The sequence below is a fragment of the Cibotium barometz genome, chromosome 3 (genome assembly GCF_041138505.1).
Source record: "Cibotium barometz isolate CiBa-2024 chromosome 3, ASM4113850v1, whole genome shotgun sequence".
Classification (NCBI taxonomy): Eukaryota; Viridiplantae; Streptophyta; class Polypodiopsida; order Cyatheales; family Cibotiaceae; genus Cibotium; species Cibotium barometz.
The window spans coordinates 49,336,063-49,408,151 of NC_141048.1; the positions used below are offsets into that span (position 1 = coordinate 49,336,063).

The 72,089-nt window shown below is 39.9% G+C and overlaps 2 protein-coding genes across 2 annotated transcripts; both read right to left on the reverse strand.

Annotated features, from left to right (window-relative positions):
* Positions 1 to 18,717: 18,717 nt before the first annotated feature.
* On the reverse strand, positions 18,718 to 40,690 carry LOC147640193 (uncharacterized). The gene is made up of 7 exons (XM_086824604.1): positions 40,605 to 40,690; positions 40,324 to 40,508; positions 39,248 to 39,587; positions 39,100 to 39,163; positions 38,677 to 39,019; positions 38,433 to 38,588; positions 18,718 to 18,771 (listed from the first exon to the last, which is right to left on the reverse strand). The coding sequence occupies exons 3-7, from the start codon at positions 39,351 to 39,353 to the stop codon at positions 18,718 to 18,720; spliced, it is 723 nt and encodes a 240-aa protein (XP_086680730.1). The 5' UTR covers positions 39,354 to 39,587; positions 40,324 to 40,508; positions 40,605 to 40,690.
* A 1,227-nt stretch (positions 40,691 to 41,917) lies between these two features.
* Positions 41,918 to 42,714, reverse strand: LOC147640194 (uncharacterized). The gene is made up of 3 exons (XM_086824605.1): positions 42,647 to 42,714; positions 41,982 to 42,557; positions 41,918 to 41,940 (listed from the first exon to the last, which is right to left on the reverse strand). The coding sequence occupies exons 1-3, from the start codon at positions 42,690 to 42,692 to the stop codon at positions 41,918 to 41,920; spliced, it is 645 nt and encodes a 214-aa protein (XP_086680731.1). The 5' UTR covers positions 42,693 to 42,714.
* Between the last annotated feature and the right edge of the window lie 29,375 nt (positions 42,715 to 72,089).

The window sequence follows — 72,089 nt, forward strand, 5'->3', positions numbered from 1 at the left end:
GCTACGACAGAGAACCCAAGAAGTGGTTAAGCTATTTGCACCTGGTTGATTTTGCTTATAATGCCTCACCGAAGTATCAGGATGAGCCCTTTCAAAGCTCAAGAGAACCCAAGAAGTGGTTAAGCTATTTGCACACCTGGTTGATTTTGCTTATAATGCCTCACCGAAGTATTGGGATGAGCCCTTTCAAAGCTCTATACGGACAAGATTGCCTCACACCATTAACTTGGTCCGACCCATTGATCAGGGTCGAGATGTCCAGATAGATGCTTGATGATATGGAGCAGCAAATGCAGGCAATCTGCAAAGATATTAAGGCTGCCCAAGATAGGAAAAAGTAGTATGCTGATAAGAAGAGATTGGAGAGAGTGTTTGAAGAAGCAAATATGGTTTTCATTCGTGTATGACCCAAGAGAAGTTCTTAATCTCTAGGGAAGTACAAAAAGCTGTCTCCAAGATATTGTGGGCCATACACTGTTACAAAGAAAGTAGGAGATCTAGCTTATGAACTTCTTCTACCTCCCCATCTCAAGGTACATAATGTATTCCATGTCAGTTTACTAAAAGAGTATGTACCTAACCCGAGTCATATGCTGGATGGTGAATAGTTGATTTCTCTGCTGACTCTCAAGGCCAGATGGTACTCCAACCTGAAGAAATCCTTGATGTTTGGGAGAATGTTCTTAGGAGCATAGTCCTCAGAGAATTTTTGGGGTCAAGTGGAAGTTCCACCATTTAGAGAACGCCACTTGGGAGAAAAAAGAAGAGTTGGTTAAGGACTACCCCCGATGAGGACATCTCGCGTTTTTCAAGTGGGAGAGGATATAAGGTTCCTCCTTAGCCCTAAAAGATGTATAAGCTCTCATCTCAGTCCCTTGTAATCATCTCCTATTTCAAAATGCAAGAAAACATTGTTTTCCCTTGTTTTTGGTCTAGAGAGAGGTAATACAAAATTGAGATATTTTTGGATACAAAATTTCTCCTAATATCTAAGATGAATTTCCCTAAAATAGAAGTTCAAAAAGAATTTTCCAATGTGCATTAGAATTTATTTGAATATGTGTATTAAAGACCTTAGGCTAAGGGTCCACATTTTCAAAATTTTTTGTCTAAGGTCCAAATAAGGTTCTAAAGGGCCATTAGGATTAATCCAAGTGTTGGGATGACAAAAATACAAAGAATAAAAGAAAATACCCCAAAAATGAGTAAATGCTGAAGAGTTGACCAAGTATTAGGTTTATTAGTAAAAAAATCAATTTTTGACCAAGTATTGGGTTTAAAATCAATTTTTGACACCTCAGTAAGGAGGGAGAGGGCTCATGAAGGAGGCACCTTTTCTTCATCATTACCTTGCATTTTTAATTCAAAAAATGAGATATTTTTATCTCTCCTCTCTCCTCCTGCAAACTGGATCAAAAAGTAAGCTAAACTGGTCCAAATCTTGTCCAAATTGGGTCAAACTGAAGCTGGAAGCCTTTGGAACCCAGTTGGACTTGGTTAGTGGCCTCCCTCACCTATAAATAGACCCTCATTCCTTTGTATTTACATTCTAGTATTATCTTTATTTTAGTGTAATTTTATTATTCCACTATTTTACCTCTACTTTGGGAAGCTTTGGAGCTTCAAAAATCTCCATCCTCTCTTGGAGATTACCCTCCCCATCTTGGTGGCCAAGCTTGCCTTGTGGGCTTCACTTCTTTGTAAAAGAATCAAGCCAAAAATCAAGGGTAAGCCTTTTTCTATCTTTCTCAACAATGATAATCTTCTTCCCAACCCCTCTAATGCTTGGGAAGCTTTTTAATCAATGGTTTTTTTCTTGAAATCAAGATTTTTAATGATTCATAATGTTTAAATGGTTTAATGCTAATCTTTATGCTTAATTATAATGTTTTTTTATTAATAAATCTCTCCTTTTGAAAGATTAATAATCTTTATGGTTAGATCCTTGTTAGAAGGATGGATCTTAATGATAATCTCATTATCTTAATCACAACTCTAGGCTTGATAAGCTAGAGAAGAAGATTAAATATTTTTATGATTTTAATCTAGTTAAAAAGGATGATTCATTATTTTAAGCTTGTTTATGATTAAGAAAAATCATATTAATTCATTTTAAGATTGAAAGAGAGTTATGCTAACATTTTGTAAGTATTTTCATATAGTAATGATGAATGGATATTTTAAGAATAATCAAAAGGTTTAAATATAATTATGTTTATAATTATGCTATGTATGCATAATATAATTTTAGTTTAAAAGAGGATTTCCTATCACATTTCAATTATGAGTATTTATTTAAGATTAGAAAATTGAACATTCTCTGAAATTGCAGCGAAGCTATGGTAAAATTTTCTAAAGAAAAGATGAATCTTATTTTTATGCATAAATTTATTAAAGCAAAAAGAGGAATTCCCATCATATTCTAGGCATAGATATTTTTATGCTAAAATAATGATTTTTGTCATATTTATGGAAAATACTTTTATAGTATTTATGCATAATTATTTAAATAAAGAAAAGAGAAATTTTTGTTATATTTATTTTTTTCATGCATAAAACAATTTAGATGCAAAAGAGGAATTCCCATGATATTCTAGATACAAATAATTTAAATATTGAAAGAGGAATTCTTGGCATATTTCAAAACATGGGTATTTTTATTTATTTAAAAAATGAATTTTCATCATACTTTAATTAGAAAATGCATAAATTAAATTCGGTGTAAAAAGAGAAGGTTTCATCATAATTTCATGTAGAAAATTACGGTATATTAAAGTTGAGGATCAAAATGGAGAAAAGAATATTTTAAGATATTTCTATGCAAATAAATCAATAAATGATGTATGCATATTCACAAATGGATTATTGGAAAAAGAGTTATCTTTATAAAATTCCATTATTCTTGAATAGAACTATTTATAATTCTATTGTGGCCAAGAAAGAATAAATTTTCATAATTTTGGATTTTACCCTTATGATTGGAAATCCCAATTAATTTATCAGATAAATAGAAGAAAAATCCTTAGGAATCAAAGCTAGGTTTAAATCCGAGTAATTTATGGTTAGACCATGACCGCGTGAGAATGGTGGGCCAGTAAGATGCTTACCTATCTCTCTACCTCAAAGCATTCTAGCTCTACGATGTGGTCTAGATAGAATACAGCTCTACCACGTGGTAGAGCTAGATCAAATGCAATTCTAGCTCCTTGGTTCTTGTCATGTGAAGTAGGTCTCTTCTTGGAGTAATTGGTTTTGTTGATGTGTATGGAACACAGCTAGATCGATGCATTCTTGCTCTACTACATGGTAGAGCTAGACCTCAAAGCTTTCTATCTCTACGATTCTAGCTCCACCACATGGTAGAGCTAGACCTCAAATGCAATTCGACCTTCACCACATGGTAGAGCTAGACCTCAAAGCATTCTATCTCTACAATGTGGTTTAGGTAGAATATAGCTCTACCACAGTTACATTCAACCTCAGCTGGTTACATTCATTGAAGTCTAGCTCTACCACATGGTAGAGATAGAAGAATGCATTCTAGCTCCACCACATGGTAGAGCTGTGGACCTCAAAGCATTCTAGCTCTACGATGTGGTCTAGATAGAATACAACTCTACCACGTGGTAGAGCTAGATCAAATGCAATTCTAGCTCCTTGGTTCTTATCATGTGAAGTAGGTTTCTTCTTGGACCACATGGTAGAGCTAGACCTCAAAGCATTCTATCTCTACAATGTGGTTTAGGTAGAATATAGCTCTACCACAGTTACATTCAACTCAGCTGGTTACATTCATTGAAGTCTAGCTCTACCACATGGTAGAGCTAGAAGAATGCATTCTAGCTCCACCACATGGTAGAGCTGGACCTCAAAGCATTCTAGCTCTACGATGTGGTCTAGATAGAATACAGCTCTACTACGTGGTAGAGCTAGATCAAATGCAATTCTAGCTCCTTGGTTCTTGTCATGTGAAGTAGGTTTCTTCTTGGAGTAATTGGTTTTGTTGATGTGTATATCCATTGAAAAACCAGCACTAGAATACTTTGAAGTCCAGCTAGAATGTCCAGCTAGAACGCATTTATCTATCATTTTTGGTAGACTTTCCTTTTATTCTCCTATTTATCTCCTTCCTACATTTGGATGAATCTTATTCGTCCATAGGAACCTTAATTTAAAATTTTGAAAAAATCTTCACCCCCAGGATAATGCCTCTTGAATAGATTATACTTAATTTCTAATGCCTCTTGAACAGATTATACTTAATTTCTAATGCACCTTCTGAAAATCTTTTTGAGCTTCTGTTTCAGGGGAACTTATTTTAATAAGATGAGATATTTTTCTATCCAAAAATATTTAAAAACTGAATTACCACTCTCTAGAAGATTTTCTCTCTCTAGGCTAAGACTGGTAGAAACAAGATCTTTTATATTTTTGAAGAGGGATTTGATTACAGGGGAAGATGCTGGACATCTTGAGAGGCTGGGGAGGAATCTCACATTCTCTCCCACTTGAAAAACGCGAGATGTTCTCATCTCGTAAACTGGGGGTAATCCCGCACAACAGATCGACTTCATTCTCCCAAGTGGCATCTTACAAAGGATAGAACTTCCATTTTACTAATAATTCTATGAGAATTCTGTTCCTGAGAATCTTTTCTCAAACATCAAGAATTTCTTCAGGTTGGAGTTCCATCTATCCTTGGGTTGAAGAGGTTAGGATTTCATCATCAAGTACATGATTTGGGCTTGGCACATATTTCTTTAGAAGGCTTACATGAAATACATTATGAACTTTGAGATGAGGAGGCAGAAGAAGCTCGTAGGCTAAGTCACCTACTTTCTTTGTAATCAGATATGGCCCACAATATCTGGGGGATAACTTCTTGTACTTCTCAAGAGATAAAGAACTTCTTTTGTGCCGTACTCGAATGAAGACCATATCTGCTTCTTTGAATTCTCTATCTGTCCTCTTCTTTGAATTCTCTATCTGTCCTCTTCTTATCTGCATATTGCTTCTATCTATCCTGGGCAGCTTTTATATCTTTACAAATTGTCTGCATGTGCTTCTCCATGTCGTCAAGCATCTGTCTGGACATCTCGCCCCTAATCAATGGGTTGGACCAAGTTAATGGAGTTAAGCAATCTTGTCCATACAGAGCTTTAAAAGGGCTCATCCCGATACTTCGGTGATAAGAAGCATTGTAGGCAAACTCGACTAGGTGCAGATAGCTTAGCCACTTCTTGGGTTCCCTGCCACCACCACAGCATGACCAAAGTATATCTTTGATTACTTGGTTTACCCTTTCAGTTTGACCATCGGTCTCAGGGTGATAAGGTGTGCTGAGATCCAAGAAAGTTCCCACTGCTTCAAAAAATGCAGTCCAGAACCTTGAAGTAAACTTGGGATCTCGATCACTTACTATTCTCCTGGGTAGGCCATGCAATCTGAATATTTCCTTAAGGAACACTCTAGCCACATCCACTACAGTGTAGGTTTCTTTAACTGGGATTAGATGGGCAACTTTGGTTAATCTGTCAACTACCACAAAAATGGAGTTGTAACCAGATTGCACTGAAGGTAATCCAATAATAAAGTCCATACTGATACATTCCCACTTCATCTGGGGGATGTTTAATGGATGTAACTTCCCAGGCATTTTTACTCTTTCAGCTTTGACTTTCTGGCATGTCAGACATTGACGTACATGATTCAGTACATCCTTTTTCTTTAGACCAGGCCAAAAGAAGCTTTTCTTTACACACATGTAGTTTTTGATGAAACCTGGATGTCCTGCTATAAGGCTGTCATGGGCTTCATTCAAAATTTGACCCTTGGTTCCCTCATCATTGGGGATGCATAGCCTGTGATTATAATACATAATGCCATCATCCAGGCTATACCCTTGAACTCTATTCAACTCCTGAGGAGTTTTGCTTTCCTACATAAGTAGGGTAGCAATAGGGCCAAAGAATCTATCCTGCATGATCTTCTCTCTTGCTTCAATAATCAAAGGATTTGATATTACATTAATTGCAAGCAATGAGGCTTTTCTGCTGAGGGCATCTGCTACCACATTTTCTTTGCTTGGGCGGTACTTGATTTCGAAATCAAATTCCTGCAGGGTCTGCATCCACCTTCTTTGGTACATGTTGAGGTCCTTCTGAGTAAAGATCCACTTTAAGCTCTGATGATCTGTCATCAAAGTGAATCTTTTTCCCAATAGGTAATGTCTCCACAACTTTAAGGCATAGACTACTGAAAGTAATTCCAGGTCGTGGACAGCATAATTCCTCTCGTGCATTCTGAGCTTTCGGGATTCATAGGCCACTGCATGACCTTCCTGCATGAGTGCACCTCCCAGGGCAAAACCACTTGCATCAGTTTTACTACCTCAAAGGGTAGAGAGAAATCTGGTAGCTTCAGAACGGGACTAGTTACCAAGGCGGTCTTCAGCTTATCAAAAGCACTCTGGCACCTGGCGGACCATTGAAATGGGGTATTCCTTTTGAGAAGGTTAGTCAGGGGGGAAGCTATGAGAGCATACTTTGGTATAAAAATTCTATACCAACCAGTCAATCCCAAGAATCCTCTGACTTCTTTCATTGTCTTAGGTTCAGGCCAATCTATGACTGCTTGAACTTTTGCGGAATCTGGAGAAATTCCATCTTTTGATACCAAAAAGCCCAAGTATTCAACATGGTGGGCAAAGAAAGTGCATTTACTCTTTTTGGCAAAGAGTTGGTGCTTCCTTAGAATCTCAAGAACTTTTCTGACATGAGTCTCATGGTGGTCAGCTGCATTCTTTAAGTAAATTAGAATGTCATCAAAGAAAACTAGAACAAAATCATCTAAGTATTCTCTGAGGATGCAAACTCATAGAGGTTTTGTCCAAATGAGATGAAATTTTATGAGCAGAGAGCTATGGTAGAGAACAACATACCTGTAAAATTTTGTGAAAAAAGAACTAGAGTTATAGAAGATATGGCAAAATTAAATTCCGCTAAAAAAGGGGGGAAATGAAAAGGTAGTGAAATGCAAAAGGAGGGAAAGTAAAAAGTTAAACATAAAAAAAGGAAAAAAATGAAATTCATTTTTCAAAATTCCATGTGCTAACCACAAGGTACATCTGACATGAAAGATATGGAATCTGACATTTCTCTATTTTTTTAAGATATGGCCTCTATTATTTTATTGTCTTAAGAGATTTGGGAAATGATATGACAAAAAGATCCGTGTTACATGGATCTAGAATCCCAGCTCTCTCATTGGAGAGTCATATTTTTCCTAATGGTTTTCAAGTGATGGGACGATACCATACAACACCTGCAAATATTTGTATCGCTTTGCGAGGCTTGTGGACCGACCAATGACCAGACAAAAATATTTTTCCTTACATTAGAACGGAAAGAACATTAATGGTATCAATCACTCGGTTGCTTAAGCCGGACGACACAAATACTTTTGCATGACTTAAGAGTGTGTTCATATCTAGTTTCACACGAAAGCAAGGATAAGTGGAGCCTTGTGGCTCAGTTGTATAACATCAAGCAAGAGCAGCATGAGCTTTCTCCTTTGTCCCCCTTCCCTGCCACCATAAATCCCCTCACCCCCTAACTTATAAGCCCCCCTTCCAAAAACCTCCTCCCTTACACTCACGTGATACCATAAGATATGGCTTGTGAATTTCCTGGGAGCACTACACTCCTAGATAAGATAAAGCTAAAAAAGGTAAGGGATGTACCCACAAACCAATGTTTATACCCACGAGGAGAGTTGGTATAATGCTCGATGTGTCAACAAAATCACGAGCACTAAGTGTCCTTAGTTGAGGCCTCACCCATTGATGTATTGCATGCATTATATGTGACTTGGGAACCATGATATGAGTATGTGTAGGTACCCACGTCTGACATAACAACTATAAGTACCTCAAGTACCTTAGTTGCCTTCTATCCGGCATTAACTAGCTTTACCTACACCACCTAGGCAAAGTGCCAGGGATAAATCTATCAAACGTGCAAAACTAGATGAGGGGAATGTACATAGTACCCAAAGTACCTATACCACTACATGTTCTACCACCAGCACCTCACATTACACCAATTAATCAAATGATTATTGGAGAGGTTCCAAAGGACCAAGAATATGCACGATGGGAGCCTCGACCAATAAGGGAAGAGATAGATGACAATTGGGAGGTAAGAGTATTTTTTACTATGTAAGGGAATACACTAGTACTAGTATTCAAATCTACAATGCAATGAAGGGCTGAGAGATTTGCCACAATAAGGAGAGACCCGTTTCAATGTTACCTTTACTAAAGACCTCACTAGGTGGCTTAGTGTCCTCATAAGATCAACGTGACAAACCCGCAAATTACTCAAATCAACACACACTCTAAATTAAGTTATGTAAAGTGTGGAATCAATCATCTAATCAAGGACTACTCTTACAAAGTCATTGAGTTGTGTAAAGTGCGAAATTGGCCATCTGATCTAATGACTATCCTTACAAAGGCACTGGAGAATCTTTAACAACCACCAATCCAACCACGGGACTCCAAATGATCAACTACAATCTAGGGTGCTGACAACGCCACTCAATGTCATAATTCATGTGTAAGAATGCAGTGAGGGTGAAATCGACGAAGAAGAAGAAGAAGAAGGAAGAAATGACCTATTCTTGAGGATGTTTGATGAATGGGAAGTATCCTCTTTATGACTCAACAAACCCTGTCCTAGACTTATACAGTAATGAGATTGGTCAAAACTGAGCACCCAGGGATATGACCATGGACTATCTGCATTTCTCTCTGTAGAGATTAAGATTCCAATTGGAACCTGGATAAGAGGAAATCCCAGATTGTGGATTGATCTGGAAGACTAAACGGAAAGCAGAATGCAGACCGACCCTCCAACTAATGAAGGAATACCTTTGCCTCTCGAGAAGGATGGAGGAAGAAAGAGACAACCTACTCAAACTCATCTATATTTTGGTTAACCAAATGGGGAAGTATTATGAGAGTGATGACATGAATGCAACACTTTCAATGGTGGTACACACAAGGATTATCAAGCTCTTTGCGATCCTTGATGGGGGAGCCAAAGTAAGTGTCATCACAAAGAAATGTTGGGAAAATTAAAAAAAAAACTAGCCTTAGAGTGAATGAACCTCATTATAAAGATGGCATACGGTAGCATGTCGCAACCCATGGGAGTTTTGTAGAACTTGAAGATGAAATTCTTCTCTTTCCGCTACTGCCGTACATTTATGGTCATTAATCTCATAGAACACGTAGATTCATGTACGATGTGATTCTCACATTTACCGATGGAAGGATTCACAAATTCTAATAGTAGACATGCAAACTTGGAACACACACCCATGGATGGGGGGTTGTTTGAAATTGACTTGAAAGCCACATATAAAACCAGAACCTCATATGATAGATTTGCAAAGGTGAAAGGTTGAGATGTTAAGCTCAATTAGAGTTGAAACTCACAATGTACTTGGGTGATCGTTCCACATTTACATCACTAGTGCGTTTAGTGGTCGACATGACGGATCTTTGCCCCAGTGATTCTATGGCTAGACTACACGTACATAGTCCACCCACTAAGTTATGGTATACTTATCTTGCTAGCTCATCTATTCAGCATGTTCACATCATGCACCACTTATACCTACTCTAGTACTTATGTTATGTTTTCACTTATCTTGCTAGCTCATCTATTCAGCACGTTCACATCATGCACCACTTATACCTACTCTAGTACTTATGTTATGTTTTCACTTATCTTTTGTAGCCTTCTTTTGAGAGTAAGACGAAGAAGAAAATTTCAGCCTTTTATCTTTGTGTGTGTGTGTGTTATCTATTGCTATGTGAGTGTGTGTGTGTGTGTGTGTGTGTGTGCTTGTAAGAGCTCAAGCTCTCTGTCGTCCCCCAATCTTTTCATGGTATTAGAGCCTGGTTTAAGCTAAGGAGATGAGCAGTTAGCAAAGGAACCTATGAATGCAAAGGAAGAAGTACATAGGTAAGAGCATCATCATCTCTCCCCTTCTTGTTTAGGTATGGCACCTCCTAGTGGTAGCTCCCCGAGAGCTACACATCTTTGATTAAAAAGCTACCTTTCTAGGCATGGGGGTGCCTATAAGGTGCTCAATACTATAAATTGAGTACTTTGTATTGACATTTTATAGCCAAAATTGGGTTTTAAGCATGTTTCAGTCTTTGTTTGTTGGCCCATAAGTGTAAGGTGTTTTGGGCAATTTCAAGAAGTTCTGGTTGAGAACTATATCTCTGCTCGAAACCTATTTATTACAATACAACATTGCATTTTGGGAGTACAAACACTGTTTGCACATGTATTGCTCATCTTGGGTGTATACACATGTACTCTAGTCATATCTGGTGACATACAAGTTGTGTAAAAGTACCGTTGAGGGCAGTCTCACAGAAGATACTATCATGTTACAAGTTGCATACAAAAATTATCTCTTTGGTTGTTATGGGGTAAACATGTCGATGGACTCAATCAAACTGTTACTAAAAAGCTGGACAAAACAACTTCCATGCTTGGAAGTTCAGAATGACTAATTTCTTGATGGGTAAGGGATTTCGGGACTATGCTGATTGAAGGAGACAATAAGGAGCCTCCAGAGTTGTCTGAATATCACTCCAACAGATATAAAGGCATTCAAGGATTGAAATCAGGGTGCAAGGAAAGTCATGTATTGGCTTTCAATCAGTGTCACATACACAATGATAGGGCACATATAGGATGCCAACACTTTAGCAGTTACATGGAACCTGGTGTGCAGATGTTCTAGACCAACATAAAGGCAAGGAAACTACAACTAAAATAACAGTTGCATACTATGGAGAAGAAAAGCATGTCTATCAATGAGGATGCTTTAAAGATCAAGGGAATTGTTGAATCTCTTTAGTCTATTAATATATTGGTAGAAGGTGATGATTTGGTGAGCATTTGTCTGAATGGGCTTGGCAAAGAGTACAAACATTTAAGACCTCCATTGCAATTAGGGAGAATGTTCCCAACTTTTGGGACTTAGTGTCTATGTTGATCATAGAAGAAGAGTACCTGGGGGTGAGAACTCTTCTTCACAAAATAAGAACACATAAGAACAAACCTTCTACTCCAATTTAGGTAGAGGAAGAGGTAGAGGTCGTTGGTCGAGGCCAAGGTGGTGGTGGCCCCGACATGGAAACCAGAATTATAGACAACAAGAGTTTAATGATTTGCAGCAACAATCATACACAGGTGGAAGAGGCCAGTCTCAATGTGGGGGGAGCCAAAGAGGCCGTGGTAATTGGAACAGACAACAATCAAGAATAGGTTCTAGATATTGCTATTATTATGGCAAATAATGTCATTTTTCTATAGAATGTCGCAAGAAACAGAGTGAAATAAAGAATGAAAAATTGCAGCAAAATTATTATGCGTCTTCAACCAAGCAGAGGTGAAGATAAATATAAGCATTTATTTGTTAAGTGGCACATGATAACTATAGTGACTGCAGATGTATCCACCAATGCTGATGATGTATAGTATATGGACTCAGGAGCCTACATGACTTGTCATGATGAGTGGTGTAGAGATGTGAAGAACTTGGAAAAACAAGGTTTTGTAGAGATAGGGGATGACATAGCTCATCCCTATTTCTCATATTAGGAATGACATTGTGCCGTTGGCTATGTAGGATGACAAGATGAAGTACTTGTTTGATGATCCCAACATCACAAAGAACCTAGTTTCTATTAGGCAAATGATTAAGCAAGTTTTACAGGTACGTTAAAACCCTAAAATGGCTGCTATGTAGAGGACTTCAAGAATAAAAGGCAACCCTAAAAGTACTTGCTATGTAGAGGACTTCAAGAATAAAAGGCAAGAGAGTGGGCATAATGTTTACTTTGGATGTAAGCATGCTTGAGGTCAAAGCGGCTATGTTTGCACAAGGTGGAGGTGTTTTGGCCGATATAGATATTTGGCAGAAACATATTGGTCATATAAATGAGCGTGCATGCAAAATTTTGAAATTGTTTCAAGTTTGCCAAAGTTTACGGTGGATGGAATGCATAAGGTTTGTGAAGCATGTCAATTTGGGAAGCAAACAAAGAATGTATTTTTGCATGATAAAAATGTAAGAAAAAGAACACTTGTTGATGTGGTGCACTCAGATGTATGGGGGCCGACAAAGACGGCATCAATGGGAGGATGTCGCTATTATGTATCTTTCATTGATGACCACCAAGTAATGTGTGGATTTAATTCAAGAAAGAGAAAAGATCAAGGAGGAATATTCCTCTAATAAGTTCAATGCATGTTTGAAAAAGCATAGAATTTAGAGAGAATTTACATGCAAGTACACTCTACAACAAAATGGAGTTGCTGAGAGGAAGAACACACACATTGTAGAAGTTGCTCATACATTAATGGGCCTAAGAAGAGCATGCCTCATCATTATTGGGTTAAAGCATTGTGACTACGTTTACATTAAACAAGGCCCCCACAATAGTAGTGCATGATATAAGTCCAGAGGTATAGTGGGTGTGGCAAAAAACCACATTTGTCACGTCTGAAAGTTTTTCGATGCACTGCATTTGTATGTATTCCTAATGAGCTACATAACAAGCTAGATCTGAAGGCTAAAAAATGTGTTTTCATGGTTATTTCCTTAAGGAAAAGGGGTGGTACAAATGTTACAACCCTATCGCACATGAGATGAGGGTGAGCATGGATGTTGTATTTGATGAGATGAGGGTGAGCATGGATGTTGTATTTGATGAGATGAGTAGCTAATATGTTGATATAAAATTCGATTTAGGGTTGATGCACAAGAATAGGTGGTTGCACAAAATGCAGGTCAACAATCATAGTTGTTAAGTAGACCGAGAGAGTCCTCTAGCAGTGGGCCTATTGATAGACCATGGAGTGGTAGGCTGCGTCATGACATCAATCCTACAAAAGAGATGAGGGTGAGCATGGATGTTGTATTTGATGAGATGAGTAGCTAATATGTTGATATAAAAGATTCGATTTAGGGCTGATGCACAAGAATAGGTGGTTGCACAAAATGCAGGTCAACAATCATAGTTGTTAAGTAGACCGAGAGAGTCCTCTAGCAGTGGGCCTATTGATAGACCATGGAGTGGTAGGCTGCGTCATAACATCAATCGTACAAATTTTGTAGGTGCATCACGTAAAGGCAAAGAGAAGGGATGCCTAACATTTCAGAAGGAATTCATTTATTGATAGAGAGTCTAGTGGCTCAAAATAGAGCCTTGATGAGGAGTTTGGGATTCCAACTATCAGGACACCTAGTATAAGGAAGGCTAAGGCAGCCGCGAGGATAGCAAGGAAAGATCCAAGACTATGTAGTCGAATAGGGTGAAAAAATATGTTCAAAGATTGATATATGATGGTTATGCAGCTCACCATTATACATATATGGCAAAGGTTGTGCAGGATGTTAAACCCACATGTTTTGAGGATGTTGTTGGGAATGCAAATTGGGATACAACCATGGATGAATAAATTGTAGCTCACCATTATATGATGGTTATGCAGCTCACCATTATACATATATGGCAAAGGTTGTGCAGGATGTTAAACCCACATGTTTTGAGGATGTTGTTGGGAATGCAAATTGGGATACAACCATGGATGAATAAATTGCTACATTGGATACAAATAAGACATGGGAATTGGTGTCTTTGCTTGAGGTAAAAGACTATTGGTTGTAAGTGGGTGTATAAAGTGAAGCACAACTTAGATGGAAGCATCAGGTACAAAGCTAGATTTGTTGTTGCTAAAGGTTATGCTCAGACCTATGTCTTTGATCATGAGGAGACATTCAGCCCCATTTCTTAGATGGCAACCATGAGATCTGTAATTAGAGTGAATGTGTCAAAAGGTTAGGTTTTACATTAGATGTATGTAAAGAATGCATTCTTGCATGGTGAGTCGCAAGAAGAAGTGTATTTGGACCAGCCACCTAGTTATAAGGATTTGAGTCACCCAGATTATGTGTGCATGCTACATAAAGCCTTGTATGGCTTAAAGCAGGCACTAAGAGCATGGCATGATAAGATTACACAGTATCTTATCACTATTTTCTTTCATATAGATGCAGATCATTCACTCTATATGCAAAAGAGTGATAAGGGGATTATCATCATTACAATTTATTTGAATAATTTAATTGTTGGAGGTGTCAATAAATAGGAAGTTGAGCGTGTGAAGGGTCTCCTCAAGAAGAAGTTTGACATGAAGGATTTGGGTGAGCTAAGATACTTTCTTGGAATTGAGGTCATCAAGACACTTGAGGGCATATGGTTGCAGAGTGATAGTATGCTTTGGACATGTCTCAATATGGTATGGCTGGCTGAAAGCCCATTTTTATACCACTAGATCATAATGGCAAGCTGAGTGCGAATACAGGTGAGATGTTGGTGAATTCCACTATGTACAGTCCTGAAGGTAGTGGGGTAGCTTGATCTACATGACAATGACCACCACGATAGACTTGAACTATAAAGTTGGGTTGAAGGGCCAATGTATGTAGGTTCCTCAGAAACTACATTTGGATGGTGCGAGGTGCACAGTACGCTACGTGAGATCCATAGTGGATTATGATCTCTTCTATGAGGCTGGTATAAAGTTGCTAGGTGTATGGATACACTAATGCAAATTGGGCTGGTAGCATCTTGGATAGAATATCTACTAGTGGATTTATGTTTTCCTTTAGGAGTGGTGTTGATACTTGGAGCAACAAGAAGTAGTCCAACAGTGGCCTTGTTGAGTACAGAGGTAGAGTACAGGGGTGTTGCAATGGCAGCATGTGAGGTACCTTGGTTACACAAGTTACTTGGAGATTTGGGGCTGCATATGGATCAGCATGTTGTCATTTATTGTGACAACCTTAGTAGTATACAGTTGGCTAGGAACCCAGTGTTTCATGCACAGTCCAAACACATAGAGCACCACTATCACTTCATCAAAAAACCAGGGTCTTGGCAGGAGATATTGATCTCATGTACGTTAGCACACAGAGGAGTAGGTTGTTGAGATTTTCAGTAAGGCCTTAGGATCTGAGAAGCTTCGTAGATTCCACAGCATGCTTGGAGTCTTGGAGATGGATTTGAGCTTGAGAGAGAGTGTTGAGATGTTAAGCTCAACTAGAGCTAACACTCATAACGTGCCTAGGTGACCATTCCACATTTACATCACTGGCACGTTTGGTAACTGACATGACGTATCTTCACTAGTGATTCTATAGCTAGACTACACCTATATAGTCCACCCACGAGTTATGGTATACTTATCTTGCTAGCTCACCTATTTAGCGTGTTCATAATATGGATTACTTGTACAAAGTACTCTAGTACTTATTTTGGGTTTTCACTTATCTTTTGTAGCCTTCTTTTGAGAGTAAGAGGAAAAAGATTTCAGCTTTCTATCTTTGTGTATGGGTGTTATATATTATTGTGTAAGTGTGTATGCTTGTAAAGTCTCAAGCTCTCTCTCCTCCCCATCTTTTTATGAAAGAGGTAAATATTTCAAAGCTGTGAGGACCTCAAACGTGTCTTCATTGCCATAGACGTCACCCTACAAGAGGAAGAGACATTGATAACTCCTTTAAAAGAGTTCAAGGACTACTTTGCTTGGAGCTATAAAGACATGAAGGGAGTGTCACGCCATAAGTGGTGTATCACACTATCCCTGTCATCATGGAAGGTTCAAGGCCAGTCAAGCAGCATCCGTACCACCATGGAAGGTTCAAGGCCAGTCATGGAAGGTTCAAGTCCAGTCAACTAGTATCCCTACCAAATGAATGGAAGGTTCAAGTCCAGTCATGGAAGTTCAAGTCCAGTCAACTAGTATCCCTACCACACCATCCCTATCATGGAAGGTTCAAGTCCAGTCAACTAGTATCCCTACCAAATGAATGTGAAATACTCAGCAATTTAAAGGAGGAAATTGATAAATTCATTGATGTGGATTTCATTTACGAAATTGAGTACACGGATTAGGTATCACCAATTGTGATTGTACCCAAGAAAATGGGGAAGTCTTAATCAGGGCACCTTAATATGCATTACCAATTGTGATTGTACTTAAGAAAAACGGGAAGATTTGTTTGTGTGTCAACTTAAAGAAGGTACCCATTGCCATACAAAGAGCATGTTCTAGAAAGGGTGGAAGGCGTAAAAGCCTATAGTTTTTTGGATGGACTCTCAGGATACAACCAAGTATCCATTACACCTAAGGACCAATATAAAACTACTTTCACCACACATGGGAAGCCTTTGCATATTGTTAGACCCTTGCCCCCTTGGCGCACCGGAATCCGGGGAGCTAGCAGCAGAAGTAGCAACATCTCATGTGGGGTAGGGCTTCCCACTCAGGGCCTCACCCAGGAATGTCCTGACAAGAGACTAATCCGGCGGTTCCTCTGAAACCGAGACCGGAAAAACTTTCCTTGCCTGGAAGGCACGGGCGATTTCGCCAAGAAAATCATCTAACGAAAAATTTATCTAGCGAGTCAATGCCTTGACTAGCTTTTCTATTCCGACCAAACCCATAGGTCACATGTCCGGATCAAGGAAGGGACTTGCACTTGGTTCATAGCAATCATCACTTTTTTCCCCTCAAGCAAGGCACAACCCACTGATTCTTTCCCATAGAACAAGAATCTTCCTAGGACTTATTCTAACTAACATAACTTGAACGTATCTAAACTGTATCGTAGGAATCCACCAATCCAGCCTAACCCCAACCGCGGCCTATGGGTTAGCCAACCGCCCAACCACCACTGTATTGGTGGGATCCCTTTATATAAACATTTGGTTGAGTTTTGTCCCGGGTACGAGGGAAAAGAGTTCACAGGCCCCCTAGTAGCCGGACGTCATGCAAAATACAATTTAGACACACCACTTATGCACCCAATATGAAATTGCATTTTACAGATACAGCTGTCTTTAAAAGTAGAATTGAAATGAAACCATAGTATTTCGATCATAATCCTCCAAAATATCCACTCCATTGTTTTACAATCAAAATATGATCCGAACTCTCCATTGAAGACCAGCTAGTCAACCAATGAGATCCAATTTCAAGTTCCAGTTCATATAGATAATTCCTTTATCAGTCCATCCATATCTTCCTCGACATACGCATGGGTCCTAGCAATCGCGAGCCCGTGCATCACCTAGTCAAAACCCTCTAGGATCCTCCTTAGGTGTCCTAGCACTTCACTTAGGGACCGCTTCATCAGTCCTCGCCCATCGTACCGGAAGCGCACCATTTTAACCATACTGAGGCTGGTCAAGACCTTGGCAAGCTTTGCCCCCACGAGCGACGTCCTTTTGACAACTCCCCGCCAGCTGTTGCAATGTAACTCTCCTTACTTTAAACCATAAGCCAAATGCTTCCTCCAGCATTCTAGCGTAAGACAGCCCTTTTCAAAAACAGAGTTTCTATGCAAGTAAGAATTCCCCATTGAGTTTGATTCCACAAGACTCTTTTTCTCAAAATCCAGACTTTCTTAATGAAAATCACGAATCTCGTATCAAGGTAATCCACCCATCAATTTCAATGAATTTCTAACTTATTTCTCGGTGATTTCTAACTTATTTCTCGGTGATTTCGGGTCTTAAGGAAAACTTCTCTAAATCAGCGCGGTAATCCATTCTTCGTACTGAAGAAATGGGAACGATCACAAGGTTTTGCTTCATTTTTACCAAAGGCGGCCTCCCCTCTGGTCTCTCTCTTCAGCTATGCTCCACGCTCCTCTATCACCAGCCCATAATCAGCGTCCGCTTCAGTGCCCGCCTTGCCACTGTCGACCAGCAGCTCCTAGGTGGCCTCCATACGCCTGTCCTTTTATGCCTTGCCAGCTTCTCTGCAAACCACTGCACTCGCTACCCGCTTCAAAGCACAAGGCGGGTGCTCCTCACACGTCAGCTCCCTGTAGAGTCACCAGAGCGGCATCTTTCTCTAGGCGGTCCCTCTCGTATCACCCTTTTTTGCTTTTTTTTTTGCATGCGCCAACCTTCTCTGTCGCCAGCACCCACCTGCGCCTTGCACTTCACAAGCGGCCTCCTTAAATCCATCACCAGCTCTTCTGCTATCACCAGCCCTCTGGTCTCTCACCACGTCACATCACCGCAGCAGCCAGCCGCCGCCAGAGCTGCACCTCGACCACCCTCCACTCTGCTCGCCCAGTCGTCAGTCAGCTGCTGCGTGTCTCTTCACTCACACCAGAGCCGCCTCACAGAAGACGTCGGCTCTATCTACTCCAGGTTTGCTGCTCTTCACACGGGAGGCCCCCCTTCTCTGGTTGCAGCATGGCGCTCCCCTTCGCCTTCTTCTCTACAATTCAATCAGAGCCCCCATGCCAAAACAAGGTGACACTTCTTTTATCTCCAAGCCGCAGCTGCGCATCTCCCGCCAGCTTCTCGAACTCGCACGTTGGCAGCTACGCTAGCTGCAATGTAAACCGCCATGTGGCTATTTTATAGGTTGGCCACGTTTATATCATTATTTTTTATTTTTCTTAAAGCCACCAATTATATTTCTTTTCACACCAAAGCAAAGGCAACACTAATCCTTTCTTTCCTAATTGCCCATGCCTCCACACACACTTTACATACAACTTCGAGTGCCCATTGTATTTCTTGGATGCCCACACACTTCAAGACAACCGAACAGCTGAAACCACCTGCAGCCAACCACGTTCTGGACAGGCCTGCAACAAGCCCAAATCAAATCTATTCACCCTGTACACTTGGCAAGGCATTCCACGGCCAAGTTTTCATTCACACCATGCACACGTATGTACACAAGCCAAAAATATCTTTCAGATTTACACCTAACATCGGCTGAGGTTGAATGTAACTGTGGTAGAGCTGTATTCTACCTAAACCACACTGTAGAGATAAAATGCTTTGAGGTCTAGCTCTACCATGTGGTGGAGCTAGAATTGCATTTGAGGTCTAGCTCTATCATGTGGTGGAGCTAGAATCGTAGAGGTAGAAAGCTTTGAGGTCTAGCTCTACCATGTGGTAGAGCAAGAATGCATCGATCTAGCTGTGTTCCATACACACATCGACAAAACCAATTACTCCAAGAAGAGACCTACTTCACATGACAAGAAACAAGGAGCTAGAATTGCATTTGATCTAGCTCTACCACATGGTAGAGCTATATTCTACCTAGACCACATCGTAGAGCTAGAATGCTTTGAGGTCTAGCTCTACCATGTGGTGGAGCTAGAATTGCTTCTTCTAGCTCTATCATGTGGTAGAGCTAGACTTCAATGAATGTAACCGGCTGAGGTTGAATGTAACTGTGGTAGAGCTGTATTCTACCTAAACCACATTGTAGAGATATTGTAGAGATAGAATTCTTTGAGGTCTAGCTCTACCATGTGGTGGAGCTAGAATTGCATTTGAGGTCTAGCTCTACCATGTGGTATCATAGAGGTAGAAAGCTTTGAGGTCTAGCTCTACCATGTGGTAGAGCAAGAATGCATCAATCTAGCTGTGTTCCATACACATCAACAAAACCAATTACTCCAAGAAGAGACCTACTTCACATGACAAGAACCAAGGAGCTAGAATTGCATTTGATCTAGCTCTACCACGTGGTAGAGTTGTATTCTACCTAGACCATATCGTACAGCTAGAATGCTTTGAGGTCCAGCTCTACCATGTGGTGGAGCTAGAATTGCTTCTTCTAGCTCTACCATGTGGTAGAGCTAGACTTCAATGAATGTAAGCGGCTGAGGTTGAATGTAACTGTGGTAGAGCTATATTCTACCTAAACCACATTGTAGAATGCTTTGAGGTCTAGCTCTACCATGTGGTGGAGCTAGAATTGCATTTGAGGTCTAGCTCTACCATGTGGTGGAGCTAGAATCATAGAGGTAGAAAGCTTTGAGGTCTAGCTCTATTATCATGTGGTAGAGCAAGAATGCATCGATCTAGCTGTGTTCCATACACATCAACAAAACCAATTACTCTAAGAAGAGACCTACTTCACATGACAAGAACCAAGGAGCTAGAATTGCATTTGATCTAGCTCTACCACGTGGTAGAGCTGTATTCTACCTAGACCACATCGTAGAGCTAGAATGCTTTGAGGTCCAGCTCTACCATGTGGTGGAGCTAGAATTGCATTTCAAATCTAGCTCTAATGGAGCTAGAATGCTTTGAGGTCCAGCCCTAATGGAGCTAGAATGCTTTGAGGTCCAGCTCTACCATGTGGTGGAGCTAGAATTGCATTTCAAATCTAGCTCTAATGGAGCTAGAATTCATCGATCTAGCTGTGTACCATGCAGATCAACAAAACCAATTACTCTAAGAAGAGACCTACTTCACATGACGAGAACCAAGGAGCTATAATTGCATTCGATCTTGGTGGAGGTAGAATGCATCGATCTAGCTATGTAGTACCATGCAGATCTACAAAATCAATTACTTCAAGAAGACATCTACTTCACATGACAAGAAACAAGCATCTAGAATTGTATTTGATCTAGCTCTACCACGTGGTAGAGCTGTATCCAACCTAGACCACATCGTAGAGCTAGAATGCTTTGAGATCTAGCTCTAGATCTAGAATTACATTTGAGGTCTAGCTCTACCATGTGGTAGAGCTAGAATGCATTGATCTAGCTGTGTACCATGCAAATCAATAAAACCAATTACTCCAAGAAGAGACCATGACGAGAACCAAGGAGCTAGAATTACATTTGATCTAGCTCTACCACGCGGTAGAGCTGTAATCATCCTAGACCACATTTTAGAGCAAGAATGCTTTGAGGTCTAGCTCTACCATGTGGTGGAGCTAGAATTAATTTGAGGTCTAGCTCTATCATGTGGTGAAGCTAGAATGCATCGATCTAGCTGTGTAGTACCATGTGGATTAACAAAATCAATTACTCCAAGAAGAGACCTACTTCACATGACAAGAACCAAGGAGCTAGAATTGCATTTGACCTAGCTCTACCCACGTGGCAGAGCTATATCCAACCTAGACCACATCGTAGAGCTAGAATGCTTTGAGGTCTAGCTCTACCATGTGGTGGAGCTAGAATTGCATTTGAAGTCTAGCTCTACCATGTGGTAGAGCTAGAATGCATCGATCTAGCTGTGTACCATGTAGATCAACAAAACCAATTATTAGAATTGCATTTGATCTAACTATACCATGTGGTAGAGCTGTATTCTACCTAGACCACATCGTAGAGCTAGAATGCTTTGAGGTCTAGCTCTACCATGTGGTGGAGCTAGAATTCATCGATCTAGCTGTGTACCATGCAGATCAACAAAACCAATTACTCTAAGAAGAGACCTACTTCACATGATGGGAACCAAGGAGCTACAATTGCATTCGATTTAGCTCTACCATGTGGTGGAGCTAGAATGCATCGACCTAGACCACATCGTAGAACTAGAATGCTTTAAGGTCTAGCTTTACCATGTGGTGGAGCTAGAATTGCATTTGAGGTCTAGCTCTACCATGTGGTAGAGCTAGAATGCATTGATCTAGTTGTGTACCATTTGATCTGGCTCTACCACACGGTAGAGCTGTATTCTACCTAGACCACATTGTAGAGCAAGAATGCTTTGAGGTCTAGCTCTACCATGTGGTGGAGCTAGAATTAATTTGAGGTCTAGTGTGGCAAATGGCAAAAATTTCCAATAGTGGCCCAAACGGCGCCGAAGAGGCATGAAATTCGAATCATGCATGGACAAATGTGTGGCAAACAACCCGGATCTATCTTGTTGTGTTTAGATGCGATTTGGACTCATTTTGGATCCGAAACTCTTTTATGGCGATTTTGCACTATCTTTGCCGGGACCCAACTTTGACGCGCTGGGAGAATTGATTGTGATATCCAAATCCATGCACGGAGTGATGTGGACATAGAGAAACTTCCCTAGCACAAGTCCATGTGGTCCGTTCTCTGATGGGGTCCTGGATCCTCAACTTCTAACTGTCCGAATCTGTCCGAATCTGGGCGGAAAAGATGCACGAGCGTGCCAAATGGCAGAAATTTCCAACCGTGGCCCAAACGGCGCCGAAGAGGCATGAAAATCAAATCATGCATGGACAAATGTGTGGCAAGCAACCCGGATCTTTCTTGTTGTGTTCAGATGCGATTCGGACTCATTTCGGATCTAAAACTCTGTTATGGCGATTTTGCACTATCAACGCCGAGACCCAACTTTGACACGCTGGGAGAAGTGATTGCGATGCCCAAATCCATGCACGGAGTGATGTGGACATAGAGCTAGAATGCTTTGTGTCTAGCTCTACCATGTGGTGGAGCTAGAATTACATTTCAAGTCTAGCTCTACCATGTGGCATTAGGAACTCAATGGAGTCTTCTTGGGCCCTTTTATTTGGCAGTTTAAGGGAGTCAAACCTTTTCTCTTAAGAAGAAACGTTTTCTAATTTGAAGCCTCAAAACGGCTACTTTATTCGAATTTGAATTTTGGGGGGAAAATGGAATTTAAAATCTAGCGGATAAAACCATATCATGTAACATATCTATGGAAAGCTCTTGATGCGTAGATCATAGATCTGTAATCTCCGCTCAAATCGGAGCTTGTATGTAGAAGTTATGGAGGTCCGAAAATTGTAAAATTACCCCCTCCCCTTTTTGGGGGAAAAAGTGCACCCTTTGACCACTCTTACACCTCTCTTACAAACCATTGGTTTTTGCTTACATGGCGGGCTCCTATTTGTCAAAAAGTTAAACGTTTCCATAACCTCATGGCAAATTAAAGGGCCCAAAAAGACTCCATTGAGTTCCTAATGTGGAACTAGAATTCATCGATCTAGCTGTGTACCATGCAGATCAACAAAATCAATTACTCTAAGAAGAGACCTAATTCACATGATAAGAACCAAGGAGCTACAATTGCATTCGATCTAGCTCTACCATGTGGTGGAGCTAGAATGCATCAACCTAGAATGCTTTAAGGTCTCGCTCTACCATGTGGTGGAGCTAGAATTGCATTTGAGGTCTAGCTCTACCATGTGGCAGAGCTAGAATGCATTGATCTAGCTGTGTACCATTTGATCTCGCTCTACCACGCGGTAGAGCTGTATTCTACCTAGACCACATTGTAGAGCAAGAATGCTTTGAGGTCTAGCTCTACCATGTGGTGGAGCTAGAATTAATTTGAGGTCTAGCGTGGCAAATGGTGAAAATTTTCAACAGTGGCCCAAACGGTGCCGAAGAGGCATGAAATTCGAATCATGCATGGACAAATGTGTGGCAAGCAACCCGAATCTTTCTTGTTGTGTGTCCAGATGCGATTCGGACTCATTTCCAATCCGAAACTCTATTGTGGCGATTTTACACTATCTTCACCGGGACCCAACTTTGACGCGCTGGGAGAATTGATTGTGATGTCCAAATCCATGCACGGAGTGATGTGGACATAGAGAAACTTCCCTAGCACAAGTCCATGTGGTCCATTCTCTGATGGGGTCCCAGATCCTCAACTTCTAACTGTCCGAATCCGGGTTCTCGAAAAAGATGCACGAGCATGCCAAATGGCGGAAATTTCCAATAGTGGCCCAAACGGCATCGAAGAGGCATGAAAATCGAATCATGCATGGAAAAATGTGTGGCAAGCAACCCGGATCTTTCTTATTGTGTTCAGATGTGATTCGGACTCATTTCGGATCCGAAACTCTGTTATGGCGATTTTGCACTATCTTCGTCCGGACCCAAATTTGACGCGCTGGGAGAAGTGATTGCGATGCCCAAATGCATGCACGAAGTAATGTGGACATACAGCAACTTCCCTAGTAGCACAAGTCTGTGTGGTCCGTTCTCTGATGGGGTCCCGGATCCTCAACTTCTAACTGTCCGAATCCAGGTTCTCGTGAAAAAGATGCACGAGCATGGCAAATGGCGGACATTTCCAACAGTGGCCTGGCAAGCAACCCGGATCTTTCTTATTGTGTTCAGATGCGATTCGAACTCATTTCGGATCCGAAACTCTGTTATGGCGATTTTGCACTATCTTTGCCGGGACCCAACTTTGACGCGTCGAGAGAAGTGATTGCGATGCCCAAATCCATGCACGGAGTGATGTGGACATAGAGCAACTTCCCTAGCACAAGTCTATGTGGTCCGTTCTCTGATGGGGTCCCAGATCCTCAACTTCTAACTGTCCGAATCTGGGTTCTTGAAAAAGATGCACGAGCGTGCCAAATGGCGGAAATTTCCAACCATGGTCCAAACGGTGCCGAAGAGGCATGAAAATTGAATCATGCATGGACAAATGTGTGGCAAGTAACCCGGATCTTTCTTGTTGTGTTCAGATGCGATTCGGACTCATTTCGGATCCGAAACTCTGTTATGGCGATTTTGCACTATCTTCGCCGGGACCCAACTTTGACGCGCTGGGAGAAGTGATTGCGATGCCCAAATCCATGCACGGAGTGATGTGGACATAGAGAAACTTCCCAAACTTCCCTAGCACAAGTCCGTGTGGTCCATTCTCTGATGGGGTCCCGGATCCTCAACTTCTAACTGTCCGAATCTGGGTTCTTGAAAAAGATACACGAGCTTGCCAAATGGCAAAATTTTCCAACCGTGGCCCAAACGGCACCGAAGAGGCATGAAAATCGAATCATGCATGGACAAATGTGTGGCAAGAAACCCAGATCTTTCTTGTTGTGTTCAGATGCGATTCGGACTCGAAACTCTGTTATGGCAATTTTGCACTATCTTCGCCGGGACCCAACTTTGACGCGCTGGGAGAAGTGATTGCGATGCCCAAATCCATGCACGGAGTGATGTGGACATAGAGCAACTTCCCTAGCACAAGTCCGTGTGGTCCGTTCTCTGATGGGGTCCCGGATCCTCAACTTCTAACTGTCCGAATCCGGGTTCTCGAAAAAGATGCACGAGCGTGCCAAATGGTGGAAATTTTCAACCGTGGCCCAAACGGCGCCGAAGAGGCATGAGAATCGAATCATGCATGGACAAATGTGTGGCAACAAGCAACCCGGATCTTTCTTGTTGTGTTCAGATGCAATTCGGACTCATTTCGGATCCGAAACTCTGTTATGGCGATTTTGCACTATCAACGCTGGGACCCAACTTTGATGCGCTGGGAGAAGTGATTTTTGCGATGCCCAAATCCATGCACGGAGTGATGTGGACATAGAGAAACTTCCCTAGCACAAGTCCGTGTGGTCCGTTCTCTGGTGGGGTCCCGGATCCTCAACTTCTAACTGTCCAAATTTGGGTTCCAAAAAAGATGCAAGAGCATGGTAAATGGCAAAAATTTCCAACAGTGGCCCAAAGGACACCAAAGAGGCATGAAATTCAAATCATACATGGACAAATGTGTGGCAAGCAACCCGGATCTTTCTTGTTGTGTTCAGATGCGATTCGGACTCATTTCAGATCCGAAACTCTGTTATGGCGATTTTCCACTATCTTCGCCGCCGAGACCCATATTTGACGCGCTGGAAGAAGTGATTGCGATGCCCAAATCCATACACGGAGTGATGTGGACATAGAGCAACTTCCCTAGCACAAGTCCGTGTGGTCCATTCTCTGATGGGGTCCCGGATTCTCAACTTCTAACTGTCCGAATCCAAGTTCTCGAAAAAGATGCACGAGCGTGCCAAATGGCAGAAATTTCCAACCGTGGCCCAAATGGTGCTGAAGAGGCATGAAATTCGAATCATGCATAGACAAATGTGTGGCAAGCAACCCGGATCTTTCTTGTTGTGTTCAGATGCGGTTCAGACTCATTTCGGATCCGAAACTCTGTTACGGTGATTTTGCACTATCTTCGCCGCCGGGACCCAACTTTGACTCACTGGAAGAAGTGATTGCGATGCCCAAATCCATGCACGGAGTGATGTGGACATAGAGCAACTTCCCTAGCACAAGTCCGTGTGGTCCGTTCTCTGATGGGGTCACCCATACAAAGAGAAGAATCAATTCACTATGTATACCCAGATTGTCTCACAAATCTTTTGTTGCATAAATGTAGCTGTACCACATGGTAGAGCTAGACTAATAAGGTCAGCCATAGCATAGAACCTTGAAAGGCCTAGTAGGTAAGAGTAAGTGATTTTTGACTCTTCAAGTCAAAATAGAGGTACGATACTAGATGGATGGTTTGTCATTTCAAGTCATCTTGCACTAGTTTAAGTCATTTCAACGCCAGCACTACCATGTGGTAGAGCTAGAATGCATTTCTCCAGCTCTAGCATGTGGTAGAGCATTCAAATTATCCCGCCCAATTTTAAATTCAAATTATCCCGCCCTTTAAGAATTAAAAATGATCTTGCTCTTTTTCAAATTTTCCTTGACGTCCATGTCACTTATGTAATACAAACCTACTTTCCCATCTTGTCATTGACAACTAGCACTTGGACATCACTGCATCCATTATCAAATTCAACGATACAACAAGGTACACATATTTTTGTCTCATATTAAATCATTATCTATGATTAGATTTAAAGTTTTGAACATGTCAATTAGAATTCAGATCATACACATTGACATAGAGTAGAAAATAAAAGTATGCAAGAATTCAAAAAATCAGGAATGGTTGAAGAGAAAAAACCTGAATCAAATATACAGATTTGGGTTGCACTTCTTAACAATGGTGATGTTGAAACTGATACGAGGGAGAAGATATTGAACCTGATACGGGCAAGAAGATTGGGTAGTGAAAAGCTGGTACAGGCCAGTAGAAGCAGTAGATAGTCAAGAATCTACTTGAAGCTGAGCCAATATCTCCAGAGTACTGGGGTGCACAGGGATGACTTCCCAGGCAATACTGGTGAACTCCGCCAGGTGCATGGAGCTAAGAATGGTGATTACAATAAATGATAGGATAATTGTTCATGGCAATTTGTCAATTTCTATAGACAAATGCTTTAACAAGGATGTGGCCCTACCATTTCCTACAATGGATGCAGTCTCACGATATGTGAGGCAATTGGTAGCATTGTCAAGTGGGATAAGCAATGCTTGTAAAGGTCACCAAATTCATCAAAATTTTTTGAAAAGACCATGGAATTTAAAGATGAGAAGAGCGTGGTTTCAAATGATGATATTAATATTTGAGAAAGCTAGAGAGAGAAGAGTGTTTTGCTATGGTCTGAGGACAAAACTAATTGCATTGGTAGTGGAGTCATTCTTTTGGTCTTTCCATATGAGGCAATGAACTTTGAAGTCCTTGGAGAAGAAGATGTGGGTGTGGTTATTGAGCAAGCATATGAAACTAGCTCCTCAACATTGCCTACAATGGAAAGTGTTAACCTCGTGAGATGGCCTATCAAAAGACTCCTTCAAATATGGATCACCATTATTGGATGAAAAAATGCAAGCAGAGCATAAAGCCAACAATGGGTTCAATGGGAGCCTTGCTTCCTTGCCTATCAAAAAAAAGAGAAGATATTTTATGGGTGGTAAAAAGAGAAGATATTTTATGGGTGGTAAAAAGGAAGGGTAAGGACGTGTCGAGCAACAGCAGGTTCCTCTACAAGGATATCATTGAACACAGTATCCTTATTGTCTACCATAGATTGTTGTGAAAAGAAACGTTGTCAACTTGCAGATCTTGGAATGGTCTTGAATTTATGTAAACATTATTGGGGACAATGCTTGCAAGCTAGAACTAACTATGTGTATGACTCTCTCAGCATGGCATGTCGTATTGATGCTATAGGAACAAGGCAATATAGGTTTGCAATGAATGGTGAGGAGATATGCTCTAGATCATGGTATGAGATGCATGGTATTCGAAGGACATCGTTCTATCAGTATAGGGAGAAATTCAAGAATGGTATGCAAAGAGGTATGCAGGGCAACAAGGGTATAGTCACAAAGCCTTGAATATGATGAAAATCATTCTTTTTGCATAGGATGTCCAATCCTAGAATATGATAGGAAGTCCTCTTTTAGCATTATGCATAAAAATAAGATATGTATTATTTTCTGAAAAGTTTACCATAGCTTCGCTGCTATTACTTATAGTTCTCAATTTTTCCTAAAAGAGTAAAAGCTTGTAATGAAAATATAATAGTAGTTCCTCTTTTACGCTTAAAATCAAACTATGAATTTAAATCATAATTTTAACCATAATTATAAATATAACTATGATTATCCCACTTACTCATAATCAATCTAAAAGGATTTACCATTATTTTTAATAGCACAAAATCATGAAAATATCATTTTCTTAATCTCTAGCTCATCAAGCCTAGAGTTTAGCTTTGAATTAAGAGACTGTCATTGAGAAGCATCCTTTTCTAAGGGATTTAGTCATAAAGATGGCTATTCTTTTAGAGAGAGAGATTTAATTAAAGAAAGCATTACAAATAAGCATAAAGATTAACTTTCTCTTAATTAATTATTCTTTTAGAGATAGGGATTTAGTCATAAAGATGGCTATTCTTTTAGAGAGAGAGAGAGATTTAATTAAAGAAAGCATTACAAATAAGCATAAAGATTAACTTTCTCTTAATTAATTATTAAGACTTTTAGGGAAGCCTTGATTTGAATTAAAACAATCATTTACAAAGCTTCTCAAGCTTAAGAGGGGCTGAGAAGAAGAAAGTCATTGAGATAATTAAAAAGAACCACATAAATCGATTTTACCTCCAAGTTTGGCTTGATTCTCTATTAGCGCAGTGAAGCCCCCGACCAATCAATTGGTCCACCAAGAGGAGAAGAGCAACTCCAAGAGTTGTTGGAGAGAGAGAGAAACTCCAAACTCCCACAAGAGAGAGGAAAATTTAAGGGATAATAGAAAATATGATTATTTTAATATAATGTTGGCATGGTATAGCTCCAATACAAAAATACAAAGGAATGAGGTTCTATTTATAGGTGAGGGAGGCCACTAATCAAGTCCAAGTGGGTTTTAGAATTTGCGAGCTGCAGTTTGACTCAATTTGGAGAAGATTTGGACCAGTTTGTCTCCCTTTTTTATTTGGTTTGATCCAGGAGAGAGGAGAGATAAAAATATCACATTTTTTTATTTAAAAACCCTTACACACATGTGAAAAAGGCTCCTACCTCAAAGGTCCCCCTCTCCTTACTAAGGTGTCAAAAATGGACAAGATTTGGACCAGTTTGGCTCCCTTTTTGATTTGGTTTGATCCAAGAGAGAGGAAAGATAAAAATATCACAATTTTTTGATTTAAAAAACCCTTACACACATGTGAAAAAGGCTCCTACCTCAAAGGTCCCCCTCTCCTTACCAAGGTGTCAAAAATGCATCATTTATCTAAAATATCTCATTTTTTTAGTAATATCTCTAAATTTTCAACTAATAAACCTTGTACTTAGTCAACTCTTCATCTTATGTGAGCATTTACTCATTTTGGGTATTTTCTTTTATTCTTTGGATTTATCTCATCCCAACACTTGGATTAATCCAATTGGCCCATTGGAATTGTAAGATTCCTCCCTCTAGCTTTTGAGGTGTGCAGGTGTGCAGGTGTAAGAACCTTCCTTCTGATCTTATAATTATTCCCCTCTCTGAAATAAAAGAGGGATCTTGTTTGTAAGATTCCTCCCCCAAGCGTTCAAGGTATGCACGAGTAAGAATCTCCCTTTTTGATCTTATAACTATTCTCTCTCTAGAGTATTTTCTCTCTCTAAGTCAAAACAGGTAGAGACGAGATCTCTTATATTTTTGAAGAGAGAATTGATTACAAGGGAAGATACTAGACATCAAAAAGGGGTTGGGGGAGGAATCTTACATTCTGCCCCACTTAAAAAACGCGAGATGTCCTCATCTCGCAGGTGGAGCATGATCTCTTTCATCTTCTTCTTCTTCTTCAATCACTTTCAACGTTACGCCTTGGAAGTGGACGATCGATTTTTCCCTGGTATTCTGCTGGAGTATGGATGACTTGAGAACTGTTGGTTAAGCCCTTGGTTTTCAGTTGCAGTATAGATCTGCCCTTTTTTCCTCTTCTACTTCTTTTGAAATTGTGACTGCTCTGGCTACTGCAGTTTGAGGTGGAATTCTTTTCTGAGGTTACTCTGGATAGAGGCAAATGGTTGAGTTGGAGTTCTTCTGGGGTTATCCTGGCTTGGGCGAGACGGACCCTGATTAGACTGGTATGAAGGGATTGGTCTCTGAATTCGGGGTCCTAGACTTCCCTATCCCCTTGACATGGCTGGAGTTGGGCAGTCTTTTAACTGATGACCAAAACCTTGGCATCCAAAACACCGGTTCTCACTTCTGAGCTTATCGTTCTGAATCCTTAAAATAGGTGGGCCTCCTGAGAAAGTATTCTGGGGGAAGGGTCTTCCTTCACTTTGGAATCTTCCTGCATCCTGATTTTGAATCGGCCCTTGCTGCCTCTTTGGGGGTGGAAAGTTTGAAGTACTTTCCTGGGCTTGGAATCTTTTAAAGTTAGAGGGTGCAGGCTTTGGCGGAATCTTTACTACAAAGGCTTTGGCAAAATCCTTTGCCATTTTTACTACTTCAGCCATGGACACTGGTTTGGCATTTTTGACCAGTGTGTCCAAGGGTTCATTCATTGCCCGAATAAACCTGGCCATGAGCTGTTCTTCATCTAGAGGTGGTGAGTATTTGAGTAGAATAGCAAAGACATGGTGATATTCTTCAATGGTTTTGTTCTCCTGCTTTAGCTCTAAAAATTCGTTCATTTTGGTTTCCAAAAATCCAGGGAGACAAAATCTCTTTCTCAAATAGGTTTTTAGGTCGTTCCAGGATTGAGTATTTCTGCTCAGACGATTGGTGTCACAGTGGTTCCTCCATGCTACCCTAGCTGTTTCCACTATTTTCAACCGGCCAAGAGTCATTTTGCTTAGCTCATTATAACCTGTGATGTCAAAATACTCTTCCATGGCTTCCACCCATTTCTCCACAGCCTCACCCAGATTCTCCCCTTCTCCTTTGAAGGGTCCTGGCTGAGTCCTATGAAGAGCCTTGCGAACATCAGGGTTAAGTTCGTCATCTTCAGAGACAGGGTCAGGTTGCTCTGATGGCCACGGTTTCCTCGTCTCATGATTCTGTCAAAAATTTATATATTAGAGAGAGAATAGTTATAAGATCAGAAAGGGAGATTCTTACTCCTACGCATACCTTGAACGCTGGGGGAGGAATCTTACATTCTACCCCACTTAAAAAGTGCGAGATGTCCTCATCTCGCAAGGTAGAGGACAACTCTTTTTCTTAAGATCCAATTTATTCTGGTCAACCCAACAGAATACGAGGATAAATATCCCTTATATAGAACTCATCATTAAATAACAATTCATTCAGATCATATCATCCATATTTTTAATACGATAATGGTCCATTAGACCGAAAAATTTCATTCTGAACATTCCTCCACGGAAATTTCAGTCAAGCAAGTTCTCAATTTGTCATCCCTTAACTTGATCTACCAGAAGTCAAGTATTAACAGTGGCACAATCCACTAATCTCATAGTGATTTGTTGAATTCATTATCATCATTCCAGTTATGAATATCATCACAGGGACTCGTCCCATTCATCCTCATTGTGGTTTCGCTCAGGTTATTATATTTCAACTAAATTTCAGAAATCATCATTTTTCGTATCAGAATCTAAATCAATTCATCAATTCTCAAACAGAATTAAAAATCATATCAACCACATTCGAATTCATCATCTGGATAGTATTAATGCTTATAATTTCAAGTCTTAGATTTACTCGTATATACTGCCGATAAAGAGCTGTAGTTATACCCTCGGTATATACGGTTAGTCATGATACTTGGAATTATAAGATAAATACCATCATGTCTAAGCCTCAAGCAAGTCAGGGTTCCATATAATTGCGGTACTTCATCTGAAGACCCAATTACCAAATTACGAATTTCAGTTTGAATATCAACTGGTATGAATTATATCACACAATTACAACCTTTTTGTGTTTCTTGATAAATTTTTGACATATTTGTCTTCTCAGTTGATCTTTAATAGCCAATTTGCTTTGATACCAACTGTGAGATCCCTGTTTCCACCGAGCAATAGATTCGAGTTACTAGCAGCGGAAGTAGCACTTCTCGCGTGGGACAGGGGTCCCACATTCGGGGCTCGTCCACGGATATCCGGACAAGAGACTAATCCGTCGGTTTTTCCAAAACCGCACCCGAAAAAACTTCCCTTATCCAGAAAGCACGGGCGATTCCTCCAGGATAACTTTTTACTTTAACGTAGTCAAGACCATTACTGATCAAACTGATCCGACTGCACCTATAAAGATATTCGGTCAAATCAAGGAAGAACTTGCACTTGGATCATTGGGATCAATGCTTTTTTCTCCATCAAGAGGCACAGCCAATGATTCCTATCCATAGAACAATTACTATCCGGGATTTACTTCATCTATCGTAATAACAGAAATTGAGTCTCGATTTATGGATCCATCAATCCAGCCTAACCCCATCCGATCCCATGAGTTAGCCAACCGCCCAACCACTGTAGTGATGGGATCCAATTTGGAATTTGGTTAGGTTTTGTCCCGGGTACCAAGGAAAAGAGTTGCAAGGCCCCCTAGCCGGAAGTTCATGCAAACATAAAACTAGCCACACCACTTACACACCCAATATGAAATTGCCTTTTTCTTAGCATCAGCTAACTTTAAAACAATCCTTTAATGAAACCATAGTACCACTGATCACAATCTTCCAAATTATCCGGTTGATTCTTAAATTTCCCATCATTCCTGCATCAGAGTATCTATGGCATCATTGGCAACTAGAATGCTCACCACCTATCCACTCAGGGGCCTTTTCAATAGTTCCTAGCCCATAATACTCGGCAATATAATCACAGCACTTACACACCCAATATGAAATTGCCTTTTTCTTAGCATCAGCTAACTTTAAAACAATCCTTTAATGAAACCATAGTACCACTGATCACAATCTTTCAAATTATCCGGTTGATTCTTAAATTTCCCATCATTCCTGCATCAGAGTATCTATGGCATCATTGGCAACTAGAATGCTCACCACCTGTCCACTCAGGGGCCTTTTCAATAGTTCCTAGCCCATAATACTCGGCAATATAATCACAGCACTTACACACCCAATATGAAATTGCCTTTTTCTTAGCATCAGCTAAGAAAAACAATCCTTTAATGAAACCATAGTACCACTGATCACAATCTTCCAAATTATCTGGTTGATTCTTAAATTTCCCATCATTCCTGCATCACAGAGTATCTATGGCATCATTGGCAACAAGAACGCTCACCACCTGTCCACTCAGGGGCCTTTTCAATAGTTCCTAGCCCATAATACTCGGCAATATAATCACTTATAAAAATCAAGATGGAATCTCGTTGAAGATCAGCAAGATCAACCAACAGATCCATATAAAGAGCCATGGACTCATCCATTGAAGACCAGCAAGGTCAATCAACCAGATCCATGCCCGGTTTCATAAAACAACTCTTACTCCTTGTTCCAATATCTTCCACGATGCACGCGTGGGTATCCTAGGCGACCCAGAGCCCGAGCACCGTATGGTCAACACCCTCTAGGATCCTTCGCAAGTGACCTAACGATTCACTCATAGGCCGCTTCCTTGGTCCCTCATCCACCGTACCGGAAGCTCACCATTTTAATCGAACCGAGGCTGGTCAAGACCTCAGTTAACCTTGCTACGCGAGACGTCCTCCATTGACTCTCCGTTCAGCAATTGCAACTTTATCAGTTAGGTCCCCACGACCTTAATCACAAGACAGTCAAAATGCTTTCCCAGCATTCTTGACATAAAACAGCCATTTACAAACAGCATTTACAAACAGTTTACAAATACAGTTTCTATATTAACTCTCATTTTTCCACATTATCCCTCATCAATCCACATTACTTATTCCACATTCCATTTATATGTGTACTCATCCCATCACACATCATTTTCCATCTCATCACTTCAGATTCCTTCGCATCACATATCATATATTCACATCCATACATATATCCACATCCACATCCACATCCACATCCACATCCACATCCATACATCCACATCTACATCCATGCATCTATTTTCACATCCACATCTACATGCACATTCATGCATCCTCATCCATACATCCACATCTACATGCACATTCACATCCATACATCCACATCTATATGCGTAACATTAACATCCACATCTATATGCGTACATTCACATCTACATGCATACATCCACATCCACATTCATACATCTACATCTACATGCATACATCCACATCTCCATGCATACATCCACATCCACATTCACATTCACATCCATACATCTACATCTACATGCATACATCCACCTCCACATTCACATCCACATCTATACATCTACATCTACATGCATACATCCTCATCTCCATGCATACATCCACATCCACATTCACATTCACATCCATACATCTACATCTACATGTATACATCCACATCTCCATGCATCTACATCCTCATTCACATCCATACATCCTCATTCACATCCTCATTCACATCCATACATCCACATCCTCATTCACATCCATACATCCACATTCACATTCACATCTACATGCATACATCCATACATACACATCCACATTTACATCCATGCATCCACATCCACATCCACATTCACATCCATACATCCACATCCACATTCATACATCCACATCCACATGCATACATCCATACATACACATCCACATTCACATCCATACATCCACATCCACATTCATACATCCACATCCACCTATCACAACCCATATACATCTTATCCCATCACATACACTTCTTGCCTCATCCCATACACATCCTATCACTTCTTAACTCATTTTATCACATCCTAACTCATCTCATATGCATCTTATCACATCTTATATCTTTTATGCATACCTCCGTGCATGAATTTCAATTATGCTAAAAGTAACACTTTTATAATAAAATAATCATCTTTTATGCATACCTCTATGCACGAAATTCAATTATGCTAAAAGTAACTCTTTTATAATAAAATATTCATCTTTCATGCATACCTCTATGCACGAAATTCAATTATGCTAAAAATAACACTTTTATAATAAAATATTCATCTTTCATGCATACCTCTATGCATGAAATTCAATTATGCTAAAAGTAACACTTTTATAATAAAATATTCATCTTTAATGCATACCTCTATGCATGAAATTCAATTATGCTAAAAGTAACAATTTTATAATAAAATATTCATCTTTAATCCATACCTCTATGCATGAAATTCAATTATGCTAAAAGTAACACTTTTATAATAAAATATTCATCTTTTATGTATACCTCTATGCATGAAATTCAATTATGCTAAAAGTAACACTTTTATAATAAAATATTCATCTCTTATGCATACCTCTATGCATGAAATTCAATTATGCTAAAAGTAACACTTTTATAATAAAATAAAAGATGAATTTTCTTTTACTAAATCCTAAAAATTTTGCCATAACCTCCTTTGTATGGCTGACTATTTTTCAATTTTCTACGTCTTTAAAACTAATTAAAAGTACACCAATATTGAAATTATCCTAAAGTAAACATTTTTTTTCCACTTAATTGAGATAAACATTATAAAAATTTGACATTAATCACTTAACCATTCACCTAGGATAGAGAATGGTTGGTTTTGTTAGAGAAGAGAGGGGAATTCCTTTTGTAATGAGGCCTAACATTATAGAGAAGACATAAAGCATAAAAACCATTTTAAAACCATAAAAATCCATAAAATAATTGAAAGAAAGAAGAACCACCAACTTACTAATGACTTTGATAGCTTTCCTTTGGCTTGATGGTTTGAGGGTTCAACTCTTGTTTGGACAAGAGTGGCCACCAATCTTTGGAAGAGGGAAATGTCAAAAACTAATGAATTATTAACAAATTCATAGTTCTTGGCTTGGGTGGAGTAGAGTAACAATGCATTAAACATTGTTAATTTTCAATAAGGGGGAGGCTTCTATTTATAGGAAAAATTGAGCTCCTAACCAAACAAACTAATTCTAGAATTTTCCAAATCAGTTTAGTTGAATTTGGACTAAATTTGGACCTAGTTTGGTTCCTTTTTTATTTGGTTTGGTTCAAGAGAGAGGAGAGATAAAAATATCACATTATTTTTGAGTTTAAAACTCATTCAAGCATGTGAAATATGCACCTCCTTTAATGGACTCCCCTTCCTTACATATGTGCCAAAATGGAATGATTATACCCAAAATATCTCATATTTTTAATATTGCTCATAGTTTTTTACTAATAAACCTTGTACATTTTCAACTCTTCATCTTATGTGAGCATTTACTCAATTTTGGATACCCAAAATATCTCATATTTTTAATATTACTCATAGTTTTTTTACTAATAAACCTTGTACATATTCAACTCTTCATCTTATGTGAGCATTTACTCATTTTTGGATACTCAATTTATCTCATTTTTTTGATATTACTCATAGTTTTTTTACTAATAAACCTTGTACATATTCAACTTTTCATCTTATGTGAGCATTTACTCCTTTTTTGGTATCTTCTTTTACAAATTGGATTTATCTCCTCCCTACACATGGATTGATGCTATTGGTCCATAGGAACCTTAATTGGACCATAATCCAAAAAATTCTGAAAATTTAGACCCTTAGGCTAAGGTCCTTTATACCCATTTCCAATTAATTCCAATTGCACATTGGAAGTTCTTTCTGAATTTCTGTTTCAGGGGAATTCATTTTAATAAGATGCGATATTTTTCTATCCAAAAATATTCAAAATCTGAATATTCTCTCTCTAGAGTATTTTCTCTCTCTAAGTCAAAACAGGTAGAGACGAGATCTCTTATATTTCTGAAGAGAGAATTGATTACAGGGGAAGATACTAGACATCAAAAAGGGGTTGGGGGAGGAATCTTACATTGTTTCACCCTGTTTTGGCCTGGAGAGAGAAAATAGAGAGAGAAAATGTCTAGAGGGAGGTACTTCAAAATTGAGATATTTTTTTGGATATAAAAATCATCCTAGTGTCTAAAATGGTTTCCCCTGAAACAGAAATTTAAAAAGAACTTTCCAATGTGCAATTGAAGCTCCCCTTGACAATAATCATTTGCTTCAATTGAAAGGACTCTCCAACTAGCTACTATATCTCCGTTGATGAGCATATCAACACATTCTCCGCTCTGAAATTGAATGGCCATTTCACATGTCATAAGAATGGAAACCATTCTAAAAAATCAGTATTGTTTTAGGATGGAGTTTCATACTCTTAATATATCCATAAATTATTAGTCAAATCTTATAGATTTGTTTGAGTACAAATTTACCATGTACAAATCCATAGTTTTCCAAGGGGGATTTTTTTTTGCGAGCTTTTTTTGCCGAGCTTTTTGGAGCAATGAACAAGGAGTCCGAGCTTTGCAAAGGACCATGAACTTACTATGAGCTTTGTAAAGGACCAAGAACTTACTTACATATAAATAACAAGCTTTGAAAGATCAACAATATAAATTTCAATCTTTTGATCCACATCATACTTATTGATATAATTACATATATTCATATATGTAACTAAATTCATGCACCTCATACATATACACATACAAAATATACATATACATACATACATGCAAGAGCTACCTACCTACATACTAACATACATACATACATACATACATACATACTTTCTTACTTACTTAAATATAAAAAACAATCCTTTAAAGATAAAAAATATATATATCGATCTGTAAAGTTCCAAACCATGAAAATCTCGATTACAAAGTCTTTGATCCACATCATACTTATTGATATAATTATATATATACATATATCTACCTAAATTCATACACCTCATACATATACATATACATACATATACATATATACAAGAGCCACCTACGCAGCACTAACATATATACATACATTGCATACATACATACTTGCTTACTTACTTAAATATAAAACACAATCTTTTAAAGATAAAAAATGTATATATCGATCTTTAAACTTCCAAACCATGACAATCTCGAATACAAAGTCTTTTGATCCACAAATTATAGCATTCTAATTATAGCATTCTTCTACATGTCATCCCGACCTAATGAGAAATCTCCCAGACATGCTTTGGCTACCTCCATGTCATTCTCTATCCCCATATAGTGCCTTTTTAACTCTTGGCATGCACGTCCCAAGCCTCCACATCCCGCAAAAACGTCCAAGACACTATCTCCTTCACTTGAGAAGGTCTCCACTAGCCACCTACAATGAAATACAATCATAAACGTGCATCTAAGTATTTTGAAAAAGTAGCTATGAAAATGACCAGAATGAAAATTATCTCACCTAAAGAACATAGGAGATCTTTCTGCACCACCTCGAATGTAACGCTCCAAGACCATTGTGCGTTGGAATGGATGCTTCTTATTCTTCTCAAAAATGAAATTTCGTTGAGCATTGAATAACTTCTTTGAAACATTTTGCCCAGCCTCACGATCAATAATAGGGACATGGCAATTTACTCGATAGAACATACTAAGCGCCAATGTATCCACCTACCATAACGAGAAAACATTATGTTTGGATATCCATACCACATAACATGTATACACAAAGGGAAATATTTCAGAGATTATGACTTACCCGTTCTCCATTGTCATACAAATAACTTGATTCCACATGAACAGACATTGTTCGATGCATGACCAATCCAACTTTCTTTCCCATGGAATATATTTTAGGAAGTTGATCCATTAGACTCAAACACACAAACCAACCCTCATCGGCCACAAACAAACCAACAAAACTGAGTGTGGCACGTATCAATGATGAAGAAACTTGATTCCATGAGGGACACCCATCTGTATCTACATCAACAACCTGTAAACCTGTAGGAAAGTCAGCCCATACGAGGCGAGCCACTGTATCTGAGGGAGCACCTCTATGAGATAGAGCCTTGGGAATCTTCATCAAGAATTCTTCCACACTACATAAAAGATTTATGATGTTTGGTTTTGGTAAGTAGAACTTGGAAAACTAATTATATGGTGAAATTTTTCTTTTTACCTATCTGAGCCCTCCGAAAGAGTGTGGATGTCTACCAGCAATATGTGTGAAAAACATCTCTCACCTGCAAGTAAACAAGACAAAAAATGAGATGCATTTCGAAAGCACACACTTCTCAAAATAAATTTGCAATGGAAAGTACTCTTACTAGTCATGTCCATGATGTCACGTTGTCCTGACACCTCCCCCTCTTGAAGATGCTTTGGAGGGTCTCTCTTGATCTTCATTTGTGGGGTCTCCCTCTTGAACATCATGCATAATGTCAAGACGTCTCTTTGTTCGCCTCTCACGTTGCACTTGAGATGATGTAGATGTATGCTCTTGGTGTGATTGTGGCACTCGTGACAGTGGTGTGGATGGTTTTGGGGCCACGCGCGAGGATCCAACTACTGGAGACTGGGTCAAGATTGTTGGCTGTGGGGAAGGTATTCTAGAGTCTTCTTGAGTTGGGGGCTCTCTTTCAAGCTCAGATTGGCAATTCTTAAATTCTTCAAGAAATAGATCAAGATAATTAGTAAAAAGGTAAAAATCCCCATACCTTTTTGTATATGTATATGTACGTAGATGTATATGTATCTAAGTATATGTATATGTACATGTATGTGTATATGTATATGCATATGTATATGTATATGTATATGTATGTAGGTATGTATCTATGTATATGTATAGGTATGTATATGTATGTAGGCATGTGTCTATGTATATGTATGTAGGTATATGTATCTATTTATATGTATATGTATGTAGGTATGTATGTATCAAAACTTAACAATGTTTCTTTAAAATCTAACATGCCAAATCTTAAATGTAACATGAACTTTGTATGTATGTAGGAATTTAGTGTATGTGTGTAGGTATGTATTTATGTATGCATATGTATATATACATATGTATTTGTATATGTATATATCTGTATGTATATGTATCTAATATGTATATGCATATATCTAATATGTATTTGTATATGTATATGTATCTAATATGTATTTGTATATGTATATATCTGTATGTATATGTATCTAATATGTATATGCATATGGATAGTTTACATATGTATAGGTAGGAAGGTTTACATAAACATATACATATTAGATACATATACATATTAGATACATATACATATGTATAGGTAGGAAGGTTTACATAAACATATACATTTACATTTACATGCATACAATTCAGTAGGAAGCAAAAAAGTACCTTTTTCTAGGAGCTCCTCACTTGGAGGCACATGATTTAGAGGATAGTCCAACCACCAAGGACATCTCTTAAATTCCCAATCAGAAACCCCTCTCTCAACCCATTCCTTCGGGTACATTGTTTCCGAGGAATTTGGATCTACCCATTCTTTGATTGCTTCCGTCTCTTCGTCCATTAGACCTTGGCCAATGAGTAGCTGCACCCACCTACATGTCCAAAATAAAACAAACAGTACTAAAATATTTTTTTAAAAGCGTATATGTATTTTCTACAAAAATGTAATGGCAATAGAAGATATATACCTATAGACAACCCTCTTTGCGGCATTCTCCACCTCAGGTTGCTTTTGGCCTTCCTTTACTTTTCCAATCTTTGCCCACACCTCATGAAAAGCCCATGGTATGTGTTTCAATCGCTCCTCTTGCACCCATTGCATAAATGGTGGGATGTAGACAACATCATCATATACCAATAAACCCTCCAAAATAGAGTCTGCCTCCCCTATTAGCTCTTCCCAATACAACTCTTTCTTCATATGCAGCAACGTCTTTTTGTTATCCCCAAACATCTCTGAAATTACCTTGTCCTTTGCCCTCCCGGTCATAAGCATTTGAAGCAATTCTGTCTTCCTATTTCAGCATCATACCAAAACCATAAGAGATTAGATATTAAGGTTAGTTTATGTTAAGGGAGGTTTATTGACATGTGACATACCTTTGAGTTGAAATCCGAGATATGGCGACTGTGTAGAGCTTTTCTTTGGTCAGAGCAACCAATCCCTTCTTGGACCAATCATAGTTATATACGAGTTGAAAGAATGCATCACCATTGGATGGGTTTGCAATTATGAGCATCTTGTACGCTCTATCTCGAAATGTTTGCTCTACACCACGTCTGGCTTTCTCACATTTTGTCTCATATTCTTGCAACCCCATGGCATGTCTATCAATGCATGATATAGCTTGCTTCACCGCATTTTCAAACGGTGTCTACGTATAACGAAAAGGACTCATTATCACTCACACGATTAAAAAACATTGATAATCCTTTTATTAATAAAAGATGGGAAATGCAAACACTACCTTCCACACAAGCTGTGCCAAGATCGTAGCTGGAGCATTGTACCATTGCTCTCCACTTCGTCACTCCAAACTAAGCTCCATTAAAAACCTCCTTACGTCTTCACCAAGGTAGTCCAATATGGATGATTTGTCCGCCATTCCAAATCGTTGAAACATGAAGATCTCATGTTTCAATATGGATGATTTGTCCGCCATTCCAAATCGTTGAAACATGAAGATCTCATGTGACAATGTGGGTGTAACACTAGTCCGCACCAATCTGTGTTGTAAAGAGTCACAATGAGCTAAGAACTTAACCATGACTTCACAATGTCCATAATTAAGTAGAGAGAGATCACTTACTCATTTTGAGATCGCAAAGCCAATAGCAATTCTCCTTCTTGCTTCTTGTCCACAACCAAAAATTGACATTTGACCCGGACATGGCGTGAGGGGCTATGAGACCAAGCTAGAGAAAGCAAAATAAAGATATTACAATATATTACTTTTAATGTTGCATAAAATCACTCTATGACATTCAAAAGAACATACCTTCACGCACTCGAGACATCCATGCCTTCACACGATGATTGCCATCCCATACAAGAAACTTCTTACCACTGAGATCCTCCCACTCAGTTCCTCTGATTTCATCCTCAAATCTGTCATGTTGTACCACCCAGTTTGGTCCCCATTCTTGCAAGTCTATTTGTGTGACCGCGAAATACATAGAGCTTCCTGGACGTGTAAGTGAAACTAAAAAAGGAGGAGATGCTTCGACATAACCATGGCAGTCAAAAGAATCACGAAACACCTCAAGTTGGGTAGAAACTGTACGGATGGATTCATTTGGAATCAGCCTGCATAAAGGGACCAATGGGGTAGAGGAATTGCGTTGCACAAAAAACTTAGTGAATACATCACCAAGCAATCCCAATTCAATAGATTTTCTAAGAAGCCTTCTATGGGTCTCCCCTTGACCAGTACTAGATTCAGGAATCTCCGTGTGAGTTGGAGGAGGTGAGCTCATTTCGTTCTCCAACACAAGCACTTCTTCCTCATGACCAAGAGAATTATGCGCTTCTGTTTCCTCTCTAACAGGAGATACATGTGAGGACAAAGGTGTCCGTGATTGAGCTTCCTCGCTAAGAGTCAAACAAACACGCCCAGATCTTAGTGAGTATCCCCTGTTGTCTGTAAGACACACACACCAAGCCCAAGTAAGCATATCTAAAACAATAAAACACAATCTCAATAGAATCTTGGCTATTCACATCATATACCTTTCTTAGTCTTTGCCTGTTGTTTTCCTGCTTTTCTTGGAGCCATCTTCCTTTCTTTTGCCCTGAATATGAGTAGCAAAAAGTTTGAGCTGAATCACACATAAACCCTACTTCATGTATATAGGAAAACATCAACCTCACACACAAACATCTCCTACTAGTGTGTGTGTGTGTGTGGGGAGAGAGAGAATAGCATAGACATGAAGTGAAGCCACGGATTATATTGAAGAGCTAGAGTTGCAAAATGGGCTCTTCTGGTTAGAGTGCACATTTGAGGAGAAACCAATAAACCTGAGCTTCCTAGCTTAATACAAGAGCCATTGAAGGAGCTAATATATATTGGCTGTTCATGGTGGCAGTGATGCAAACCCATTGCAGTGTTTTGTCCGAGAGGACCATGATATAAGCGTACAAGGACGTGCAGGTGCAAGAACCATTATGCAAGCCTTACTACTGAGAAATGCACCCGAACTCGTCTGCCCATTTCTTCGTCATCATCATTACGATGATCCATAGCCAAATGTGAGCTCAAATTCATTGTGCCATATGTTCAAGCAATGCGTACAAGAAATGAACCATTCAAATGGGACTTACACGACTCTCTGTTGTGTGAGCTTGTGCTTTAAAGTTTCCTATTCCTATTGGGAGAAGTAAAGGTAAGCCTAATGTATCTAATATTTGAATGGGAGTAAAGGTGCTAAGCCTAAGGACGTAAAGGTAAGCCTAAGGTATCTAACATTTCAATGGACGTAAAGGTAAGCCTAAGGTATCTAACATTTCAATGGACGTAAAGGTAAGCCTAAGGTATCTAACATTTGAATGGGAGTTAAAAAATTCTATGTTGTGTATAAATTCACATGACCTCTATGCTATGTATATATTATATGGCTAAAGGTTGTGGTAGAACTAAAGTACTTAATGTTTATAGGAAAAGGTAAACATAAGGTACCTAACATTTAGGTTCCTTTAGGTGCCCACCCACCCACCTCCCCTCTCCTATGTACATCTTGATGCTTCCACCCCAGGCAATGTGCATTTCAACCTTCCCGGCACGCTCCCAAATGCAATGGTCGCTCGTGCATTTCCACCCCCCGGGCACGCTTACCCTTCCAAATGCAATGGTCGCTCGTGCATTTCCACCCCCCCGGCAGAGCCGGGGGATGGTCTAGCGCAGACCATCCCCCGGCTCTGCCGGGGGGGAGGAAATGCACGAGCATGGCTTATTAAGGTCGTTTTCTCCAGCAAAACGTCTGTGCGACGCCTGTGTCTGGGGCAGCGCTGGCCGCAACGCCTCCTCAACAAAACGTTCAGCGACGCCAAAACGCCACCGGCTCAATGCTCAGCAACGCCTCCATCGTCTCTCCTCCAGCATGTCCACTCCCCCGGCAGAGCCTGGGGATGGTCTGCACTAGCGCAGACCATCCCCACTAGGCTCTGCCGGGGGAGTGGACATGCTGGAGGAGAGGCGATGGAGGCGTTGCGGCCAGTGCTGCCCCCGTCTCCTCACACTTGACCTTCTCAACATGGTGTCCGCCAACGCCACAAACTGGACGTCCTCAACACCATCAGCGCCTACGAAAGCTACAACGTACACCTCCAACGAAGCCGCTGCCGGCGCACAGAAAAGAAGAACAGAGAAAAATCGAGAAATGAAAAAAAAAACTCACCTCTTCTCTTGCATTCGTCTGCCTGCTTGCTGAATTGAAAGTATCCTTCATGTACCCTAAATATCTCTTTTCTTCGTGTACCCTTTAAACTAAGCACCACATATGTGTGTGTGGCCTAAAACATACTTAGCCTAAAAATAGATACATATACACACACATATATATATGTCTAAAAATGTATTAAGCTATATGTGTTTTATTGTACACACGTACATTTTGTTTAGGCTATTTAAATATGTATATATATATTGATGTTAATAAATGTGTGTGGTGTGTGTGTAGCCTACTAGATATATAATCTAATATATTTGTATATCCTAAAATAAGTAAAAGACTAGTCTCTTTGTAAATACACACACACACTAAAATACATATATCCTCGTCGGGGGATTCTTAGCCTAGAATATATACAATATAATAATATAAATATAAACATGTGTGTATGTGTATTTACATATATCCCCATCCGGGGTTCTTAGCCTAGAATTTATACAATATAATAATATAAATATAAACATGTGTGTGTGTGTATTTACAAAGAGATAAGCTTTTTATTAAAATAACACTTAGAATCAATAAATGTATGTATTTGTGTATTTTTTTATATATTTGTAGATACATATATATTTGTATATTTTTTATTAAAAAATTTGATCGTGGTCATTCTCAATCGTGATTGCTCCACCTTGTTTTATCATTTCAACCACCTACATTCTCAATCGTGATTGCTCCACCTTGTTTTATCATTTCAACCTCCTTCATTCTCAAATCGTGATTGCTCCACCTGTTCCTTCGTTTTTATATTTTCATTTCACATTTTCGTCTCTCCTAGAATTTCTGTTCCACATTTTCGTCTCTCCTGTCCTTTCTGCATCTTCATATTGCCTTCCCTATGGAGCACACTGTTACCTTTGAGTGGGAGCTTGATGGCAGTAGCAAAAAATCTCAAACTTTAATACTTCTCCACCAGACCACGCTTGTCAGTCACACGGATATCTACAAGGGTTTTTGCCTTCTTCACACGCCCTTTCTGGAGTGAAAGCTACTAGGACCGATGGAAGCCTACAGGAAATCATCGCTCATTATGATATGGAGGGCAATAAAAACTACCTCATAGATATTTCTCGAAGTAAAACATATATGCTACAATGTAGTCCTCTTTGTGCTGCTGATAGTCTTGATTCTAGTGCTGACGACATTGCCCAAGATGTCCGACATTTGGAGAGTTCAGTGGATAAAGAATTAGGGACACAAAACACCCATGTTCATATCTCGAGCTCCTCCTCTGAGAGTGACTTGAATGGCTCAGCAACTATTTTGCAACCAGGTGAAGGCACAAGCAATCCAAAAGGTTCAAAGTACAAGATCTCTGAAGATGAATGTATTGCTTCAGAGAGTATACTTTTGGTTCTTCGTAAGAAATAGCAACCTTCTCTTCTGCGTTCATTGTTGGAAAAAGTTACTCGAGTAATCCAAGTCCAGGAGGTGCCAAGACATTATGATGGTGATTCCATCCTAGAGTTTCCACCAACATATGGCAAAATAGGAAATATGGATGGAATGGAGCAAAAATATGATGGTCACCTATGGACACGTCCAGTAACATCAAACATGTCTGTAAGTTGTACCGTGCGTATTAGCTATTGTGTTGGTACTTTGGAGTGCCATAGGCTCAGCTGTCCTTTTTACTTGAACAATAAAAGGTATAACAACACCTTCTTTCATGGACATCTGACAAAAAAGATTGCAATTGGACTTTTGACAGAGGATGAGAAATCTAAAATAGTTTGTCACTTTTGTCACAAAACTGCACATTGTGTGCAAGTGTGTAGATGTATTGTGTATTACGTAATGCCTCGTGACACAACTATTACAAGAATGATGCTCCACACTGGGTTGCATGAACATCCAGTTCAGCCAGGAACTTCAAGGTCAATGTTGGAGCGCGTGAAAATGTTTGTTTCTCAAGTGCTGAAAACCTAGAGAAGTGCTGGTCCTCGAAAAATACAGATGGATATTGTGAAGGATATGCTATTTTCCTCCATGATGAATCAAAATGATGAGCTACCTACAAGTATTGGGGATCATGAGCTCTGCAATTTTTTGGAGGAGTTGAGTCCTCTTGTGGAAAACCAGAGGTGAGTATTCACTCTATAACTTAATTATATTTGGAAGTATTTTTCTACATTCGGTCCTCTCTTTATTATGAAATTATGTTTTTTAGGTTTAGACGCATTGTATCCCAGGAGAAAAGAAAATTGATGCCAGCAGGAGAGGGCTTTGATAGCATCCTTCTTATACAGAGAAGATCTCGCTATTCATTTATACAAGGTAGCCGTTTCCCAGGACAAGGTGGCCCTGATGAAACAAATGTTATGTCTTTAAGATGTCTTTGCGAGGACCAGCATCAGGCGTGGACTTGGTGAATCGTATGCGGTGTGACAGTGGAGGTGACTTGTCAAAGTCCTGGGTTTTGTTTGATCACACTCATCGAGTTTTTGGTTGGTCAACAATGGCTTGTCATGTTTACGACCCAAGGTGAGACTACGAACTCCAATTTTTTCATTTCTTTCATTTACCTTGAATGATAGCTGACTGAAAAAATTATCTCCAAAATCTTATAGTGTTCAAGAGCTGTTGACAATTGCCACATGCGAAATGAAGGAGGAGGATACAAAAAGCCAAGTACTATTTTGGGAAATGCTGAATAGCACAATGGAGCAATGCGGTTATGCACCCGCACACTTCTATGGGTTTATGGCTGATGAAGCAGGGTCTAATTGGTGTGCAGTTAGGACCATTTTCAATGGGGGTCCGCACAACATTATGGAGGACAGGGAGCGAACGTGCTTATTCCATTGGAAACAAAGTTTGATGAAGCATGCTAAACAATGCGTGAAGGCAGAAAGTCGACAACACCATATTGACTTGTGTGAAGAATGGAGATTGGCAACCAATAAGGAGTCAGCTTTCTTAAAAAGTAAAGAGATTCGTGAGTGGTGGAGAAATGGACATGTTCATGAGGGAAAACTATCAGTGATGGATACGTGGATGAGTTGGTGGGAAGTACGAATAGCACATTGGGGCAACCTCATGTCAAGGGTAAGAAATTTTATAGAGAACTGATATGTTGTATGGATGCATTTGCATTGGAGTCAATTTTATGAATTCTTGTATGAAACCTCTTGTGTGCAGGTGGTCTTAAGCTCGGTGGATTTAGCACAAACCCCTCGAACAAACTTATCTGAAAGTGTACATGGGAGTTGGCTTGCTGGTGAAGGATACAAGGAAAAGGTTAGCTTGTATGATGCGTGCATTTCAGATATGGCAAACGCTTTACTACAAAGTGCAAAGCAATATGCATATCAGATGGAGAAGCACAAAGGTGAGGGACCAAGATTGAGCAAGTTGCTGGACAGGGTAGCAGCAAGGTCAAGACTAACACCACCACAAGTGGCTCGCATGGTCCATGAAACAGTAGCTAATACTCCTATGTATGAGGAATCAAGGCCTCTACATGGAGATAAGGAGACTATTCAACGGAAGAGGGTGAGGACAACGGAAGTAGACAAATGCTCACATCGTCCAGGTTATGTCATGCAGAGCAGACATCGTCAAAACCGGGGAACAGCAAGAAGAGTAAGTTTTGGAGATAGATCTAGAACAAACAGTGCAGCAAGTCCCGCTTCAAGGAGAGGACCAAAAAGTCCAATGACTGGAGGAAACAAAGATGTCGGACATGAAGAGCCTAAACAACATTATGGCACAATGAGCGGAGGACAAATGCATGTAAAGGAAGAGGCCGTTGGACGCACAATGTGGGCCATTAGACGAACCCCATTGAACTCAAAAGTCAAATGTTTGGGAGGTATTGATGGAAGACTTAAGTGCAACTCATACATACAGGGAAGCTCTATTGGAGTTGTTGCCCCTAGCTTCTACTCAGAGCGACGACATCCTGGTCCGGGAGGGCCAAAGGCTCAAATGATGTGGTTTTGTCCTTCAGATGTTTCACACACATGGCATGTAGATCCAAACATAATATACAAGCCATCATACCCAGATATGTGGAAAGTGGATGTTGGGACCAACATAACCAGCCAAGAGGTAGATAAATTAGTAAAGGCAAGGTTCAAGTTAGATGTTACTCATGAAGAACCTTTTGTGTCGGGGGTGGGAGAAACGTCCACACAAGCAGCGGGCAACAAAGAAAGTGACAAGAGGCCACATGATGCTACACAGAATACAAAGAAAGTGACAAGAGGCCACATGATGCTACACAGAATACAAAGAGATCAACCAAGTGGAGGCATTGGATTTCCAAAGAAGCAGAAAAGAGGATTGGTAGTGCCGAGGCCATGACAGCGACAGTCCTTAATGAGAGTGCAATGCAGCCATCCCCCTACTCTATTTTTCATTTGGCATGTGAGAGTGGAGAGGACTATTTTATACACATCAAGGTACAACCTTGGTGTACATGTCCTGATTTCATGCAAAGAGAATCTAGAGGAAAGTCTTACGTTGCATGTAAGCATATCTATTTTGTCTTCTTGCGAGTTTTGGGATTACATAAGAATGAGGATATGGTAATGCATCAACCGACACTATCACCAGAGGAAGTGGACAATATACTATCACGTCCTCGAAGCAAGGATGTTTGTGCTTATACTTAAGCTTTAATCAAGCCTGTTTGTGCCTATACTTAAGCTTTAATCAAGCCTCTCATGTTTGTGCCTACTTAAGCTTTAATCAAGCCTTCCATGTTTGTGCTTACTTAAGCTTGTAAGGAAATGTGAAGTCAATCTTTTTGTAAGAAAATTTGAACCAATATTATTTTTGTCTTGCTTTGGGATGGAGTATACTGTCACGTACTCTAAAGTCTTATTGTAGGTAGCTTGCGACGCTATGGTAAAGGAGTTATACCAACCAGATATCTTCTTGTAAGGAAATGTGAACTCAATCTTTTTGTAAGAAAACATGAGCCAAGTATACTTGTTTTTACTTGTGTTGAAATAAACATTGGAAGAAAGTACATAGATAGGTATTTTTGTGTCTATATTTAAGTTTCTTGGACATAAAATGTGTGTTTATATGTAGGAAGGTAGGTATTAGGTATGTATGTATGTATGCATGCATGTATGTAGGTATATATGTAGGAAGGTAGGTAGGTAGGTAGGTAGGTAGGTAGGCACGCAGGTAGGTAGGTAGGTAGGTAGGTAGGTGTGTATGAGAATATACATGTATATATGTATGTATGTATGTGAATGAATATAGGTAGGTAGGTAGGTAGGTAGGCAGGTAGGTAGGCAGGTAGGCAGGTAGGTAGGTAGGCAGGTAGGCAGGTAGGTAGGTAGGCAGGCAGGTAGGCAGGTAGGCAGGTAGGTAGGCAGGTAGGCAGGTAGGTGTGTTTGAGAATATACATGTATATATGTATGTATGTATGTGAATGTATTTATTTCTCTTTCATAAATACTTACTATATAAAAGCTCACCAAAATGTATCATTTTTCTTACAAGCTCACATAAAACTATCTTATCTCCAAAAAGCTCGCCAAATAAAGCTCGCAAAAAAATCAAACCCGTTTTCCAATGGGAGGCTTAGAGATTTGGACTTTAGTCCAAATATCCTTGGGAGGCTTGGAGGTTTGTCACTGTAAGGCTTAGAGATTTAGACTTAAGTCCAAATCTCATTGGGAGGCTTAGAGATTTGGACTCAAGTCTAATTCTCTCCAATGCCTGGAGATTTGGAATTAAGTCTAAATATCCTCTCTATACTTAGAGATTTGGAATCAAGTCTAAATCTCCCTCCAATTACTAGAGAATTGGAGTTAAGTTTAAATCTCTCTCAAATTCCTAGAGATTTGGACTTGAGTCCAAATCTCTCACAAATTTCTAAAGATATAGACTCAAGTCCGAATCTCCCCTCTATGCTTCCTCTCTATACTTAGAGATTTGGACTCAAGTCCACAAATCTCCCTCCAATTGCTAGAGAATTGGAGTTAAGTTTAAATCTCCCTCAAATTCCTATAGATTTGGACTTGAGTCCAAATCTCTCTCACGAATTTCTAGAGATTTAGACTCAAGTCTGAATCTCCCCTCTATGCTTGAGATTTGGACTCAAGTTTAAGTCTCCCTCTAATTGCTAGAGATTTGGACTTGAGTCCTGTTGAAAGAACGGTAGAGGGAGAGGAGACACACACATAGGAGCAAACCCTAATGTATATTGCAAACCCTAACCATAGAGGGAAGCCATCTCCACTCTCACACAATGCATAAAGCCATAATCCATAATACACACTACACACTATGAGTTGTGTCCACACACATCTAACCCTAGCTAATGTCCACGCACTATGACCAGCTGGACGCGGTCATTTATGTCTCACACATGTTCCTACCTAACATGCTAGCACATAGCATAGCTGGCTCACACTGACATCGAGCTTGAATCTCAACATCCTCTCTCAAGCTCATGATGTACTGCCATAGATGAAGATGTAGATGATCTTGGGATATCAAATGTCTCAACACTCCCCCTCAAGCTCATCCCATGTACTCCCAGCATAGTACGGAAGTACTCAAACTTCTCCCTGCTAAGTGGCTTTGTAAAGATGTCTGCCACCTGCTCATCAGTCTTCACATACTGTAGATCAACTGTACCATCCAGCACCTTCTCTCTGACAAAGTGATAATGGACCTCTATGTGTTTGGTCCTCGCATGAAATACTGGATTCTTGGCCAACTGTATACTGCTCATGTTGTCTCAATGAATGACAACTTTGCCATCAATAGGCTCACCCAAATCTGCCAAGAGATTCTTTAACCATACTGCCTCACAAGTAGCAATGGCTGCACCTCTGTATTCAGCCTCTGTACTAGATAAAGCAACTGTAGGTTGCTTCTTGCTACTCCAACTCACCACGGCACTTCCAAGTGTAAAAGCATAACCACTAGTAGACCTCCTGTCATATGAGCTACCTACCCAATCAGCATCTGTGTAGCCATGTATATCCAAGCCTTTACCACTCTCATAAAGTAGACCATAATGTGCAGTGGTCTTTACATATCTCATAATGCGTCTCACTGCATCCAAATGAGGTTTCCTGGGGCTCTGCATAAACTGGCTTACTAGCCCCATAGCATAACTCAAATCTGGGCGTGTGATAGTCATGTAAATGAGACTACCAACCATCTTTCTGTACATAGATGGATCATCCAACTCCTCACCAAAATCAGCCCGTAACTTCACATTTTGCTCCAAAGGTGTACTCATAGGCTTACACCCTGTCATGCCATATTTTGCCAACATATCCAATGCATATTGGCGCTGCACTAACCATGTACCTGCATGGTCTTTGATCACTTCAATTCCAAGAAAGCATCTCAACTCACCAAGGTCTTTCATGTCAAATTGCCCACTCAAAGCTTTCTTGACATGCATCACATCTGCACCATGATCACCTGTGATAATCAAGTCATCCACATAGATGACAAGTAAAACAATCCCATGATCTGTCTTCTTCACATAGAGTGAAGAATCTGCTGTAGAAATCTGAAATCCAAGAGAGATAAGATATCTGCTCATCTTATCACTCCAAGCACGAGGTGCTTGTTTCAAACCATATAGTGCCTTTTTCAATCTGCATACATGAGTGGGATATCTTGGGTGTACATACCCTTCTGGCTGTGCCATATAAACCTCTTCTTGTAAGTCACCATTTAGAAATGCATTTTTGACATCCATTTGATGCATTTCCCAACCATTAGCTATAGCCATAGCAATGACTGCTCTTACTGTTCCCATTTTTGCCACCGGACTAAACGTTTCATCATAGTCCAATCCATGGGTTTGTGCATAACCCTTAGCTACCAATCTTGCTTTATGTCTTTCAATGGAACCATCAAATTTGCACTTCACTTTGTAAACCCATTTACAACCAATAACATTTTTGTCCTTTGGTAATGCAACCAAGTCCCATGTGTCATTATGAACCAATGCGTCCATCTCAACATCCATTGCTTTCTCCCATACATGCTTTCCAATAGCCTCTGTATAGCATGTAGGTTCCACATGCTTTCCAATAGCCTCTGTATAGCATGTAGGTTCCACATGCTTCACCATAGATGTCATATATGCATAATGCATAGCAAAATCTCGATATGTCAACCTGTCAACGGGATATCTCACCCTTTGGGATCTCCGCAATGCATGCGGATCACTCCGAACACCTGTCACTCTAGCATGTGGTGGCACATATCTATCCTGCCTAGCACCAGGTGTGCGTAAAATAGGTATGCCAAGCTCTCAGATTTGATAGAAATTGGTGTGCTCCAAGCTTCAATAAACCCTAATAGACAGCACAAGGCTCTGATACCAAGTTGAAAGAACGGTAGAGGGAGAGGAGACACACACACAGGAGCAAACCCTAATGTATATTGCAAACCCTAACCATAGAGGGAAGCCATCTCCACTCTCATACAATGCATAAAGCCATAATCCATAATACACACTACACACTATGAGTTGTGTCCACACACATCTAACCCTAGCTAATGTCCACACAATACGACCAACTGGACGCGGTCATTTATGTGTCACACATGTTCCTCTCTAACATGCCAGCACATAGCATAGCTGGCTCACACTGACATCGAGCTTGAATCTCAACCAGTCCAAATTTCCCTCCAATTCCTAGAGATGTAGACTCAAGTCCAAATCTCCCTCCAACTCCTAGAGATGTAGACTCAAGTCCAAATCTCCCCTCCATGCCTTAAGATTTAGACTTGAGTCCAAATCTTCCTCCAATTCTTGGGGATTTGGACTCAAGTTCACGTCTCCTCTCCATGCTTTGAGATGTGGGACTTGAGTCCGAATCTCCCTCCAATTCTTAGAGATTTGGATTCAAGTCCAAATCTCCCTCCAATTCCTGGAGATTCAGACTCAAGTTCACATCTCCTCTCCATGCTTTGAGATGTGGGACTTGAGTCCGAATCTCCCTCCAATCTCCCTCCAATTCTTAGAGATTTGGATTCAAGTCCAAATCTCTCTCCAATTCCTGGAGATTCAGACTCAAGTTCAAATCTCCCATCCATGCTTTGAGATTTGGACTTGAGTCCAAATCTCCCTCCAATTCTTAGATATTGGGACTTAAGTCCAAATCTCCCCCCCCTAAACCCTGGAGATTTGGACTCAATTTAAAATCTCCCATCCATGCTTTGAGATTTGGACTTGAGTCCAAATCTCCCTCCAACTCTTAGAGATTTGGACTTAAGTCCAAATCTCCCCCCCTAAACTCTATAGATTTGGACTCAATTTCAAATCTAAATCTCCCTCCAATTCTTAGAGATTTGGATTCAAGTCCAAATCTCCCTTGTATGTGTGGACTCAAGTCCAAATCTCTCTCTAATTCTTGGAAATTTGGACACTTAAGTCCAAATCTCCTCTCTATGCTTTGAGATTTGCATTGAAGTCCAAATCTCCCTCTAGTTGCTAGAGATTTGGACTCAAGTCCAAACGTACCTTCTATGTCTAGACTCAAGTCCAAATCTCTCTCCAATACTTAAAGATTTGGATAGAAGTCCAAATATTTCCTCTATAATTTGTAGAGATTTGGACTCCCTCCAATTGCTAGAGATCTGGACTCAAGTCCAAATCTCTCTCCAATTACTGGAGATTTGGAGTCAAGTCCAAATTTTCAAAGTGAACCAAAATCCCTGGCTCTGTTGCTCTCAACCTACTATGAACCACAGGTACCCAAGTGTACCAAAGAGAACTTTAACTTGGAATCCTACACTTGTATCCTTTCTAGTCTTGTTGAGAGAGAAAAAACTTATTCTCATGGGTGGGTTGGTAGGTTCCATGAAAGGCGGGGGGGTTCGGGGGGCGATAGCCCCCCTGGGGGGTCTAGGGGCAACGCCCCTAGCGACAGGGTCCGGGTAGTCCCCAGCCCTGTGAACAGTATGACCAATATGAGAGTCGATCACCCAATCACTGAAGAAATCGAGCATACTAGCAAGCATACACATGTTGAAAATGCACAAAATTTGTGCTCCTTGCACACCAAAATATGTATCTCACAAGAAGGATCTCACAAAAAAGGCTATGCTATATGCTATATATATATTATATACTAATTAGTATGCTAATTATTTACTATAGTGTATACTAATTAATTATTAAATATTTATCATACTAATAAATTATTATACCATATAATTTATAATATACTATATACTCTGATATATTAGCTAATTATACTATACTATATACTATATATATTATATATTAATTAAATACTAATTATAAACTATATTATTACTAATTAATTAGTGCTATAAACATAAAAGAAAAGCCATGAACATAAAAAAGCGGGAAGCAACAAAAACGAAACAAAATCCTATCACTTTGCACCAGAGAAAAGAAGAGAACGAAAAGCTGCGAAACCCTAGCAGGAGGGAACAAAAGCACGGGAAACCCTAGTAGGTGCTCGCTATGTTGCCCATTGATCCAAATGTACCCACTTTGCATTACGTTTCTCACTAATCGACCTGAAATATTAATGATGAGCAATAAAATCAATGTAATAATTAGCTAAAATTAGCTCAGTGAATCTGATAGATCAAAAAGCGAGGTTTTCCGGGGCAATAAACACACAGAATTTGAGGACTGATCTCAACCTGTGGAGGTATCCAGAAGAGTCAATTTTTTGGATCCTGAAGGTCCCATGATTGCAAGAAGGCAACCTAGCTCTACGTAGCCACTGACATTGTCCAGCAAAGGTGAGGCGTTTGCCCTTCGAGTTGGATACAGAAACCCTAATATTCTTCCAAGCTAGACGGATAGTCCTGTTAATATTCTAATTATAATTATCATTATTGTCCGCGGCAACATGATATTGCGCTCCGACCAGCTGATGCAGAGCAGCGCGTGATGATAGACGGATAGTCCTGTTAATATTGTAATTATAATTATCATTATTGTCCGCGGCAACATGATATTGCGCTCAGACCAGCTGATGCAGAGCAGCGCGTGATGATCCGTTCGGCCACAGCCTGCACTTTTGCCAATCTCAGTGTGGGTGTTAAGATTTATTTGCAGGGCGAAAGGTACGATTACTATTAGTATTGTTGCTCCTCTGATTAAAATTCTATCTCTTTCTCTCTTCTTGTTCCTCTTCTTCTTCTTCTTCTTTTTCCCTTCTCTCTTCTTCTTCTTCTTCCCCCCTCTTCTTCTTTTTCTTCTCTCTTTTTCTCTCCTCCTCCTCTTCTTCTTCTTTCTCCTCCTCCTTTTTGTCTCTTTCTCCCTCTTCTTCATCTTAATACTTTTTTTCTGTAAACCCTAATTTAAAAAAAACGAAAGACAATGTTTTTTTTTCTTTCTTCTTCTCTCTTTCTCTCCTCTTCTTTTCTTCTTCCTCTTCCTCTGCTTCTTTAATCTAGTTGAACAAAACAGGGCTTTTTAAACTATTTTTCTAGTCTTCTAATAAAAATATTAAACACTATGCACTTATTAATCTAACTAGCATGCTTCTTAATTAAAAAATCTATAATTTTATTTTGAAACTTAATCAACAATCTAAATCCATAATCTTAGTTATACTTACAAACCCTACTTCAAAGCCTAGATTAAATACATAATTTTTATTTAATTTGAACAAAATTAAGAATCATGGATACACAAATAAAAAAATCTTACCTGTTAATATGTTGAAACCTTGTTTTACAACCAAGTAGATGAATAAAAATCTTGTTTTTGTGTTCGGCCCTTTGGTATAATCCTTGCAGGTGAAGGGGTTGTGGATTCGTGTGTGAAATTTTGGAGGGAAGATTCAAATTTCAAATTTTTGGAGGGAAAGTTTTGAATTTGAATTTTTTTAATAGAAATATGCCATAAACAATAAGTTGGGATATTTGGACTTGAATCCAAATCTCCATGTGAGGCTTGGAGATTTGGACTCAAGTCTAAATCTCCTTCCAATGCTATAGATTTGGACTTGAGTCCAAATCTTCCCATAAGGCTTGGAGATTTGGACTCAAGTCCAAATCTCCTTCCAATGCTATAGATTTGGACTTGAGTCCAAATCTTCCCATGAGGCTTCATATTTGGACTTGGGTCCAAATCTCCCTACAATTCCTGTGTACATTTGTACTATTGTGCAAATATTCAGTGAGGCTTAAAAGATTTGGACTTGACTCCAAATCTCCCTCTAAGACTTGGAGATTTAAACTCTAGTCCAAATCACCTTTCGATGCCTAAAGATTTGGACTTGAATACAAATCTTCCCATCATGCTTAAGATTAGACTTGGGTCAAAATAGATTTGGATATGATAGGGATTTGGACTCAACTCCAAATATCCTTCCAATTTCTATAAACTAGGACTTAAGTCCAAATATCCTTCCAATTTCTATAGATTTGGACTTAAGTCTCTCTATCTTCCCTAAATATTTGGACTTAAGTCCAAATCTCTGTATCTTCCCTAAAGATTTGGACTTGAAAATTGATGCCAGCAGGAGAGGGCTTTGATAGCATCCTTCTTATATAGAGAAGATCTCGCTATTCATTTATACAAGGTAGCCGTTTCCCAGGACAAGGTGGCCCTGATGACAAATGTTATGTCTTTAAGATGTCTTTGCGAGGACCAGCATCAGGCGTGGACTTGGTGAATCGTATGCGGTGTGACAGTGGAGGTGACTTGTCAAAGTCCTGGGTTTTGTTTGATCACACTCATCGAGTTTTTGGTTGGTCAACAATGGCTTGTCATGTTTACGACCCAAGGTGAGACTACGAACTCCAATTTTTTCATTTCTTTCATTTACCTTGAATGATAGCTGACTGAAAAAATTATCTCCAAAATCTTATAGTGTTCAAGAGCTGTTGACAATTGCCACATGCGAAATGAAGGAGGAGGATACAAAAAGCCAAGTACTATTTTGGGAAATGCTGAATAGCACAATGGAGCAATGCGGTTATGCACCCGCACACTTCTATGGGTTTATGGTGGCTGATGAAGCAGGGTCTAATTGGTGTGCAGTTAGGACCGTTTTCAATGGGGGTCCGCACAACATTATGGAGGACAAGGAGCGAACGTGCTTATTCCATTGGAAACAAAGTTTGATGAAGCATGCTAAACAATGCGTGAAGGCAGAAAGTCGACAACACCATATTGACTTGTGTGAAGAATGGAGATTGGCAACCAATAAGGAGTCAGCTTTCTTAAAAAGTAAAGAGATTTGTGAGTGGTGGAGAAATGGACATGTTCATGAGGGAAAACTATCAGTGATGGATACGTGGATGAGTTGGTGGGAAGTACGAATAGCACATTGGGGCAACCTCATGTCAAGGGTAAGAAATTTTATAGAGAACTGATATGTTGTATGGATGCATTTGCATTGGAGTCAATTTTATGAATTCTTGTATGAAACCTCTTGTGTGCAGGTGGTCTTAAGCTCGGTGGATTTAGCACAAACCCCTCGAACAAACTTATCTGAAAGTGTACATGGGAGTTGGCTTGCTGGTGAAGGATACAAGGAAAAGGTTAGCTTGTATGATGCGTGCATTTCAGATATGGCAAACGCTTTACTACAAAGTGCAAAGCAATATGCATATCAGATGGGGAAGCACAAAGGTGAGGGACCAAGCTTGAGCAAGTTGCTGGACAGGGTAGCAGCAAGGTCAAGACTAACACCACCACAAGTGGCTCGCATGGTCCATGAAACAGTAGCTAATACTCCTATGTATGAGGAATCAAGGCCTCTACATGGAGATAAGGAGACTATTCAACGGAAGAGGGTGAGGACAACGGAAGTAGACCAATGCTCACATCGTTCAGGTTATGTCATGCAGAGCAGACATCGTCAAAACCGGGGAACAGCAAGAAGAGTAAGTTTTGGAGATAGATCTAGAACAAACAGTGCAGCAAGTCCCGCTTCAAGGGGAGGACCAAAAAGTCCAATGACTGGAGGAAACAAAGATGTCGGACATGAAGAGCCTAAACAACATTATGGCACAATGAGCGGAGGACAAATGCATGTAAAGGAAGAGGCCGTTGGACGCACAATGTGGGCCATTAGACGAACCCCATTGAACTCAAAAGTCAAATGTTTGGGAGGTATTGATGGAAGACTTAAGTGCAACTCATACATACAGGGAAGCTCTATTGGAGTTGTTGCCCCTAGCTTCTACTCAGAGCGACGACATCCTGGTCAGGGAGGGCCAAAGGCTCAAATGATGTGGTTTTGTCCTTCAGATGTTTCACACACATGGCATGTAGATCCAAACATAATATACAAGCCATCATACCCAGATATGTGGAAAGTGGATGTTGGGACCAACATAACTAGCCAAGAGGTAGATAAATTAGTAAAGGCAAGGTTCAAGTTAGATGTTACTCATGAAGAACCTTTTGTGTCGGGGGTGGGAGAAACGTCCACACAAGCAGCGGGCAACAAAGAAAGTGACAAGAGGCCACATGATGCTACACAGAATACAAAGAGATCAACCAAGTGGAGGCATTGGATTTCCAAAGAAGCAGAAAAGAGGATTGGTAGTGCCGAGGCCATGACAGCGACAGTCCTTAATGAGAGTGCAATGCAGCCATCCCCCTACTCTATTTTTCATTTGGCATGTGAGAGTGGAGAGGACTATTTTATACACATCAAGGTACAACCTTGGTGTACATGTCCTGATTTCATGCAAAGAGAATCTAGAGGAAAGTCTTACGTTGCATGTAAGCATATCTATTTTGTCTTCTTGCGAGTTTTGGGATTACATAAGAATGAGGATATGGTAATGCATCAACCGACACTATCACCAGAGGAAGTGGACAATATACTATCACGTCCTCGAAGCAAGGATGTTTGTGCTTATACTTAAGCTTTAATCAAGCCTGTTTGTGCCTATACTTAAGCTTTAATCAAGCCTCTCATGTTTGTGCCTACTTAAGCTTTAATCAAGCCTTCCATGTTTGTGCTTACTTAAGCTTGTAAGGAAATGTGAAGTCAATCTTTTTGTGAGAAAATTTGAACCAATATTATTTTTGTCTTGCTTTGGGATGGAGTATACTGTCACGTACTCTAAAGTCTTATTGTAGGTAGCTTGCGACGCTATGGTAAAGGAGTTATACCAACCAGATATCTTCTTGTAAGGAAATGTGAACTCAATCTTTTTGTAAGAAAACATGAGCCAAGTATACTTGTTTTTACTTGTGTTGAAATAAACATTGGAAGAAAGTACATAGATAGGTATTTTTGTGTCTATATTTAAGTTTCTTGGACATAAAATGTGTGTTTATATGTAGGAAGGTAGGTATGTAGGTATGTATGTATGTATGCATGCATGTATGTAGGTATATATGTAGGAAGGTAGGTAGGTAGGTAGGTAGGTAGGTAGGTACGCACGCAGGTAGGTAGGTAGGTAGGTAGGTAGGTGTGTATGAGAATATACATGTATATATGTATGTATGTATGTGAATGAATATAGGTAGGTAGGCAGGTAGGTAGGCAGGTAGGCAGGTAGGTAGGTAGGTAGGTAGGCAGGTAGGTAGGTAGGCAGGTAGGTAGGCAGGCAGGTAGGCAGGTAGGCAGGTAGGTAGGCAGGTAGGCAGGTAGGTGTGTTTGAGAATATACATGTATATATGTATGTATGTATGTGAATGTATTTATTTCTCTTTCATAAATACTTACTATATAAAAGCTCACCAAAATGTATCATTTTTCTTACAAGCTCACATAAAACTATCTTATCTCCAAAAAGCTCGCCAAATAAAGCTCGCAAAAAAATCAAACCCGTTTTCCAATGGGAGGCTTAGAGATTTGGACTTTAGTCCAAATATCCTTGGGAGGCTTGGAGGTTTGTCACTGTAAGGCTTAGAGATTTAGACTTAAGTCCAAATCTCATTGGGAGGCTTAGAGATTTGGACTCAAGTCCAATTCTCTCCAATGCCTGGAGATTTGGAATTAAGTCTAAATATCCTCTCTATACTTAGAGATTTGGAATCAAGTCTAAATCTCCCTCCAATTACTAGAGAATTGGAGTTAAGTTTAAATCTCTCTCAAATTCCTAGAGATTTGGACTTGAGTCCAAATCTCTCACAAATTTCTAAAGATATAGACTCAAGTCCGAATCTCCCCTCTATGCTTCCTCTCTATACTTAGAGATTTGGACTCAAGTCCACAAATCTCCCTCCAATTGCTAGAGAATTGGAGTTAAGTTTAAATCTCCCTCAAATTCCTAGAGATTTGGACTTGAGTCCAAATCTCTCTCACGAATTTCTAGAGATTTAGACTCAAGTCTGAATCTCCCCTCTATGCTTGAGATTTGGACTCAAGTTTAAGTCTCCCTCTAATTGCTAGAGATTTGGACTTGAGTCCTGTTGAAAGAACGGTAGAGGGAGAGGAGACACACACACAGGAGGAAACCCTAATGTATATTGCAAACCCTAACCATAGAGGGAAGCCATCTCCACTCTCACACAATGCATAAAGCCATAATCCATAATACACACTACACACTATGAGTTGTGTCCACACACATCTAACCCTAGCTAATGTCAACGCACTATGACCAGCTGGACGCGGTCATTTATGTCTCACACATGTTCCTACCTAACATGCTAGCACATAGCATAGCTGGCTCACACTGACATCGAGCTTGAATCTCAACATCCTCTCTCAAGCTCATGATGTACTGCCATAGATGAAGATGTAGATGATCTTGGGATATCAAATGTCTCAACACTCCCCCTCAAGCTCATCCCATGTACTCCCAGCATAGTACGGAAGTACTCAAACTTCTCCCTGCTAAGTGGCTTTGTAAAGATGTCTGCCACCTGCTCATCAGTCTTCACATACTGTAGATCAACTGTACCATCCAGCACCTTCTCTCTGACAAAGTGATAATGGACCTCTATGTGTTTGGTCCTCGCATGAAATACTGGATTCTTGGCCAACTGTATACTGCTCATGTTGTCTCAATGAATGACAACTTTGCCATCAATAGGCTCACCCAAATCTGCCAAGAGATTCTTTAACCATACTGCCTCACAAGTAGCAATGGCTGCACCTCTGTATTCAGCCTCTGTACTAGATAAAGCAACTGTAGGTTGCTTCTTGCTACTCCAACTCACCACGGCACTTCCAAGTGTAAAAGCATAACCACTAGTAGACCTCCTGTCATATGAGCTACCTACCCAATCCAGCATCTGTGTAGCCATGTATATCCAAGCCTTTACCACTCTCATAAAGTAGACCATAATGTGCAGTGGTCTTTACATATCTCATAATGCGTCTCACTGCATCCAAATGAGGTTTCCTGGGGCTCTGCATAAACTGGCTTACTAGCCCCATAGCATAACTCAAATCCGGGCGTGTGATAGTCATGTAAATGAGACTACCAACCATCTTTCTGTACATAGATGGATCATCCAACTCCTCACCAAAATCAGCCCGTAACTTCACATTTTGCTCCAAAGGTGTACTCATAGGCTTACACCCTGTCATGCCATATTTTGCCAACATATCCAATGCATATTGGCGCTGCACTAACCATGTACCTGCATGGTCTTTGATCACTTCAATTCCAAGAAAGCATCTCAACTCACCAAGGTCTTTCATGTCAAATTGCCCACTCAAAGCTTTCTTGACATGCATCACATCTGCACCATGATCACCTGTGATAATCAAGTCATCCACATAGATGACAAGTAAAATAATCCCATGATCTGTCTTCTTCACATAGAGTGAAGAATCTGCTGTAGAAATCTGAAATCCAAGAGAGATAAGATATCTGCTCATCTTATCACTCCAAGCACGAGGTGCTTGTTTCAAACCATATAGTGCCTTTTTCAATCTGCATACATGAGTGGGATATCTTGGGTGTACATACCCTTCTGGCTGTGCCATATAAACCTCTTCTTGTAAGTCACCATTTAGAAATGCATTTTTGACATCCATTTGATGCATTTCCCAACCATTAGCTATAGCCATAGCAATGACTCCTCTTACTATTCCCATTTTTGCCACCGGACTAAACGTTTCATCATAGTCCAATCCATGGGTTTGTGCATAACCCTTAGCTACCAATCTTGCTTTATGTCTTTCAATGGAACCATCAAATTTGCACTTCACTTTGTAAACCCATTTACAACCAATAACATTTTTGTCCTTTGGTAATGCAACCAAGTCCCATGTGTCATTATGAACCAATGCGTCCATCTCAACATCCATTGCTTTCTCCCATACATGCTTTCCAATAGCCTCTGTATAGCATGTAGGTTCCACATGCTTTCCAATAGCCTCTGTATAGCATGTAGGTTCCACATGCTTCACCATAGATGTCATATATGCATAATGCATAGCAAAATCTCGATATGTCAACCTGTCAACGGGATATCTCACCCTTTGGGATCTCCGCAATGCATGCGGATCACTCCGAACACCTGTCACTCTAGCATGTGGTGGCACATATCTATCCTGCCTAGCACCAGGTGTGCGTAAAATAGGTATGCCAAGATCTCAGATTTGATAGAAATTGGTGTGCTCCAAGCTTCAATAAACCCTAATAGACAGCACAAGGCTCTGATACCAAGTTGAAAGAACGGTAGAGGGAGAGGAGACACACACACAGGAGCAAACCCTAATGTATATTGCAAACCCTAACCATAGAGGGAAGCCATCTCCACTCTCATACAATGCATAAAGCCATAATCCATAATACACACTACACACTATGAGTTGTGTCCACACACATCTAACCCTAGCTAATGTCCACACAATACGACCAACTGGACGCGGTCATTTATGTGTCACACATGTTCCTCTCTAACATGCCAGCACATAGCATAGCTGGCTCACACTGACATCGAGCTTAAATCTCAACAAGTCCAAATTTCCCTCCAATTCCTAGAGATGTAGACTCAAGTCCAAATCTCCCTCCAACTCCTAGAGATGTAGACTCAAGTCCAAATCTCCCCTCCATGCCTTAAGATTTAGACTTGAGTCCAAATCTTCCTCCAATTCTTGGGGATTTGGACTCAAGTTCACATCTCCTCTCCATGCTTTGAGATGTGGGACTTGAGTCCAAATCTCCCTCCAATTCTTAGAGATTTGGATTCAAGTCCAAATCTCCCTCCAATTCCTGGAGATTCAGACTCAAGTTCACATCTCCTCTCCATGCTTTGAGATGTGGGACTTGAGTCCGAATCTCCCTCCAATCTCCCTCCAATTCTTAGAGATTTGGATTCAAGTCCAAATCTCTCTCCAATTCCTGGAGATTCAGACTCAAGTTCAAATCTCCCATCCATGCTTTGAGATTTGGACTTGAGTCCAAATCTCCCTCCAATTCTTAGATATTGGGACTTAAGTCCAAATCTCCCCCCCCTAAACCCTGGAGATTTGGACTCAATTTAAAATCTCCCATCCATGCTTTGAGATTTGGACTTGAGTCCAAATCTCCCTCCAACTCTTAGAGATTTGGACTTAAGTCCAAATCTCCCCCCCTAAACTCTATAGATTTGGACTCAATTTCAAATCTCCCCTCTATGCTTTGAGACTTAGACTTGAGTCTAAATCTCCCTCCAATTCTTAGAGATTTGGATTCAAGTCCAAATCTCCCTTGTATGCGTGGACTCAAGTCCAAATCTCTCTCTAATTCTTGGAAATTTGGACTTAAGTCCAAATCTCCTCTCTATGCTTTGAGATTTGCATTGAAGTCCAAATCTCCCTCTAGTTGCTAGAGATTTGGACTCAAGTCCAAACGTACCTTCTATGTCTAGACTCAAGTCCAAATCTCTCTCCAATACCTAAAGATTTGGATAGAAGTCCAAATATTTCCTCTATAATTTGTAGAGATTTGGACTCCCTCCAATTGCTAGAGATTTGGACTCAAGTCCAAATCTCTCTCCAATTACTGGAGATTTGGAGTCAAGTCCAAATTTTCAAAGTGAACCAAAATCCCTGGCTCTGTTGCTCTCAACCTACTATGAACCACAGGTACCCAAGTGTACCAAAGAGAACTTTAACTTGGAATCCTACACTTGTATCCTTTCTAGTCTTGTTGAGAGAGAAAAAACTTATTCTCATGGGTGGGTTGGTAGGTTCCATGAAAGGCGGGGGGGTTCGGGGGGCGATAGCCCCCCTGGGGGGTCTAGGGGCAACGCCCCTAGCGACAGGGTCCGGGTAGTCCCCAGCCCTGTGAACAGTATGACCAATATGAGAGTCGATCACCCAATCACTGAAGAAATCGAGCATACTAGCAAGCATACACATGTTGAAAATGCACAAAATTTGTGCTCCTCCTTGCACACCAAAATATGTATCTCACAAGAAGGATCTCACAAAAAAGGCTATGCTATATGCTATATATATATTATATACTAATTAGTATACTAATTATTTACTATAGTGTATACTAATTAATTATTAAATATTTATCATACTAATAAATTATTATACCATATAATTTATAATATACTATATACTCTGATATATTAGCTAATTATACTATACTATATACTATATATATTATATATTAATTAAATACTAATTATAAACTATATTATTACTAATTAATTAGTGCTATAAACATAAAAGAAAAGCCATGAACATAAAAAAGCGGGAAGCAACAAAAACGAAACAAAATCCTATCACTTTGCACCAGAGAAAAGAAGAGAACGAAAAGCTGCGAAACCCTAGCAGGAGGGAACAAAAGCACGGGAAACCCTAGTAGGTGCTCGCTATGTTGCCCATTGATCCAAATGTACCCACTTTGCATTACGTTTCTCACTAATCGACCTGAAATATTAATGATGAGCAATAAAATCAATGTAATAATTAGCTAAAATTAGCTCAGTGAATCTGATAGATCAAAAAGCGAGGTTTTCCGGGGCAATAAACACACAGAATTTGAGGACTGATCTCAACCTGTGGAGGTATCCAGAAGAGTCAATTTTTTGGATCCTGAAGGTCCCATGATTGCAAGAAGGCAACCTAGCTCTACGTAGCCACTGACATTGTCCAGCAAAGGTGAGGCGTTTGCCCTTCGAGTTGGATACAGAAACCCTAATATTCTTCCAAGCTAGACGGATAGTCCTGTTAATATTCTAATTATAATTATCATTATTGTCCGCGGCAACATGATATTGCGCTCCGACCAGCTGATGCAGAGCAGCGCGTGATGATAGACGGATAGTCCTGTTAATATTGTAATTATAATTATCATTATTGTCCACGGCAACATGATATTGCGCTCAGACCAGCTGATGCAGAGCAGCGCGTGATGATCCGTTCGGCCACAGCCTACACTTTTGCCAATCTCAGTGTGGGTGTTAAGATTTATTTGCAGGGCGAAAGGTACGATTACTATTAGTATTGTTGCTCCTCTGATTAAAATTCTATCTCTTTCTCTCTTCTTGTTCCTCTTCTTCTTCTTCTTCTTTTTCCCTTCTCTCTTCTTCTTCTTCTTCCCCCCTCTTCTTCTTTTTCTTCTCTCTTTTTCTCTCCTCCTCCTCTTCTTCTTCTTTCTCCTCCTCCTTTTTGTCTCTTTCTCCCTCTTCTTCATCTTAATACTTTTTTTCTGTAAACCCTAATTTAAAAAAAACGAAAGACAATGTTTTTTTTTCTTTCTTCTTCTCTCTTTCTCTCCTCTTCTTTTCTTCTTCCTCTTCCTCTGCTTCTTTAATCTAGTTGAACAAAACAGGGCTTTTTAAACTATTTTTCTAGTCTTCTAATAAAAATATTAAACACTATGCACTTATTAATCTAACTAGCATGCTTCTTAATTAAAAAATCTATAATTTTATTTTGAAACTTAATCAACAATCTAAATCCATAATCTTAGTTATACTTACAAACCCTACTTCAAAGCCTAGATTAAATACATAATTTTTATTTAATTTGAACAAAATTAAGAATCATGGATACACAAATAAAAAAATCTTACCTGTTAATATGTTGAAACCTTGTTTTACAACCAAGTAGATGAATAAAAATCTTGTTTTTGTGTTCGGCCCTTTGGTATAATCCTTGCAGGTGAAGGGGTTGTGGATTCGTGTTTGAAATTTTGGGGGGAAGATTCAAATTTCAAATTTTTGGAGGGAAAGTTTTGAATTTGAATTTTTTTAATAGAAATATGCCATAAACAATAAGTTGGGAGATTTGGACTTGAATCCAAATCTCCATGTGAGGCTTGGAGATTTGGACTCAAGTCTAAATCTCCTTCCAATGCTATAGATTTGGACTTGAGTCCAAATCTTCCCATAAGGCTTGGAGATTTGGACTCAAGTCCAAATCTCCTTCCAATGCTATAGATTTGGACTTGAGTCCAAATCTTCCCATGAGGCTTCATATTTGGACTTGGGTCCAAATCTCCCTACAATTCCTGTGTACATTTGTACTATTGTGCAAATATTCAGTGAGGCTTAAAAGATTTGGACTTGACTCCAAATCTCCCTCTAAGACTTGGAGATTTAAACTCTAGTCCAAATCACCTTTCGATGCCTAAAGATTTGGACTTGAATACAAATCTTCCCATCATGCTTAAGATTAGACTTGGGTCAAAATAGATTTGGATATGATAGGGATTTGGACTCAACTCCAAATATCCTTCCAATTTCTATAAACTAGGACTTAAGTCCAAATATCCTTCCAATTTCTATAGATTTGGACTTAAGTCTCTCTATCTTCCCTAAATATTTGGACTTAAGTCCAAATCTCTGTATCTTCCCTAAAGATTTGGACTTGAAAATTGATGCCAGCAGGAGAGGGCTTTGATAGCATCCTTCTTATACAGAGAAGATCTCACTATTCATTTATACAAGGTAGCCGTTTCCCAGGACAAGGTGGCCCTGATGACAAATGTTATGTCTTTAAGATGTCTTTGCGAGGACCAGCATCAGGCGTGGACTTGGTGAATCGTATGCGGTGTGACAGTGGAGGTGACTTGTCAAAGTCCTGGGTTTTGTTTGATCACACTCATCGAGTTTTTGGTTGGTCAACAATGGCTTGTCATGTTTACGACCCAAGGTGAGACTACGAACTCCAATTTTTTCATTTCTTTCATTTACCTTGAATGATAGCTGACTGAAAAAATTATCTCCAAAATCTTATAGTGTTCAAGAGCTGTTGACAATTGCCACATGTGAAATGAAGGAGGAGGATACAAAAAGCCAAGTACTATTTTGGGAAATGCTGAATAGCACAATGGAGCAATGCGGTTATGCACCCGCACACTTCTATGGGTTTATGGTGGCTGATGAAGCAGGGTCTAATTGGTGTGCAGTTAGGACCGTTTTCAATGGGGGTCCGCACAACATTATGGAGGACAGGGAGCGAACGTGCTTATTCCATTGGAAACAAAGTTTGATGAAGCATGCTAAACAATGCGTGAAGGCAGAAAGTCGACAACACCATATTGACTTGTGTGAAGAATGGAGATTGGCAACCAATAAGGAGTCAGCTTTCTTAAAAAGTAAAGAGATTTGTGAGTGGTGGAGAAATGGACATGTTCATGAGGGAAAACTATCAGTGATGGATACGTGGATGAGTTGGTGGGAAGTACGAATAGCACATTGGGGCAACCTCATGTCAAGGGTAAGAAATTTTATAGAGAACTGATATGTTGTATGGATGCATTTGCATTGGAGTCAATTTTATGAATTCTTGTATGAAACCTCTTGTGTGCAGGTGGTCTTAAGCTCGGTGGATTTAGCACAAACCCCTCGAACAAACTTATCTGAAAGTGTACATGGGAGTTGGCTTGCTGGTGAAGGATACAAGGAAAAGGTTAGCTTGTATGATGCGTGCATTTCAGATATGGCAAACGCTTTACTACAAAGTGCAAAGCAATATGCATATCAGATGGGGAAGCACAAAGGTGAGGGACCAAGCTTGAGCAAGTTGCTGGACAGGGTAGCAGCAAGGTCAAGACTAACACCACCACAAGTGGCTCGCATGGTCCATGAAACAGTAGCTAATACTCCTATGTATGAGGAATCAAGGCCTCTACATGGAGATAAGGAGACTATTCAACGGAAGAGGGTGAGGACAACGGAAGTAGACCAATGCTCACATCGTCCAGGTTATGTCATGCAGAGCAGACATCGTCAAAACCGGGGAACAGCAAGAAGAGTAAGTTTTGGAGATAGATCTAGAACAAACAGTGCAGCAAGTCCCGCTTCAAGGGGAGGACCAAAAAGTCCAATGACTGGAGGAAACAAAGATGTCGGACATGAAGAGCCTAAACAACATTATGGCACAATGAGCGGAGGACAAATGCATGTAAAGGAAGAGGCCGTTGGACGCACAATGTGGGCCATTAGACGAACCCCATTGAACTCAAAAGTCAAATGTTTGGGAGGTATTGATGGAAGACTTAAGTGCAACTCATACATACAGGGAAGCTCTATTGGAGTTGTTGCCCCTAGCTTCTACTCAGAGCGACGACATCCTGGTCCGGGAGGGCCAAAGGCTCAAATGATGTGGTTTTGTCCTTCAGATGTTTCACACACATGGCATGTAGATCCAAACATAATATACAAGCCATCATACCCAGATATGTGGAAAGTGGATGTTGGGACCAACATAACCAGCCAAGAGGTAGATAAATTAGTAAAGGCAAGGTTCAAGTTAGATGTTACTCATGAAGAACCTTTTGTGTCGGGGTGGGAGAAACGTCCACACAAGCAGCGGGCAACAAAGAAAGTGACAAGAGGCCACATGATGCTACACAGAATACAAAGAGATCAACCAAGTGGAGGCATTGGATTTCCAAAGAAGCAGAAAAGAGGATTGGTAGTGCCGAGGCCATGACAGCGACAGTCCTTAATGAGATTGCAATGCAGCCATCCCCCTACTCTATTTTTCATTTGGCATGTGAGAGTGGAGAGGACTATTTTATACACATCAAGGTACAACCTTGGTGTACATGTCCTGATTTCATGCAAAGAGAATCTAGAGGAAAGTCTTACGTTGCATGTAAGCATATCTATTTTGTCTTCTTGCGAGTTTTGGGATTACATAAGAATGAGAATATGGTAATGCATCAACCGACACTATCACCAGAGGAAGTGGACAATATACTATCACGTCCTCGAAGCAAGGATGTTTGTGCTTATACTTAAGCTTTAATCAAGCCTGTTTGTGCCTATACTTAAGCTTTAATCAAGCCTCTCATGTTTGTGCCTACTTAAGCTTTAATCAAGCCTTCCATGTTTGTGCTTACTTAAGCTTGTAAGGAAATGTGAAGTCAATCTTTTTGTAAGAAAATTTGAACCAATATTATTTTTGTCTTGCTTTGGGATGGAGTATACTGTCACGTACTCTAAAGTCTTATTGTAGGTAGCTTGCGACGCTATGGTAAAGGAGTTATACCAACCAGATATCTTCTTGTAAGGAAATGTGAACTCAATCTTTTTGTAAGAAAACATGAGCCAAGTATACTTGTTTTTACTTGTGTTGAAATAAACATTGGAAGAAAGTACATAGATAGGTATTTTTGTGTCTATATTTAAGTTTCTTGGACATAAAATGTGTGTTTATATGTAGGAAGGTAGGTATGTAGGTATGTATGTATGTATGCATGCATGTATGTAGGTATATATGTAGGAAGGTAGGTAGGTAGGTAGGTAGGCACGCAGGTAGGTAGGTAGGTACGTAGGTAGGTGTGTATGAGAATATACATGTATATATGTATGTATGTATGTGAATGAATATAGGTAGGTAGGTAGGTAGGTAGGCAGGTAGGTAGGCAGGTAGGCAGGTAGGCAGGTAGGTAGGCAGGCAGGTAGGCAGGTAGGCAGGTAGGTAGGCAGGTAGGCAGGTAGGTGTGTTTGAGAATATACATGTATATATGTATGTATGTATGTGAATGTATTTATTTCTCTTTCATAAATACTTACTATATAAAAGCTCACCAAAATGTATCATTTTTCTTACAAGCTCACATAAAACTATCTTATCTCCAAAAAGCTCGCCAAATAAAGCTCGCAAAAAAATCAAACCCGTTTTCCAATGGGAGGCTTAGAGATTTGGACTTTAGTCCAAATATCCTTGGGAGGCTTGGAGGTTTGTCACTGTAAGGCTTAGAGATTTAGACTTAAGTCCAAATCTCATTGGGAGGCTTAGAGATTTGGACTCAAGTCTAATTCTCTCCAATGCCTGGAGATTTGGAATTAAGTCTAAATATCCTCTCTATACTTAGAGATTTGGAATCAAGTCTAAATCTCCCTCCAATTACTAGAGAATTGGAGTTAAGTTTAAATCTCTCTCAAATTCCTAGAGATTTGGACTTGAGTCCAAATCTCTCACAAATTTCTAAAGATATAGACTCAAGTCCGAATCTCCCCTCTATGCTTCCTCTCTATACTTAGAGATTTGGACTCAAGTCCACAAATCTCCCTCCAATTGCTAGAGAATTGGAGTTAAGTTTAAATCTCCCTCAAATTCCTAGAGATTTGGACTTGAGTCCAAATCTCTCTCACGAATTTCTAGAGATTTAGACTCAAGTCTGAATCTCCCCTCTATGCTTGAGATTTGGACTCAAGTTTAAGTCTCCCTCTAATTGCTAGAGATTTGGACTTGAGTCCTGTTGAAAGAACGGTAGAGGGAGAGGAGACACACACATAGGAGCAAACCCTAATGTATATTGCAAACCCTAACCATAGAGGGAAGCCATCTCCACTCTCACACAATGCATAAAGCCATAATCCATAATACACACTACACACTATGAGTTGTGTCCACACACATCTAACCCTAGCTAATGTCCACGCACTATGACCAGCTGGACGCGGTCATTTATGTCTCACACATGTTCCTACCTAACATGCTAGCACATAGCATAGCTGGCTCACACTGACATCGAGCTTGAATCTCAACATCCTCTCTCAAGCTCATGATGTACTGCCATAGATGAAGATGTAGATGATCTTGGGATATCAAATGTCTCAACACTCCCCCTCAAGCTCATCCCATGTACTCCTAGCATAGTACGGAAGTACTCAAACTTCTCCCTGCTAAGTGGCTTTGTAAAGATGTCTGCCACCTGCTCATCAGTCTTCACATACTGTAGATCAACTGTACCATCCAGCACCTTCTCTCTAACAAAGTGATAATGGACCTCTATGTGTTTGGTCCTCGCATGAAATATTGGATTCTTGGCCAACTGTATACTGCTCATGTTGTCTCAATGAATGACAACTTTGCCATCAATAGGCTCACCCAAATCTGCCAAGAGATTCTTTAACCATACTGCCTCACAAGTAGCAATGGCTGCACCTCTGTATTCAGCCTCTGTACTAGATAAAGCAACTGTAGGTTGCTTCTTGCTACTCCAACTCACCACGGCACTTCCAAGTGTAAAAGCATAACCACTAGTAGACCTCCTGTCATATGAGCTACCTACCCAATCCAGCATCTGTGTAGCCATGTATATCCAAGCCTTTACCACTCTCATAAAGTAGACCATAATGTGCAGTGGTCTTTACATATCTCATAATGCGTCTCACTGCATCCAAATGAGGTTTCCTGGGGCTCTGCATAAACTGGCTTACTAGCCCCATAGCATAACTCAAATCCGGGCGTGTGATAGTCATGTAAATGAGACTACCAACCATCTTTCTGTACATAGATGGATCATCCAACTCCTCACCAAAATCAGCCCGTAACTTCACATTTTGCTCCAAAGGTGTACTCATAGGCTTACACCCTGTCATGCCATATTTTGCCAACATATCCAATGCATATTGGCGCTGCACTAACCATGTACCTGCATGGTCTTTGATC

Bases quoted from the DNA above. Each gene is read 5' to 3' on its own strand.
- LOC147640194 (XM_086824605.1), bottom strand. From the start codon at position 42,692: ATGGCTCCAAGAAAAGCAGGAAAACAACAGGCAAAGACTAAGAAAG. The intron at 42,558-42,646 runs GTATATGATGTG...TGTGTCTTACAG, and splicing joins ACAGGCAAAGACTAAGAAAG to ACAACAGGGGATACTCACTA. The intron at 41,941-41,981 runs GTAAGAAGTTTC...CATCGTGTGAAG, and splicing joins TGAGTGGGAGGATCTCAGTG to GCATGGATGTCTCGAGTGCG.
- LOC147640193 (XM_086824604.1), bottom strand. From the start codon at position 39,353: ATGATGTTCAAGAGGGAGACCCCACAAATGAAGATCAAGAGAGACCCT. The intron at 39,164-39,247 runs GTAAGAGTACTT...GTTTACTTGCAG, and splicing joins TGACATCATGGACATGACTA to GTGAGAGATGTTTTTCACAC. The intron at 39,020-39,099 runs GTAAAAAGAAAA...TCTTTTATGTAG, and splicing joins CTTTCGGAGGGCTCAGATAG to TGTGGAAGAATTCTTGATGA.